General features: G+C 42.8%; 1 protein-coding gene across 1 annotated transcript; it reads right to left on the reverse strand.

Annotated features, from left to right (window-relative positions):
- Positions 1 to 225: 225 nt before the first annotated feature.
- PLEKHO2 (pleckstrin homology domain containing O2) lies at positions 226 to 30670 on the reverse strand. Its single transcript, XM_063314192.1, has 6 exons — positions 30213 to 30670; positions 20140 to 20292; positions 15297 to 15413; positions 7683 to 7787; positions 3898 to 3996; positions 226 to 2541 (listed from the first exon to the last, which is right to left on the reverse strand). Exons 1-6 carry the CDS (start codon positions 30219 to 30221, stop codon positions 1381 to 1383), a joined length of 1644 nt encoding a protein of 547 aa, XP_063170262.1. The 5' UTR covers positions 30222 to 30670; the 3' UTR covers positions 226 to 1380.
- Positions 30671 to 63703: the final 33033 nt, after the last annotated feature.

Below are 63703 nucleotides of genomic sequence, written 5' to 3' on the forward strand. Positions count from 1 at the left end.
TGTGCCTATGAGGCCTCAGGATGTGACAATCCAACTTGCATGTCTTCCATTCAAATGAGCTGGGAGATTTTGCACAATCTGGGCCTGTGGTAGGTCCATACAGATTCTCCAAAATATGCCATGCCTATTCTTCACAAATGAGTGGAAAGTCAGCCTGGCAAAAAATTGAGTTTTTACTTGGTTCCTTATTCCCTATGGCTTGCTCAAGAGCTTGATCAGGTTCACATGCTGTGCTAAGCTACACTTTGCATAACCATCGTTTGCTGAATCAGCCACAAGAGGTGAGCAACACGCAACATACTAAACCAACACCAAGCAAGTGGATGATGTGTGAACTAGGTGAGTTTCCAAATCTGATGCTGCAGTTCAGTTTGGTCCCTGGCTGGACAAGACTCAGATATCCAGAGAAGAAACCACCCATCGCCACCAAATCCTACATATTGGGAGCCTCATCAAAACATCACTGGCTATCTTGGTGGTAAGTGTGCATGTTTTTGAGTGCAGGGCGCACATACCACCACCACTTGCAAGGATGCATGGCTTGGGAGAAATAAATAAAGCTGGAACGAGCATGCAGAAAGCCCTCTGCAGCAGAGCCATTCAAAAGGAGAGTCAGAAAAAGAAGGAAAAACGAAGAAGAGGGGAGCACAAAGGAGAAAAAAGGGGTATCAAAGAAGACCCCACCCACTGCTTGCTTCAGCCCTGCCTCCCATGGGCCCCCCTGCATTAACCCTGAGTGAAAAAAAGGTTAGAAAGTGCTACAGCCTCATTCTTGCCCGACCCACTCAGATCTCATCCTGCAGTTGATCTCGGCACAGTCTTTGCAAACTCGTCTCAGACAGAGCGTGAGAACAAAGCAGAAGGACAGGAACCAGGGCTGGGCACAACTTTTCTAACTCGAAACGTCCCAGGCTGTCCTGGATGCACAATGTTCCTGCTCCAACCCACTGTGTTCCTAACTCAAAATGGCAACACCTCGAATTCTGAACACCATTCTGAGCTCAGAAGAGGCTTCTATCAAGTTGGAGGTGCTTCTCAAATGGTGGATGAACTCAGTTCAAACTCAAACTGTTCTGCATTCGAACTGTTTTAGGCACCCCTGGTAGGAAGTCCCTAGGTCTTCCAGTTACTGCTTGAGTTCCAAAAACAGATCTTTCCCTGGGGCCTTCTACCCAAATCCCTCTCTAGCACACCCCACCCAGCAGGATCCAGCCCACAGCCTGAGGTTACAAAAGTGGCAGTGTAAAAGTAAGCATTGCTTGGTAAGACTCAGCTGCTGCCCTATCCACCCACGTTTAAACCACTGGTCTAGTAGCCCGGTAGAAATTGTGCTCCCTGGCTACATTTCAGCTAAGTCACAATTCAGAATTCAGTTCCTTCTTAGGGAACACTTCTCCTGTAAACGGTCACTAGGTCCTTCGGGACGCCTTTCCGGAAACTGGTAGGTTCCCTTCTCAGTTCGTCTAAATCTTTGACCTCTTGCAAGACTTGGGTGGCTTGCCTGAGCTGTTCAGTTGCTTTGCTGAGCAGCTCCTCTGCTGCATCTACTGGGGGTCCATTGCTCTTCCGGGCTTGCTCGAACCCTCCACAGTGAACCTTCTGCAGTAGCTTTTCAGTTCGTTCCTTTTCATAGGCAATTTTCTTCTCCATCTGCACCATGTGGAGAACAGACCCCTGCTGGAAATCTGGCCAAAGAATAGGCTTTTTTGGTGATTCTGAAAGCAATTCCCCTAGGGAGGAGCTGCGAGGCTTGGTAGCTGGAGAACCTCCCACAGGCTCCAGTATGTCAGCCTGATCTTCAGAAGGCAGGCTCAATCCCTCTCCCTTTGCTCCTTGCTCTGAGGAATGCTCATCCTGCTCCTTCTCATCTTGGAAAGCAGGCTCGGTGGTTCTGTTGCCATCAATGCCGTTGACCGCAAGTTTTGAGTCTTCATCAGGCTGCCAATCGCCTTCAGAAGTTTCTACCTCTGTGTTGTTCTCTTTGGAGCTCAAGGTGGCTTTAAAAATCTTAGGAGGAGGAGTCGGTGGTTTGATTGTTTCCTTGTTTAATTCAGGGATATTCTCCTCACTGCCAGCTGTTAACTGATTCTCAGTTCCAACTTCATGAAATTCAGAAACAGGATCATCCCATGTTACCATCATTTTGTCAGATAAAATCTTCGGAGGAGGTACTGGAGGGTTGGTTTCCACAAAATCTTCAACTGGAGTCCTTTCAGAGTCTTCACTAGCATCATCTTTTTCCTCTTCTGCATTGCTTACTTCCACAGAGTTCATATTTTCACTGGGTGCTGCTACCTCCTTAAGAGGCTTAGCTGGAGGTATGGGGGGCTTCTTGACCTGTGGATCTTCTGGGGTAGGATTGGCACTTAGCTTCTCTGTAGGAGGCATGGGCACTTTTGCAGGGGGCATCGGAGGTTTATGAGTCTCCTTTGGAGGAGGAGTTTCAGCAGTTTCACTTGTCACTAGGATGCTGTTTGGAGGTCCACTGTCTGGTACATCTAAATCAAGCCTTAGGATTCCATCTGACATTGCACTAGCCACCTAGGTAGGAAAGCAAATGAGAGAGATCTCAGAATTAGTCCTCAAGCCCATAACTTTTAAAGAATTAAAGCTACCAACCAAACAAAAGAAATCTCAGCTTAAACATCCCTACACGTCCTGCACAATTTCTGAGGGACTACCATGTATGCATGTTTGCTTGCTTGTTTAAATATTACGTTTCTGTTAACACAACAGATTCTCTACATTCACAGCAGCTCAACCAATGGGCCCCATGGAGGACTCCTACATGGAACATATCTTTATCCTTTGCTAGGGCTACCATATCTAGGTTGCAAAAAAAAAAAATTCTAGATGACCATCAGATGGCAATAACCTCTTGCTCTCTGCTGCCAGCTGGTGGTCATCTGGAGTTCTGCAGTACAAATATGATCACATGCTCCTGGGACCAGTTGCCAGAATCTTGACTTTCTTCCCTATGATTGACTTCTTGGCCCCACATCTTCTCTTCTCTTGAACCCTATGGTGGGTGGAATTTCTTGTTATTGGTCTGACAATCAGACTGTTGCGAGACCTTATCCTGTTTCATTCCCTGGGTGATGGTTACTTTGCTTGAGGAAAATTTAGCAAGCTGAACTCCCTGCTGAGAATAGGGACTCCTCTAAGGAAACAGGATAGTTGGTACATGAGAGAGACTTGGCTCATGCTGTTTCCACATTCATTGTTAACTATAAACCAGAAGCAGTGTATGCATGCATCTATACATATATAAGATATCTTCAGGGCTACCTCTCCCAGTAAAAATCTCCCCAAATATTAGGGACATTAGTCTTACTTGGTATCACAATTATTAGAGTTCTAGATGGTGATGACACAAAACAGGGACTTTTCTGTAGCTATACCCAGATTATAGAACCTTCTCTCTCCAGTGCTAAGAAGTTCATTTGGCTCCTCTATTACTGGTTTTCACCAGTTTGTAATTTTCTCTTCTCAGACTACTGCTTGTTCTGGATTTTAATATTTCATCATGATTTTCTTTAGGATGTTTAATTATGGTGCTTCTTTGATAAGACCCTTAAAAAGCAACTAAGACATACCAATGTAAGTAAAAAAACGAGTTATTTATATTTAGGCTGAAACCTCAGTTGAAATAATTCATGGACATGTCCAGATGGTACGTGTGATTATTGCAAATAATCATACAGTACATGCCACAAACCCAATCTAAGATCAAAATTAGCTGGGGATGGGTAATGTGACCCTTCCCTCCCATGACAAGAAACAGCAAAACAAAAGAACACAAAATGTGGATAGGAATGTTGCTGTCAAGATGATACAGGGACATTCTGATTAATTTATAGAAAAACCATGTTGGGTGGTGGTGACCCAAATGATTACCTCCTTCAGATGGCTTCTGGTTGGTGGACGACGACTCTGGGCTATCTTGGCTCTGCCTCGAGTTACATGATCCAGGGAAAGACTTTCATCAACTTTTACCTTCAGGCAGGAGAGAAAATAGAAAAAGTTTGACATCATTCTTGTTTTAATCCCATGAATGACTCAAGACAAACATCTTACAATTCAGCCTTCCCAACCTAAAAATATATAAGAGGCTGAATAATTCCTTTTCCCATTAATCTGTACAATCCATCAAGCCCTAACAATGCTTTTGGCTCCATATGTGAAAACCTAGCCCACTATGGTTTATTACATAAACCCAGATAATTGTGGTTTATTCACCAAAAACAGGCCACAGATTGGCTTGATTTACATATTTTGCCAATCCATAAACCTTGGTTTATAAGCCACAATGGCTGTATTTTCACTAAGGCAAGACTAAATCAAACAGACAACACTGTGAATCAGCTTTTGTAAAGTTAAACTCAACTCTGTTGAGATTTGTGATCAGCAAACTAATCCAGAAAGTACATACTACAGTTGGAGATATATTGCAAAATAAGGGTTATCGTCCCAATGTTACAAGACTTGGCTTAGTCTCTGAACCACAAACCAACCAAACAGGCTGGATTCATGCAACATGTTCAGCCACTGAAATACCTAACTGAACTTGGCATGTTGTGTGCATGTGACCACTAGGACTTTCACTGAGCTAGGTAAGCATGTCAAGCAAATACCGTCAACATCAATGATACCAGCTGGCAAGACTGAATATAAGCATCTGGTTCAATGTCATGCCATGATCCTCTGTAGCTGGACTTGCAAAGCAATGTGCTTTCTTCCTTTCTTGTATGTGCTGAAAGCAGATGGATTGTGCATGAAGCAACTTCGATATCAATGAAGAGCAGGGTGTTTTAATTTTCTGGTGTAAATCTATGTAATCTTACAAGCTTGCAGATGGAAAATCTGGCCTGTAGGTCCCTTCTTAGCTCTCTTTTGTGAATATCTTTCATAGATTTTTTTTAATGGACCCCCCAAAGCATTACTTGCTTTGGAAAAATCCTCAACCTGACTTGCATTGGAAATGTGTTCATCTAGGAGACAGACCTCTTTGGATGCTGTCAGCAAAGGACAGGTCAAGTTCATTAGCACACATGCCATCAAGAAGAACAATATGTCCAGACTTGATATGGTAACTCAGGTCATCCTCAACTACAAATTCCCTGGCTCTATCCTACTTGCAGACAGCAAGTCCACTTAAGGCTGCCAATATCACCCAATGACACGGCTCTTCCAATTTCTCCTTCCTGTGTAACATGAGCCACAAACGGCTCAAATCCTGCCTTCCTCTTCTCTCCAGCTTAGATTTGCAAGGCAAATGCAATTAGTTTGCTGTTCCCAGCTGGCCCCCATGTACAATTTGGCATGCTGCCTGCGGAGCTCAGTTTGAAAGACAGCAATCTCTCCATAATCTGACACTCAATAACAATCCAGTTCCTCTGGAAGGAGGCAGAACAAGCAACCTTCTTGCAGAGATCATAAAAATGGGAGAGAGCAGACACACAACTCAGGTTAGTCCAATGAACCGATTCCCCTCCTAGCAGAAAAGAAGACCCAGAAAGCTTTACTCAGACCACCCTTGGGTTGAAATGGCAGGACCAAAAGGAGAAAGAACACAAGAAAGAGACAGGGGGAGGGGGAAGGAAGCAGGCTCAGAAAGTTCATTCAGAGTTGACATTCCAAAATCATTTGTAGTCCAGGCCAGGAAGGACCAATCAAAGTGGTTGCTCCTCTGGCCAAAATAAACCATCTCCCTTGGATACCCTGAACACGCAACAGCACAACTCTACTGGCTAATGCAACTGCTGGCTTTCAGCAGAGGGAGGCTGAATACACTTAATCAGGAAGCAAACCCTGCAGTGGATGGGAGCACATCTCATGTGGCTGGGCTTGGACGTTCTATTTTTCCTGCTTTTGGGGAGGTGGGATTAGGGAAAGCTTTTTTTTTTTTTTTGGTAATGCTTCAGTCTATTCTAGAGCAACCTGTACAGTCTTTGGTGTTGCCCATGTTAAAATTGTGGGAAACCACACTGGCGATTTTTTTCAGCAATCATAGTGATCCTTCAGGGGCTGCCCTTATTGCTACACAGAACTTAAGGAGAGGTTATGAATAAAGAACAAGACAATTGACCTTCACAGTCTGGACAGGATTCAAGCTAGAAAAGCCAGGCATCTATGAGCCACACCAGCCCTGCTGCACGTGTTCAGATGCCCTGCCAGATTTCTGTCACTTCCACCATCCTTGACATTGCCTTCCCTTTCTCCACTGCAATGCTCTCCAGATGACTTAAGTTTCAACCTGCCCCTGGATTTCAAGGGTTGAAGTCCAGAACATCTGATAGGCACCAAGATGGAGAAGACTGCTCTGGAACCCGTTTTCATATCCAGTCCTCTATAACATGGAGTCTGCAGCAGATGCAGAGTATGGTCTGCAGCAAGTCAATGCAGAAAGGTAGTTCTCTGAAGCCAGGAAGTCTAAAAAGCCACAGAACCACAATTTCATTTCAGGTACCCGTATATGCCTCACTCACGGCTCCCTTTTACAGCCACCAATTTTCTCAGCCTCCCCTTTTTAGCTCTCATTTCTTCTGGTTGATTTTCTTTAGCCTCTGTCTCTTTCAACCCATATGTGTATGAATTATGGCCTGGGGGCTCCAACCTCCAATCTCCTCCTCAGCTTCTATACACAGAACACATTCTGTGGTCATCCAACCTTTAAGAGGGCAAAAGGAGCTGATGAGTTTCAAACAAGCAAATGAAAAGAGAAATTGGATATTCTATTTCTCTGCTTTTGGGGGGGTGGAATTAGGGAAAAAAAATGTTTTTGTAATGTTTCAGTCCATTCTACAGCAGCCTCTACAGTCTTTCTTGTAGCCCATGTAAAAATTGTGGGAAATCAAACTGGTGATTTTTAGCAACCGTAGTGATCCTTCAGGGGCTGCATGTAATGCTACACAGAACTTAAGGAGAGGTTGGTTTATGAAAATATACCAGGTTTTATATTATAAAATATATATATTGGGTTTTGGGAAATACGTTGCTTTAAGAGAAAAAAAATTATAGAAGGAATCTTCATGTGCCTACCTTTTACTCTGGACCCGTGTTTCTCAACCTTGGTGACTTTAAGATGTGTGGACTTCAACTCCCAGAATTCCCCAGCCAGGCTGCAGCCCCCAAGCCAAAAGTCACCAAGGTTGAGAAACACTGCTCTGGACACATCCATGTTTGGCTTTAACCGTACTTACTTTGCCCATTTAACTTCAACACTTGACATATTCCCTAAGCCTCTCTTTCAGCCCTTGACCTGAAGAAGCCTGTCCTCACATGCTTGATACCAGAAGGAGGGAGGATGGTACCCTATAAATATTCTGGACTACAACTCCCATCAACCCTAGCCAGCATGGCCAACGACAAGGGGGTATAGGATCTACTGTGTAAAACATCTGGAGAACACTCTCTTGCCTATTCCTGCTTTGTTTTATTCCCCAAATACATAACAAGTAGAACTTTTCCATCATTAGAACATGAGTTGTATTGTTAGCACCTAGTTCTCGACAGATTGGAGTACCATCACATCTTTCTACAACTTTCTAGATCCTCATGGCTCAACATACTTCCCATCCTGGGCTTGTCTAATCACTCTGGAATGGAAGAAGCCATTACATCAACTTACTCACAGCAAAGTAAGGAGTAACCTGAAGCTAAGAGCCAGAACAGCAACTGACCTCATCAAATATTTTATTCTTTCCTCGGTTGATGCCATCATTGAGTGCTTTCATCCACAATTCCTTTTCTTCTGTGGTCGATGCCTGGAATTTGATATCTTGCACCTAAGCAGAAAAAAACAGGTGGAGAGTTTGCCTTAAAATTAATTCAGATGTCACTAAAAAAATAAGTCCTTGCAATACCAGCTGGTGCTATCCAGTTTCCCTTAAGAGAAGATTTTCTTTTGATGTAGATCAGGGCTGGAGAACAGATCTGGAAAAGCCCAGATGTAGGATACTGGGCATGGTTTGGTGAACCAATTATCTACCTTTCTATCGACCAGGAGTGGAAGACTTGTGCCCCTCTCCCAAGCTACCTCTGATCAGAGCAGATGAAAAGTAAGGTATGTGGTATCTTTTTGCCGTTGTAAGAGAAGAAATACCAAAGAACTGTGGTGGAACCCCTAAAATAGGCTTAAAGTAACCTTTTTAAAAAGTCTCAAGACCCTTCAAACCTGGAAAAACAAAAAATAAAATCTTGACCATGCCTGCTTAGGTCATCACTCCATCCACTGTAGTTCTCAGCCTGCAAAAGTTGTCCAACCCAGACAAAGATCAAGGATGGACATCTAACATTTATTTGCTGCCAGAGGAGAGGTCTGTAGTGAACAAGGCTGGGCTGGTCACACCCACTGTGGCCAAGTTAGTGTCCCAATTTGTGTGAATTGGTTTTTCCTGGGTTTTTAAGGAGCCTGAGACTATTCTTTAATTATGTGAAACCTTTTTTAAGATGCAAAGTACCATCTTTTTACATGCTTGGCAAACATGGGGAAGCAATGTCCCCAATCTTTGGAAGCACTGAAGGATGCAAACATTGAATCTCTGTCAAACTGAGATTTGGAGGTTGCAGATCACTTCCTCCATCACAGTTCAGTTACTCCACTGGGGACCACCCAGATGCTTGAAACAGAAGGTCATAATACATCTGGAGAGTCCCAAACTAAGGAAAGCTGCTGCAAGCCACCTGCCAAGTATTTGCTAGTTAATGAGATTCTTGAAAGAAAGTGGTGGAGTCAGTGGACATGTATAATTTAAACACATTTATACCCAGCTTTTCTGTTAAAAGGAAAGTCAAAGGCAATTAACAGCTGTTAAAATCAATGGTTTGGATTCCATGAATGAGGAGGAGGTTTACAGAACGGGCTTTTCTCTCCCCCCACCCCCCATAGCTCATGTTTCCTGCTAAAATGCTCTTAGAGGTTGTGAGAATGGTGCAGGACGAGGTGTTTCAGGAGAAGCAAACTCCATCTTCCCTCTCGGATTCAAGCCAATAGCCAAAACACACAACAGCATCATCCACAGCAGAAGATCAGAGACCATTACTAAACCAAGCAATGTAAAAACAACTGATCTTGCAAAAATCACTCATGGAAGAAATGTTCCAGTACAGCAGCTGCACTGGCCCCAAATCATCATCACTAATACTGTTGTCATCGTCATCATTGTTACCAAAAAGGAATCAACCAAAATACGTCAAGGAAAAACAGCTTCCTATGAATTAAAAAGCCTTACAGGAATAGCAAACCACCAGAGAGAGAGCAAAGCATGCTTCATGAAACAGGGAGTTCCAACAGGTTCAATCCATCAGCATGGTCCTCTGCCTTTTGCCCTCTCTCCTTTTATCTTTACAGCAAGGGAGGATTGCTAGTCTCATCTTAGTCAAGAAAAAAAAATATTTGGACAAGATGCCCTTTATAATCTCTCTCCCTCCCATTTATAACTGAACGCTTATCGATCCAAAATTTGCCAGATGCAGAATCATTTGATCGCTTTGCAACTTCCTAGTCCTCATTTATTCAGTCATTCACTTTATATTCCCCCCTTTCCTTCAGGAGCACAAGGTAGGTAAAGGTAAAGGTTTCCCTTGACGTAAAGTCCAGTCGTGTCCGACTCTAGGGGCGGTGCTCATCTCCGTTTCTAAGCCTTAGAGCCGGCGTTGTCCGTAGACACTTCCGGGTCATGTGGCCGGCATGACGACACGGAACGCCGTTACCTTCCCGCCGAAGCGGTACCTATTGATCTACTCACATTTGCAAGTTTTCGAACTGCTAGGTGAGCAGGAGCTGGGACTAGCAACGGGAGCTCACCCCGCCGCACGGTTTCGAACCACCGACCTTCCGATCGGCAGCTCAGCGGTTTAACCCACAGCGCCACCGTGTCCCATCCCACAAGGTACAAGGTAGCACGCATAATATTCCCTTCTCCAGTGTTCCCCTCCAAATGACAAACCTGTAAAATGTCTTGAGCTGCAAAACAGTGACTAGCTCAAAGTCATCCAGGGAGCTTCCATAGCTGAAGGTGGACTTCAAGCTGGGTCTCCCTTGTTCTAATCTAATTCTTGAAGCATCTTTTGCAAAACAGTCTGCTTTTCAAGAGGATCACCCATAAGATGGGTGGTGAAGTTTGCTGCCAACATTCTTATCATCTTTGATTAGTAGCTCTGCTGGCTAGGGGGAGATGAGAATTATGATTACAAGAATTTGAAGCATGCCATCTTAGGCAGCAATAAGCAACTTATAGTCCCTCAAAGCCTTGGGTATGGTGGCAGAAACATCTTAAAAGTTGTTATCAAATGTTAGCATGTTCAAAGGGGGAAATTATGTACATGACTAATGGGAAATACTGATTGTATTCACATTTAATATTAAGCAGTATGAAATGGAACTACTAACTATAATCATTTTACTTTATTCTGCATTTGTTAAACCCCACCTCAAGTATCAGCTACACTTCTGGGTACCAATTTTGTAGAAGAATTCAGACCAACTGGAGTAGGTTCAGGGAAAGGCAAGGAGGATCTGAAGATGCAAAACCAATTCTTAGAAAGAGAGATGGAAGGATCTGGGCATGCTTAGCCTTGAGAAAAGGGAACCGAGGATGGGTATGACTGCATCCTTCAGATACCTGAAAGGATATGACGCGGATCTGATCTCCAAAAGGCAGGACATGGAATAATGGATTTAAGCTGCAGGAAGGCAGATTCTGATCAAACATTAGGAGAAACTTAACAGTAAAAGCAATTCCCCAGTAGAACTAAGTACCAGCAAAGTGGTGAGTTCCTGTTTGCTAGATACATTCCAGTAGACAGTAGACAGCCATCTTTCCCTTTAATGCTTTAATTTGGATTCCCGCACTGATGGGGGGTGGGGCTCAGGGCCGCAACTGGGGGGGGGGCAACCAGAGCATGTGCCCCAGGCGCCGTGCTGGTGGGGTACCAAAATGAGCGCTGGGCGGGCGCCGGAATGGGCACAGAATCCGTGTTTGCCCCGGGTGACACAGACCCTGGTTGTGGCCCTGGTGGGGCTGGACGCAAAGACGCCTTTCAACAATATGATGTTAGGATTCTATAAAATATAATGAAGTCAACTTTGACTTTTGCCATGGCCCAACCCAAATTTTGGAGTCTAGATCCCCACATGTACTCCAGGGCCAGAACAGTTTTGCAACTCTGAATTTGGAGAAGACAGCTAGACAGACCAATGGTAAGAGTGGAGTAAAGCAGCTTCCTTCCTCCCTCAATTTTTATTCTTGCTGCAACTGCTGTGAGGGAGGCATTAGCAGCAGCCTGACTGGAAGTAGAGAAGCCAAAGTTGTTGGATGAGCATCTGCTCCTTCCCATCTCCCAAACAACAGAGTCACCCTTATTAACAAAGTCGCATATAATAGTGCCTCTACTGAACACAAGAGGCAGCTTTTACAGTAATTTAAACTCTAAGCACAGTCCCGTTTGATCAAACTTCCTTTTTGCCACAACAAGTTGCTGGCTGGAAAACAGGGCAGTGGGGGGAATGGGAGGGTCACTCTCTGTTTCTTTGGACAAAGAGGAAAAGAGAGAGAGAAATATCTTGGTGCATTCCCAAGCAGGCATGCTTTCTCCATGAAGTCAGAGTAGCACATTCTCTCTCAATAATCACAAATGAAGCTGACTGAATGATCAGGCTTTTGCCCTTGCTGTAGACTTGGACAGCTAAAGAGTTGTGTCACTGGATCATTCTATTATGATCTTCCATTATTGGATTATCTGTTCTTGCTGCCTGGTTGAATGCAGTTATACAGTCCAGGGAGGAGGCAGCAAATAGCATAGTCAAGGAGGTGAAAGCAAAGTAACTGAGATGTCCCCAGAAAAGGAGAACTTCAGAAAAGGCCTTACTCTTCTGTCTATCCAAGATATGTCTCCCCAGGTGTAATGGAATGTGAGAATGAGCTTGGATGACATGGAGAAGAGATGCTGCCTGGAGAACGATTTGATAAAAGAGGGAGGAGTCTGCAACTGAGTAATGGGCACAGAAAGAAACATGGAAAGAACCCACCCTAACTGGTTAGGTGGTAAATAGGGGTGGCAAGAGATTTGTACTTTCAGACTTGCAAGGTTCTGTTAATGTAGCCTAACAATAAAGTAGAAGTAGCTCATCTGGTCGTGTTTCCTGTCTGGTTTACCTGGGAGGGCTGACATCAGGAGAAGGCCACATCTGAAGATGAATATTGATGGAGTTTTTAAATGTTAATAAAAGAACTCCAAGCAGCAAACAGCAATCCTGCAGAGTAGAAGCGTGAACCCAAAAAGGAACTTGCACATTAAGCTTAATTATGTTCAGAAATAAATTCAGTCTTCACACTGTAGTTAGATGAAAAAAAATAGAGATAGCTTACTTTTATTCAATAGATCTGGATACAAGCAGGTTCACAGTAAAAAGCACTTAATCATCGCTGGTTCTTGGACTTTCTATGAGGAATAGAAAGTCTGTGTGCAAGCAAGATGGTAAGAGATGCTTGCATGTCTGCTCACTAGGTAATGGAGACTGTGAATCCCCCAGACTCGAGGAGGAGGAGGAGGAGGAAGAGGAAATCAGGTGACCCACGTGACATCGCACAAGCACAATAGAGACAGGCCTACCAGATAAACCCTCTTACTATGCTTGTGAGACAATGCTGAGTTAACTCCTGATAATTCCAACAAATATGACCTTCCATATACAGCACAGACTTATTTCTGAACAGAAACTTGGAAGACATAGTTTCAGCCTTGGTGTTCCACAAGGCTGTTCCAGTTCCAGGGAGTGAGGGTGGAAGTCCAAAGATGTAGCATAAGGTTTAAGGAACAGCTTCTTATGAATAAAGATTTATTACAATTAGATGTATATCCTGACCTTCATAGAGAATTAATTGGACAGAGTGCAAAATAAACACAAAGATCAAGCCAATACCGTAAAGCTAAAGACAGTGTTTTAGTGTTGTCCTGGTGAACCATTCAGATATTATATAGAAGATGGGCACCATATAAGTCTTTTTAAATAAATAAACATTGTGTGTGTGGGAAACTTGGTGTAACTTCTACAGAATTACGCTGGTTGACAACCCAGGTACCAGATCCCCAGCAAAGACAAGTGGATAATGGACTGAAAGGAAATAAAGGAAGCCTTTCTATTCACAGAGGTCACCTATTTCAGCTACATTTTATTTAGAGATGTCTCTTTCTTTACCCTTTTGCCATCAGATGGAATAAGATAGGAACCAAGGACTGCAGGTGGATTAGTACATCAAAAAGCACGGAAGCTGTATCTCAAACAGACTTTTTGACGTGCATGATTCTTTTTTAGAATCATGCACGTTTTTGTCTGAAAAATTCATAGCACACACTGCCACCTAAAAGGTGCCCAAAACACCTTACAGTGCTGAAATAACAATACGGTCCCTGTCTCAGAATTGGTGGTGTGTGTAGATGAAAAATAGCAAAAAGAAAAAGAAAAGAAAAGAAAAGGGTGGAAAATGAAAACTTTAACAGAGAAGCTGAATTGGATTGCTGAGGAAGAGTGACTGCGGTTTAAGAAGCAGATAGGTATAAATCCCATGAGCTTGCAACAGGGACCCATCTCGTTAAACAAAAGTCCCTTCCCATTAAATGTCAAATTGGCTATGTGCGTGGAGAAGAAAGCACTGAACTTTCATCTTGCCTAAGTCTGTAAGCTGCTCAGAGTCAGTTGCAACTGGAGCAGTGCATAAACCTAGTAAATAAGGAAATCAATCCCACCCATCCCCATGTACCGTACCTGCAGCTTTATTCACAGCTGGATGTGCAACACTACAGAATATGCTGCATGAAAACAAAAGTCCCAAACTCAACTGCTTGCATCTCCAGCTAGGTTTCAAAAGGACTCCTCTCTGAAAATTGGACAGTGCTGGCCATCCAAAATCTAAATCTAGGTTCATCCAAGGGTTTCTCCAATAGTCAAAGAAAGAAACCACACCACAGCTTAAAGTGATGATCCAGATGGACCTCCCATAGCCCCTGACCATGAACTGCTGAATCCCATGTTACAGTCCTGTGTTTCGTGGACCCAATGTCAGCCATATAAGGTATACCAATGCTGTATCAGTCTAAAACTACTTTTACTGGAACAGCTATAGCAACAGAATCCTGCAGGTCTGCATGTGCTTCCCCCTCCCTCATTTTATCGTCATATGAATTAGGGAAAAGCCTGTCTGAGATGTTTACTCAAATTAGTTTCTTAGAGTGGGCTCATGCTGCACCTGTCTGATCATTGCCTTGGTAGTGGCTCTTCCTCCTGTCCTTCAAAGCCGTTCCCGATGCCTTCTACATCCAGCTAGGATGGGCTAATGCTGTTCCATGCATGCCCTCTGCTCTGCACTCTAGCAGGACCATTTTGGTCTGCAAAATTAGGGACAGCACATTTCCAGTTGCTTTGAGGGAGCATCAGACCTCTCCAAGTTTGTACTCCCCCCCCCCCCCGCCACCATAAGGTTAGAGGGAGGCAGGCTTTGGACAACCATATATCAGATGGGATCACAGCACCATGATATATCCTGTAGGTATCCTTCAAAGCTCAATGGAATTCAAGTCATTCCATGCCTTCAAGTTATACTTCTCCCTGAAGATGGAATGCTGTATACTATCCAAGTGTAATTGTGTCACAAATTGAGCCTGTTACTCCACAGAGCTTCACCACAGAGAGCGTTAAATTGTCCCACAAAATATCCTGTGGCCATGTCTAAAAGCCATAGCCTTCATTCCTTCAACCAAAAGGGACTTAGCCAACAGGGCAACTGACCAACACCTTCATGAAAGGAAACCACATATGGAAAGCATGCAGAGCACATGGTTTCTGGAATTCTTTTCTGTACCAGCTGTGGCCAGAAGAGGCATCTGTATTTTCTTCTGTGCAACCAAGCTTTCCCTTTGCGTTGAATCTCTCTCTCTCTCTGTGTATAAGAAGCAAAAGGCAAGCTTATGTACCCTCCACTGTGAGTCATGGGACCAAGAGGGATGAGGGAGGAGTGCTTGGGAAGACAGCATCCCATAGGGATACACTGATGGATTGTTTTTCTGGAATGTTTTTCTCCACAGCCTCTCAGATTCAACCTTTCTTTTGATGGCATCTCTTTCAACATGAAATTTGGTCCCATTCTGTTACGTTTTCAGAGAGTTGTTCTGCTGATGGACATGCCCCCTTATATAATTGCCAACATTCCATTGGGTTGGAAAGAATAAAAGAATAAATACGGAGAGGGAGGAAAGGAGGAAGGACAGTTTCATGTAGAACAGGAAGGATAGCTTACCTTGCAACCTGGAGAATGGATTAAAATGAATCGGTTTTTCCTTTTCAGGAGTGCTCGCAAATCTTGGCATCTCTCATAGTGCTCCAGTTCAAGACTCTCAACACACTTCTGTTCCTCCTGTAAGAGACAATACTACATTCTTTCTCTTCTGCAAAGCATGAGATGTGACACAGCATTGCAAGATAGGTGCTGACTCTGGACTAGGGAAGCCCACATTCATGCTGCGCCTCAACTCAATCTCTACTGAGTGATTTTACTCTTGTCTCAGCCAGCAGCCTGCCATACAGAGCTGCACATCTGCTTCTCTATCACTGCAGATGGAAAAGCAGCCCTAACTGACTGCACAAGCCATCTCTGTGGCTGCTCAGAGCAGCAACAGTCTAACAGGGCCAACACATGCCATCCCATGTCCCATGTTTTGCACCATCTGTTGAGTAAAGCAGAAAACATTCTCAACACAGTTAGAAGGTTGCAAAATCTCACAAGAGCAGCTGCTTGCAGGAAACAGAAGCCAAAGGAAAGAGACTTATTTTTGGCTGGTTCTGACTGATGAAAAGCCTCCCCAATAAGAGGATATAACAGTAATGCAGGCAAAACATCTGCATCACTTCCCCCCCTTTTTTTGGCATTGAAGGCATCTGGGCAACTCAATTCCCAACACAGAGATTCTTTACACCTGAACAAAAGAATGAAAGCTAAGTTTCTTAAGTAGGCCTATCATTTTCCTCTACATCAGACTTCCATAAACTTCTGCCCTTCAGGTGTGTAGCTTCCAGCTATCATAGTCTTTGTTAGTTAGCAGAATTGAATCTTTCAGATGCTTCTCAAAAGTAGTCCAGCAGACCACGCAGTACAGAAATCTATTCTGGAAGGCTGCAAGATATGTGCCACCATGGACACAGTTATGTAAGCCAAGAAAAGACAAGGCTGGCAAACCACCAAAACATCTGGAAGCTGAGAGCTTGGATCTATGCTAACAAATCATTCACCCAAGCTATTACAGTTTAACCATAAATCTGGAATTATATTATAGCCCAGCTTCAATGGATCCGTATATTGGAGACAGGATAGGCATATAGCAGGAATCTTCTTACATGCATGGAGTATAATTTCCCCAAATTTGGTACGCATGCAGTTTTGCATTTCTCAACTCTCAGCAACTTCCAGCCAGCTAAGAAATTACTTAGTAATTTGGAATCTTAAAGCCTGTTGTGCTCTGGAGCACCATGTAGTGTGTCCTACTTGGGGCTACTGTTGGAAACAACCCAGAAGCATCATCTAGTTCAAAGAACACCTGCTAGAGTAACTAGAAATCAACTTGGTAGTCTTCAATTTCTCCGCTAGTTTGTGGGCATCCAAAAGGACAGGGTCTTGTCACCAACATCTACCTGATGTTATGATCACTCTCAGAAAACTTCTCCATATATTTGTGCCTCTGCATGCATCAAAGGTTACTTATTTTCAGCCTACATAACTACAGGTTGGGAGAGAGAGAGAGACTAAGGCTTTATCCTATTTTGCATAATTAATATTTCTTAAACTTAAGTACTCTGCCTGCTGAGTTTCTCATCTGCAAGTAAAACAAAAGAAGCAGGCAAAGGAATAAGTGACTTGCTTAAGCTGTAACCCAAACTCTCAACCCCAGCTTGCTGACTTCAAATTACATTTGATGTCCTTCTTTTAAAAAAACATCACTTGAACCTGCTCTTACTGACCACATGAAGCACTTTAGAATTCTGACCAACATATTAAACAAAGCATATTTCAATCCTACGTTGTTATCCAGCATTCCTTTAATTATCCCAAGGAAATGACTTCCCCTTTTATTAAGCATCTTGTATGAAACATAGTGAAGTGTTTCAGGACATCTCAACAGCCAGCAGAGATACTGTGATAGAAGCTTTTATGATCTGGAATCTAGCTTCTCAGATGTACAAAATGTTATACTTTCTTGGCAAAACCATAAATATAATTCACGCATAGGCACAGGTGAGAGAAGGCTAGGAAATAATGATAAAGATACATCTATGGGTGGGGTGTTAACTGCTCAATCTCGTATCCACCCACCCCAACACAGGGAGAATAAATACAGTACTAAACATCACAGACTTAAAGAACCACCATCAACCAAAGCCATCAATTGAAATAATTAAGAACAGCAGCAGAGTGAAGTGTATCCTTTTGGTCTAGTGGTTAAGGCACCAGGCTAGAACCAGGAGACTGAGAGTTCTAGTCCTGCCTTAGGCATGAAAGCCAGCTGGGTGACTTGGGCCCAGTCACTCTCTCTCTCAACCCAACCCACCTCACAGGGTTGTTGTTGTGGGGAAAATGGGAGGTGGAAGGAGTATGAGGTATGTTCTCTGCCTTGAATTATTTATAAAAATAATAAAGGTGGGATAAAATAAAAAATAAAAAAAATTGTATGAAAAATAAGCAGCAGAAAGATAGGATGATCCAAGAAGGCCTTGCCTGTTGCACTTACTCAAAATAACATAGTGATCATAACCCAGAGAGAAAAGGTTGGAGGCAGATCTCTGACTCCAAGACGATGGGTTTATTTCTTTCTGCTTGACACCTTTCATTCTTATTGGCATGTGTTGCTCAACAAGAAAAAAAGAGGAAATGCAAGAAAGGAAGGGGAGGACAACGATCAGAGTATAAAAACAATCTCAAATCTTAAGTGTATACACATAGACGAATGTTTAAAAATAGTGGCTATAAATAAAAATGCAATCCATTTCACCACAGTGGGCAAAAAAACTAACCAGGTGAATCACCTCCCTGCTCAGTTGGCTGCTTGATTGATGACAGTGGCAACTTCCAAGAATCCTGCTCATGTTCTTCATTTTAAGCATCACTTTGGCTTGCAAACCATCCTCTGATCATCCTTCCAAATCAGTTTTCCTGATCTTTTATGGTTTGCAAAATAGGGCAACAGAACCACCCTTAAGGATTATCCTTCACAAGGTAGACCCCTTATCTAGAAAAATACTACCCCAGTTATACTACAAGCTTTAGGAACATCACAAAGTATCTAAAAGTAATATATCAGCCTTTAAGCTGCTGTGTTGGGTTTCCCCACTCTGCAGCACATGAGCATCAGTAGCCCTCCAAAATGTATTATTTAAATGTACAGAATTAATCTTTTGCTTTCTAAGACAGCAAATATGCCTGATTAAACAAGTTGCAATGTTACTCCTGTTAGATTTTTTTTTTATCCCACCTTTATTATTTTTATAAATAACTCAAGGCGGGGAACATACCCAATACCCCTTCCTCCTCCTATTTTCCCCACAACAACAATCCTGTGCAGTGTGTTGGGTTGAGAGACAGTGGTTGGCCCAAAGTCACCCAGCCAGCTTTCATGCCTAAGGTGGGACTAGAACTCACAGTCACCTGGTTTCTAGCCTGGAGCCTTAACCACTAGAATCTAACATTCAAGCAGCAGTGAGTAGTTCCTCCTAACCTTAGACAAACTGGTGATGTAACTACAGAGCTGGTGTCCACCATTTTGGAGCACCCCTCTACAATCGGGTGTTTTCACACACATATGAATGCCTCCATCTGAGCTGCAATTGTTCACTATCAAGGTTCCAGTTCACATTGCAGTGACTGCATGAGGAGCTAGGCTCCCTACTGCAATTTCACTGTTATAAAGACCGTCTCTTCACATACTGTACATCACCAGCACAACCATGACATGAAGGTGAAGCCTACTGCCCACCTGGAATATTGAATACACCTAGCTGTTCCAGTTTGCTGGCTAGCACAAAGGACAGGAATAATCATTGGAAACTACTAGCTTCTTCTGAATAAATACATTAGGAAGCTTATTGCTACTGGTCTAATCTAGAAGCTATTTAAAAAAAGAGAGAGAGAAGAAAAACAGGGTACTATGACCCAGTTGCTTAGGATTCCTTTCTCACATAGACACACAAATAGCCCTTCTGTATCAGGGCAAGGCCCATCTTAGCCTGGAATTTTGTTTCTCCCAGTAGCCAACCAAATACCTCTGGGGTGCTCACAAGCAAGAGGTGGAGACATACCCTTCTCCCCCTGTTGTATAATTGGTATTTGAATGCATGTTGTTCCTACTGGGAGATACAACTGAGTTCTCTCCCAGTTATCCTTAATAAACTGTTCTCCGTTAATTTATGCAATCCCTTTTTAAAGTCATCCAAAGAAGTAGCCATTGCTATATCTTGCAAATTCTACAAAGTCATTATGTGATATGTCAAGAAGTACAGGTAGACCTTGCTTACTGACTGCCTCGTTTAGTGACCTTCAAAGTTACAACAGCACTGAAAAAGTAACTTTATGGACATTCCTCGCATTTACAACCCCTGCAGCATCCCCAGAGTCGTATGATCAACATTTGGGCACTTCACAACTGGTGGGCATTTACGACCTTTGCAGCATCCTGCAATCACCATCCGTGCGCTTCACAGCCAGCTCCTGACCAGCAGAGTCAATGGGAAAGCCAGCAGTAAAATTGCAAGTCGTGGTCATGTGATGTCTTGCTCAACAAACCATAGTGATTTGCTTAATGACCACAGTGGAAGTGACATCATAAACCTGTCGCAGTCACATGATGTTTTGCTAAGCGACCATGTTGCTTAGCGACAGATTTGCCAGTCCTAATTGTGGTCACTGAGTGAGGACTACCTGTACTTCTTTTGTATATTCAAAGCTTTAATGGATGACTTCCGGACCTAAAGTTTTAAAAGAAGAAACATCCCCAGTGAGAAAAAGAAGGGCAAATTCAAGCAACAGCCAACGGAGACCATTTTTGTTGGGACAAAGTCCAAGGGTTTGCTAAGGCTACTTTCTCCCCTTGTCTTACCTCATCTTCATATACAAAGAGCTGGGTTTTACAGAGCCGGATGTAACGCTCTTTCCAAAGACTCAAAAGCCCCCCACTGCTCTTCTTGATCCAGCCAACTTTGTCTCCTGAAGTGGGACTCTTTGACTTCTCCGAATTTTCCTCTTTCAAACCCTAGAATCACATCAGGAAAAAGGAAGATATTACTGGAAATTCATAAACTGTTTTTGCATTCTCTGCCAAGCCCTGGTATTCTAAGCTTTCCCTCTGAACTTCAGAGATCATGGAGAGTCCCTTGACTATGGTTTACTAAGCAAAAGAAAGTTCGAAAGGGTCCACCCAACACACAAAGCCAACATGAAACAAGACCATTATGGCTTAACATAGTATGTGAATTCAGACACATTCTAACATCATGATACATTACCAAAATATAAATGCAACATCTGGGTATCTCAAAAGATGCCCAAACTTATATATTAATGTGTTCAGGAAAATATCTCATGGCACATGCCATGCAGCCCACCCAAGACATGTTGGTGCCTGTGTCAAAACATTACAGTCCCCCTTCCATCAGTTCTGGGTCAGATACCAACCAGACCGGTAAATCTTTCAACAACATTGAAGACCCAAGAAGGTCTCCCAACACACCTGAGAGCAAAAGAACTGCTCAGGACAAGCTGTAAGGCTACACAATTCTGCCTTCCACAAAGGAGGGTTTTCATGACTGAGCTGCAGCTCAGCACCCGTCATGTGCAACAACGATTTCACTTTGCCTAGTGGTAGGGCTGGCACCGAATGCCTTTCTTTTTGCAGGATGAAAACTCTTTTCTGCTCCCTCTCCCCACCAGAGGCACAACCAACAGGTTCATCAGGGCAGCAGCCTCCTTGGCTCTCAGGGCTTACTGATCTGAAGCCTCCACTTGAGCCTGAATGGACAGGTAAGGATCTAAGGAGGTGGAAAAATGCTGGAAAGATGACTGTATGGTGAAATAGAGGATGCTTACACACACACAGTCCCCTTGGCCAGTTCGTAATGAAAGAGATGCAAGAATACTCCTCTGAAGCCAGAGAATGTCTCTGAAGTTTTCTTCTTCGGAAAAACAAACAAAAAATTAAAAGACTCCTTCCCATTAATTTGAAGTATGAAAAATGAATTAAAGTATAGTATACAAGATTAGCTTCTTGCCCTGGCAGAAATATAAGGCCTCTGGCTTAAGCCAGGCCTCTCTACCTAAATAACTGGAGCCTGGCCTTCCACCAAGCAGTACTTCCTCTTCTGACTCAATCAGATTGGGAAACTTCACGTAAGCGCAACCCAGTTCTAAATCGGGTTTCAGATACTGTCACATGTAACCAGATAGGTACAAAAAAGCTACACTTCCTTGCAGAGTATGAAAGGCAACAAGACTATTTTTGTTACCATGGTTTGTCCCACTTTTGCCAATATTGTTCTTGGACAATGAGGACTATTCTACATTGAACCATGAGTAGTACCACAAATATTTCTGACTATGCCTGTTATCCAGCACATCACCCACAGAACACTACCTCGAGAAGCAACCTAGAAGTGTTTCCTTTTAAAACCCTGACATAAACTTCAGAGGCCGTTCTGAAGGACAGATCTTCAACCATATAGCCTGTCCTTGCTAGTCTACTGCTCTTGTCAATTTCTAAAACTTTGGGCCTTGGAATCACCTTGATTTCCACCATTAGCAGGTTTGAGCAGACCACTTCATCAGCATCCCCCAGCATATTTCCAAAAAGATCCACTCTATGCTCTCTGTGATTTCCACTGCGCTTTCTAAGGACAAGAGGCTTCCGTTGTCCAAGCCAACTGCCATTCAGTCCTATTTTACTTTATCTAGTTGATGCTGAAAGAAGTTGCTATCAACTTCACAGCATGCATTTTTCAGATACCAAGCCTTCCTTTCTTGATCAGGCTCCAAAATTAGAACTTCCTGCATAATGGCTTGCAGTGTTTTGAACCCAGACTAAAAAAATAGGCAAATGATCCGAGGCATGGATGAGCATGTGCTGATGGAAAGGTGGGGAGGAAGGTGCGATTTCTAACAACAATAATTCAGGATATGAGTTATACATAGAGAAAAAAGCCCAGACTCTATGCACTTTCTGCTTACGTTGGCTAGGAATTATGGAGGTTGAAGTCCAAGACATCTGGAGGGCACCTGATGGGAGAGGGGAGCCCCACTTTGGTCTCCACCAAGGATTTTCCCAAATGCCTTCTAGGGGATTCTAGGGAACTGAGCTACAGATCCTCTACACATAAAGTATTGGCACTACCTGTGGCTTCTTACCAAGAAGCTTAGTAAGAAAAAAATCTGCTTTGCTGAAAAGACCACCTGTACATCCTAACCCACCTTCTTAGAGGAAAGCTGGATGTTTTCGAGCTCAATATTGTGAATAGGAGCTAGCACCTACATCCTAGAATGCACAGTTCCTTGTTAAGCAATTCAAGGCTACGGGAAAGGCACGAAGTTTGAAAAGCACAATACTGACATTGATTTTGATCTATGCTAAAACTAATACTCTTTTCTAGAACCTCAAAGCTCTTATTGGGGGGAGGGGGGTTTAAGGTAGCAATTTACTAGCCCACATGGCATAAACAGAGGTCTATACATAACTCTACAACTCCCCTGACATTTCTAAACAGAGAAAGATTGTGTCCATTTTTTAATTTCTTTTAAATCAGCCTGCTGTGAAAATGTTCTCAAGGCATTTGGGGCACTCATACAAATTTCCATCAAGCTTCATGCAAAAGTTTCTGGTTTTCAAGAGAAGCTGGATTTACAGAAAACAGATTGGGTACTTGATATATCAATCATACCGTGACCCTCCCCTTGTACAGAGTTCTGATTGAGTGACTGAGGCTGTAAAGAATGTCTAAAAATGAACACAAATAGCCAAAGAGATTAATATACAGAAATGGGATGGCAGGGGAGAGAAATGGGACAGGAGAGAAATGGGACAGCTCACCGAAACAGAGAAGTGAATTCAGCTCAGTTACCAGTTCCTCTAACCTTCCAGCACACTTGCCTATCAGAACCATGTACCTTGTTAATTTTGATAGCAACAAATTAAGGAAGCACCCCAATTTAGTACTCCCACACAGTAGCTGGAATCATACACTACACTAAACAACATGAATAATTTTGTGTTGGCTTCACATGTTGCATGACTTCATCCAATTGTGGTTTATAAAATAAACCATAGCTTAGTTCAAGGGGGGAAGCAGTCTAGGACCACAGAAGCAGTTCTTGGTCAAAGTGCAAAATTCATCTGATCCTCTATACACAATCCCACCTAACAATGTGCACAGGCCAATGATCTAGACCCAGTCATGGCCACCATGTACTCTATAGAACACCGTTTGTGTATGGCAGGGAATTTGGATGCAAAATCCCCTTGCTAGTTTACTAGTTTCAGGATGCAAGCGATATTTGCTCAATTTATATTCTTAGAAGCTAAGGCTTAAAGGCATTATAGTCTTAGCTTATAGGACAATATAGGACTTATATCCAAGCAGAGCAGAACTGCACAAGATGGTGCTGTTAGAAATACTGCATGTGAAGCTTTTTCAAGTGTCAGCAACAGTATTACTATTCTAACACTGCAGTGATAACAACAACAACAACCACATTACTAATTACAACTGACATCAGTCCTAATTTGAAATCAATTAGATATAGCCAAAGTTTCATTATTTTGACTTTTTTCTACTGACAGCTTGTTTGGAGAGGATGCAAGACTTGAAAAAAAATCTACTGAAGATATCAGGAAGTTGTGTCTTTCCTGTAACCTTCAGATCTTTGTACAAATTTAGGCATAGTAGGACTTCTGACAGAAGCTCTTTTGATGCCATTTTTAGAAGCAGAATGGTTTTCAGCATGATTCTTGAATGTGCAGCCTTACGCAGGTTTCACCCTTCAAGACAGCTTGCAAATAACTTAAACAAGAGTTTTAATATCTTGTATGCATTGCTCCCAAATAATACAGTATTCAGGGGAGCTTGCTTGAAAGCATCCCACATAACTTTCAAGTTTAGTAAAAATGCCACTGAATCTTTCTGCATAACTGACCCCAAGTCTCATGTCAGTGATAGATGCCTACAACTGCCTTCAAAAAAAAGTATCTCCCAGTTGCTGGTATCTTCAAGCTTTGTTCATCCTAATTCACCGTTTTGTAGTTGTCCAAATTTCATGTCATCCAGCAAATCCTCAATGAACCAGAGTGATGCATCTGCACATGTTCAGACACAGATTCATGAGATGCCCTTTAGCAAGTTGCAAGTCACATGCTCAGCCAAGGCAGTTAATTCTATTCTTTCTGACACTACACTGGTTGGACACACATCAAGTCTAAATACCACGTCAAGATTGCATTAAGCCTTCCTTCTTTGCCTAAACTTTCTTCCAGGTAACAGACAGATCATAAGAAATTTTTATTTGTGAGAGAAGCTGCCATAGCAGGTGGTAGCATCTAGATGAACTTTTCTGGGCTTGGAATCTGAAGAAGAAAATCCCAGGTGTGTCAGACAGACAGGAAAGTAAAACAAAAAAAAAGCATACTCATGCAGTCACCAGAATTCAAACTCAATATGCAAGAGAGAAAACCTGCAAGCACAAACTGCATATATTCTGGACTGCATCTTTTTCAGAATACAAATCTCCATCGAATAGAGAACATTCCAAGTCAATCAAACATCACAAATGTGAGTTAAGGTTGGAGACTACAATTTATGTCCACCAATAAGTGTCGTGATTGTCCCTTTCTCATTGGCCAGCAGAGATCATGGAGAATTTCCCAAAAGGCTGAATTGGCATAAGATGCAAAGCTCTGGTTTACTGAGCAAACCATTTCTGGCTAAGTGGACAGTGTGGTAAGTTACAAAACATGGTCTATAAACCATAGTGGCTGAATTGACGTAACATATTGAACCATAGGGATATGCAAAACCTTTTGAATTTTAACCATTGTGAACTCAAGACGTTCTGTTGAAAGCCTAAAATGCCCTGCCTTGAACTTAAAGCAAAGTGTCGTGAGTGACGGGTGGGTTGTACCCCATATTTTGGAAGCATCTTGAACTCAAAACACCTTCAACTTAAAATCCATATTCAAGAATGAGCTTCCCAAATGCTTGGAATGGAGCACTTTGAATTCCAAATGGTCCAGATGCAAAACGTGTCTTCCTGCTAACCCAAAACTAAGTAAACTCCATCATAGCTTAGAATGTTATGCAAACCAAGTCAAAATATGGGCCAATTTCTTCCCATCCTACCCACTAAATTAAAGGAGAGCCTGGGGGTTGTTTGTATGGCTTCCATGACAGCTACAGAAGTGAAGAAGAGGGATGGCAGTATTGAGAAAGGGGACACTCATGACTGTGCATTAGCTTATTGCCACTCACAAGCTCAGATTGGTGGCTACAGGTTTTGTTGTTGTTCTTTTAGATACCTCCTCAAAAACCCTTTTTAGAGGGAAAAAAACCCCATACTTTGCACATGAACTGTTGAGCTCAAAATAGCACTTCTGCAGAATTATAGGTTAAAAATAAGAATTGTTATCATTTTCTCCTTCTTCACATTGTTGGAGGATTACACTGCAGTTGAATAAAGTTGTAGAACCTCATAAAATAGCAGTATGAAATAAGAGGCTACATTGTTTGAGTAAAAGAAGCATATCTAAAAAGGAAACAAAGAGGTGCAGGCTAGCGTCAATGGCTTTAAAAATGAATTAAACCCATCCTTCATAAATCTGTGTTCCTTTGGCGATTAGCAAGAACAGATTAACAAAAATATTCCAGATGCCAAAAACAAACAATAACATAAGGACAGGAGCGTCATTAACTTGTTCAGAAGCATCTAGCTGGCCAGTTATGGAAAAAGAATGTAAAGCTGTATCAACTGATCCAGCAAGTAACTTTTATATACCTTAAGTTCCCAAGGACATAAGTTCAAAATACAGGAGCAGCTGCCAGATCTTTACACTGTGTGTTAATTCATTTGGAAAAATCATCTCAATGCCAAACTCACAACCTTAGCTAAAACTCCTGTTTTTACCAACAGAAAGGACAGGAAGGAAATCACTCTTTGGTCACTCCCTAGCTACAGAACGATTGAAAGGAATAATTTGCAGGAAATTTTGCACAACATACTGAATCACAAACTAGCCAGCCGTGTTTTAGGCTAGTGAATTGTGCTAATTCAGGCAGTAATGCTTAGTTTAGGGTTCCATATTGTATGAACTCAAGTAATTGGGTAAATTGAGCAAATCTTGGTTAGGGGAACCAGGAATCAGCCCACCGTGCTTAGTCTCCAGACTGAGTTGGGAAAACCATTATCAGCTACCATAACCCAATACTGGGCTGTTCAGACAACGGGCTAGCTTTTTCAAGGTTCAGATGGAGACTGTGGATGTTTCTAAGCTGCAATTTTCTGGTTAAGTCACCGGTGTTGAGAGATGCTCCCCATCATCTTGGTAAACGATGAGAAGGTCAGGAGCAGTTGTTTGCAATATCTGGAGGGAGACAAATTCCCCAGCTTGAATTTTCGAATTTAAAATTTCAAGGTAATGTGCTTTGTTGTGTTGTTTATTCGTTTAGTCGCTTCCGACTCTTCGTGACTTCATGGACCAGCCCACGCCAGAGCTTCCTGTCGGTCGTCAACACCCCCAGCTCCACCAGAGACAAGTCCGTCACCTCTAGAATATCATCCATCCATCTTGCCCTTGGTCGGCCCCTCTTCCTTTTGCCCTCCACTCTCCCTAGCATCAGCATCTTCTCCAGGGTGTCCTGTCTTCTCATTATGTGGCCAAAGTATTTCAGTTTTGCCTTTAATATCATCCCCTCAAGTGAGCAGTCTGGCTTTATTTCCTGGAGGATGGACTGGTTGGATCTTCTTGCAGTCCAAGGCACTCTCAGAATTTTCCTCCAACACCACAGTTCAAAAGCATCGATCTTCCTTCGCTCAGCCTTCCTTATGGTCCAGCTCTCACAGCCATATGTTACTACAGGGAACACCATTGCTTTAACTATGCGGGCCTTTGTTGTCAGTGTGATGTCTCTGCTCTTAACTATTTTATCGAGATTTGTCATTGCTCTTCTCCCAAGGATTAAGCGTCTTCTGATTTCCTGACTGCAATCAGCATCTGCAGTAATCTTTGCACCTAGGAATACAAAGTCTGTGCTTGGACAACACAATATGTTTATTGTAGTTTTAATGTGACTTGATAGCTTCTCTAACAGCTACCTGCAGATTGAAGCCCAAGATTCTTTGGATTACCTCCCAGCTTTCAAGCAATATCAGATCTATTTAGACTTGGAGCTTAAATATACGCCTCTCTTCTCTGTGCTATAGACTGGGAGCGACAGAGACAGATCAGCAGATTTACACTGTACCATTACCATATCCTTATAAAGCATTACAAAGCTGTTTCCTCTTCTGAGGAGGTGGAACAGCTGAAGGCCCTGTGAAAAGCCTTTTTTTTTTTGGTGGAACAGCCCCTATTAGCGAAAAAGTGGTTTGTGGTGCCAGGATAGAAGTGCCCTGACAGAATGAGTGCAAACAGGTTGTTGGCAAAAGAAAGCAGCCCCTATTTGAAGAGACAAGACTTCTAAAGTGAAAGAAAAAAACAAGGGAGGAGGGGAGAATCAGGAAAACAAGATTTTAAAAAAGACACAAATGAATCATTTAAACCAGTGTTTCTCAACCTTGGCAACTTTAAGACATGTGGACTTCCCCAGCCAGCATTCTGAGGGTTGAAGTCCAAACATCTTAAAGTTGCCAAGGTTGAGAAACACTGGTTTAAACTCTTAAGGTCAGGGGCAGGGATGGTTTGCTCTGGGTTGGAGTCAATTCAGATTCAGAAGCACAAACGATGCTGGAAATTATTTGGAAAAGAATGGTATTCTATCCCTTGCAGGAGAAGAGCTTCCTGCTCTATAATGTTCCCATTTAAAGATAAAAAATGGTGCTACCAAAAAATGGAGCTTTCCATCTATAAATCCTATCTCTGCAACATCAGAGAAGTGAGACAACAGCTGTAATTCCAAACACAGGACCGATTTGTACCCTATATTGCATTAAGTTACGGTTGGTTAAGTTCCTGAATAAACTAGTCATGACATGTTAAACCATAAGCCCTTCTTTACAATCCTGTTCAGTCCCTGCATCAAGCTGAGCCTTTCCCACAAGCCACATCAGAATAATATGTCACCCCAGCTCGGAAGGAGAGACATCTTTACCTTCATTTCAGCTGATTCTAGACCAGGCTTCATTCTAGAAGCAATTCCTTTCATACATACAGGAAGAAATGCTTCCTCCAAGGGAGCAACACAGATTGTTCTTTTTTGCAGAATGTGCATTTAAATCAGTGCATCTGTTTTTCAGGCCTTCCAAGGCAATTGGCAAGGGATGAACCGAGGCATCTTCTTAATCAGCCCAAATGCCGAGTTGAGCAAATGGTTCCATCAGGAATGGGGAACCTGGACCCTCCTGCTATTTCTGAGCTACAGCTCATGACAGAGAAAGGTGATGGGTACTGTAACTGAAGAAGTCCCTTTAGGTTGCTCTACCTCTGGTTTAGGTATGGCCATTTAACTGTGGCAACCCCTGACTTCTGCTGGCATCTGGGGTTCAGAGAAGGGATGCCAATTTTTTATTTTATTGGGCTGCATAAGCAGCTCACAGCCTCAGGCAGTGTTTCTCAACCTTAGTAACCTTACTCAGCTGCCTGAGGAATTCTGGGAGTTGAAGTCCACACATCTTAAAGTTGTTAAGGTTGAGAACCACTGTCCTAAAGAAAAGAGGGATCCAGGAATGCTGTAAGGACTGGATCACAGACTTTGATCCAGGCACCATAACTTCCCCCAAATCCAGCACCCCAGACAAGTATATCTATTTCTTCTCTGTCCTAATGGGCCTTTGGAATCACAGTGTTAGAAGGGACCTCGGGAGTCATCTAGTCCCACCCCCATCAGTGGAAAAACAAAACAGAAAACTGACAGGCTACATTAATGTGACACTCCAAATGTGGGTAGCTTGGCTCCTGGATAATTAATATTATTAATAGTATTATTTTGCAAATCAGTATGCTGTGCATACTGTTTATGCACAAAACCAGGAAATGAGATTCACTGAATAAATCATGGTTATTTTAAACACAGGTAAATGTGCCCTATGAATACAGCCAGGATATCTGAAGGACCAAAAAGAGGGCAGGAAGACAGGACTGAATGAGAGAGAAACTGCTGGCAGGGGAGGCAGCGGCTGAGGGCCAATAGTGCCTGGGAGTGCCCTATGGCTCTGCTTAGGGTTCCTCGACCACCACAGCTCTGCCAACAGCATCGCCGAGAGCTGAGAAAGACCGCCAGTCCACACAGCACTCCGGATCCGAACGCCAGTCCCTTTTCCCCTACCTTACCAAAGGCGTATAGCTACCCCTACCTGCTGCAAAATCCCGAGGGAGGGAGCCAGTTTCAAAACCACCCAACGTTGTTAACCTCTTGAATTTTCCCACTGTTTGCAAGGAACTTGGAGCATCCGACAGACCACGAAGGAAAACTTATCCTTTCCCTCCCGGCTTATTCATCAGCGCGGACAAACACGCGCTCCCCCTCCCACCAGCCCCCTCGGTTTCCCAGGCGGATGCCACTCGGACAACGAACCTTCCCAGCCCCTTCTTTTGAGCTCCCTCCGTTGCATGTCAGCTGCAATCTTGGCAGGAAGGAAGAGGAGGCCTATTTCGCTTCTCCTCCCCCCACCAGCTCTTCCCAAAACACCCCCCCACCCCAAACACACTTAAAAGCCTTTCCTCCTCTTCGCTTGAAACTCACCCAAGTTTAACTTTTGAGCAAAACAAACTCCGGGTAAAAAGGCTCGAGTGGAAAGGCAGGGTGGGGGGGGAGTTGGCTCCCGGATTTGGGGTGGCCACCGAAGCAAGAAGCAAAGCCGCGCACCACCTACAGGACTGGAAACTTAACTTTTTCAACCTGCATTCGCCCTGTTTCTTCTTCGCCAGCCCCCTCCCGCACACGGAGCCTTTTAAACACCCTTTACAAGCAGCGCATTACTCACATCTTCCATGGTCGGGGGGTGGAAAGACCAAGGCAACGAGCTTCTGCCCCGCTTGGCCGAAGAGGCGGAGGAATCCGGCGGCTGGCGGCTTTTGCCCTGGCCCGGCGCGCCGAAAAAGAAAGGAAGAAGCTCCACTTCGCCGCTGCCCCCTCCTCTCCGTTTCACGAGCCTCGGGGCGGCTCCATCTCCGCACCGACGCGCTCGCTCTTCCGATCAGGCTGCTCGCGAAGCCGGCGCAGGAAAGGCAGGGCAGGGCGGAGCCGAGGGGTGTAACTTGGGGGGCGGCGAAGGAAGCCCTGGGTTCGAAACGCCGCCACTTGGGGCGCCCCTCCGATCCCTGCAACTTTGCCAAAAGAAAAGAAGTTTCCGGTCGCTGCTGCTGCTTCTGCGGAAGAGGAGCTGGGGAAGACCCCGAGCGAGAGGCTGTTCGGGAAGGAAATCGCTTCCCCAGGTCCGGCCGCCTCTTCTGCGTGGATCCAACCTAGCCTTCGCCAACCTGGCGCCCTTCGGATGAGCAACTCCCAGCTGGAGGAAGGAGTCTGAGAGATGAAGCCCAGCCCATCTGGAGAGCGGCAGGTTGCAAGAGCAGTTTGCACGCGCTGCCGCCTTCTCGGAGGCTGATGCGAGAGAGCCTGGGGGCATCAGAGATCTCTTTGGCATGTTTATTATGAAAATAGAAATCTCGCCTCACCTCCCCGCCCCCGAAATTCTAATAAGATACACGAGTGGCTCGGGATTATTTAATTAACCCACTTTTCTGCGGCTTGAACCCATTATGCGGCTGAGTTCACGCAACACCCTGGGCTCAAATGGCCTTCATATGAGGTGTGAACTCAGCCAATCGGCCATGGCTTATGACTTTGCCCATGGCATGAACCTGGGCAGTAAACCATAGGAGATCTGATGCCCCCAGGCTCTCTCGCATCAGCCTCAGAGCGCAACCTGGCGCTCTCCAGATGGGCTGGGCTTCAGCTCCCAGACTCCTCCGTCCAACTGGGAGTTGCTCATCCGAAGGGCACCAGGTTGGCGAAGACTGGGTCGGATCCATGCAGAAGAGGCGGCCGGAGCTGGGGAAGCAAATTAATTGGGGTTAATATATGGCATCAGTCCAGCCAATGCAGTTGGTAAATTATGATTAGATGATACGGCATGTGGTATGAACCCAGCCAACTGTGGGCTCTTTAGTAAACCACAATTAAGCAAACTCCAACTTAGCATTGCCTGAAGATGTCCAAAGCTGAAGGTTTGTGTAGTTTTTGTCCTTTGACTCACTTAGTCAATTTCAGTCATGCAAGTTGGGGAAAGTTGCTTATGAACATCAGGTTAATTTCTAGTATCAAACATACCAGCCATGTTGATACCATTAGAGATATTCTTATATGTCAAGCAAGGCACAGAGCCAACACTCGCCCATTATGTCTTCCAGCTGTGTTGTTTTAAAGTTGTGGCATTTTGAATACCGTCTGAGAACAAAAAACATACACCTGCCCACACACACAACCTTGACTTTCTCTTTGCAAAGGATTTTGACTGCATTTGTTTCAAACCAGCATGGCAAGTTTTAGAAATAAAGCAAAAAAATATGGGGGAGGGGGGGAACCGATATCACTCTTGCCAAGGCATGCCAATCGGAGATGCCTGCCATGTTCACAACTTTAATCCACAAAATAGTGCCCAGGGCCCTAGATGCCAATGCAAGGTCTGTTTCAATAGAGTCTCAAACCAACCCAAGATCCGTCTCCAGATCCTTCTCCACTGCCCAGCTGAAATGCTCTCTTGAGCTGGCCGAAAATGACACCAGCATGAAATTGATACTCTCCGTTGCTGATCCTTATCCTGCCCTGTTGCCAGTCACTGCACTCTCAACTTCTCTCCAAGGTAACAGAGATGTCACACACCTTGGGTGGTGGCAGAGTAAGGAGCAAAATATTATTTCAACCCTGGTGTTGCTAACAGTCACTTAAACTAGTCTCACTCATGGGGTGGTTTGGGCAGCAAGGTGGAGACAACATCGTGGGGACATGGCATTGAAAAAAAAGATTACCAAGGCATGTATATGCCATGGTTGCAAACAAGCTGGGATGCAGCCTTAAACTAGGATGAAGGAAATGTTACTCTGGGCCAGATCAGTGCTGTAGAAAGTTTAATTTTTCCTTATAAAATTGTAAACTTCTCCCCTCCTTTATGAAGCATCATCCAAAGGCAGGAATGGAGAAATGATGGCATTACACAGCTTTGCATGACTTCCTTTATCCTTTATCAGAGAAGTAACACGGCTGCAGCAAACTCAGCAGTATTATTTCAGGACCTAGATGACATCAGCCAAGGAGACTCAAAGCTCTGGAACCATTTGCAGGGGTGAGGGGTGAGACCCTCCTTTTGTTGGGAAATGGCTGTTGCCATTTGGCCTTCTGGAACCATCTCTGATGCTGCCGGCAATTTTAGTTAGCATGCGATGCCACAGCCCTTCTTCAGAACACTTAGCAGTCATTTGCAGCTTCAATCTCTGCCATTTTGTAGTTAGATCGAGCATGTCGTCTGACCCCGACCATATAATAATAACCTTGATGGATCACAATGTTGCAGGTAGCATCCTACTGCTATGTATTGTGCCTGATAAAGAGCAATTTTGAACAAGCAAAAAGTGGCTATAGAATGATTTTTCATTTTCTAATATTCCTCTAACGAGAGAGGAACAGGTGCCTTGGCTTTTAAATTGGTGTGTGACTGCTGGGGAAGTTAATGAATGTAGCAAACAAGGGAAGCATATCCTTCAGAGACTTGTGGGATATTGTAGAAAACTGCACAAATTAGGTAAGAATGGATGATTGTAGAACTGTGATCTTACAAGCCTGTTTGAATTGCCTCCCACTGGGGCCTCATAGTGAACTGCTGGGACCATTCATTCTTCTGTTATTGTTTTTTTAGATGCTGGTACAGTTATTCTGCTATTAATATATAACTGGCTGCTTCCTCTCAGTAGCAAGTGTGTTCAGAACTTTAAGAGTTCTTCCTGTCAAAGTATCACCTACATGAAGGGCTTTTTGACCCAATGCATTGAAATGCCCCTTGAGAACTTAGCACCCAAGCAACAACCTGACGAGACACACAGTTGTTCCCACGATAACAAATGGAGTTCTGTATTTCTATTTAGGACAGAGACATGCAACGTTTCTCAGGAAAAGGGCCATACTTGGGCTGCGATTGCACTCTTCAAGCTGAGTCAGACGAGCAAAAATGAAATCTGATTAATTTTAATTGTACCTTTATTTCATTGTTTACTCCCCTGTGGATTCAGTTCCTCTTTCAGTCATATTAAGAATTAGGGCTCCAGCACTAACTCTGGGAAAGGTGCTCTGATGGCCCTGCTCAGGATTCTAGAGTACTTTTAAAAATTTCTTAAATTCACTATTGCTAAATTTGCATCTGTCACTCTAGATTAGTTATACGCAAACCTATATTCTCTCTTGTCCTCTTTTTTTTGGATGTTTGCATTTTCCATCGGGGGGTGGGGGTGATGCATAAATACAGGCCTGGTCAAAGCCAACTGAATGTGTACCATAAAATGCCCCAGGATCCTGGATTTATGATTTAATAGTTTCCATTGTTGAGATGCAGAATCTGTTCCAAAGTAAAACAAGTTTTTTCTAGCTAGAATGTCTGGGGGAAAAGAAAAAGCAGATCTGCAGTAGTCCTCCCCAAAGGGAAGCATTCATTCAGTGTTGAAAGCTTTCTTCATATTTGCTGACACATGATGAATGAAGGGTATATAGATTACTCTTACTGGTGATCTGACTATTCTCCATTTCACAGCTTTATCTCTATATTGGATAGAGGATCTATTCCCCATTTCATCTTCAGTGAGGAATATTTTTTTCTCCTTTCCTCTTTCAGTGTCACCTTGGTCAGCCAAGAACTGGTTCATCCAAGGTCTGTTACAGCTGCTCAAGCCCATCAGATTCTGGAGATGGCTGCATTGTAGCAATACAGTTTGCCTGCTTAGAGATTATCTTTTTCAAGAGTGGAAAGCTAAAGATGGTCCTTTCATGGGCACACCTTGTTTCAAAGCTGGATTTAATGGCTGGCGGCTGTTAGCTAACAAATATATATGACACACTTAACTCAGAGCCTAAAGAAAAAGATTTGGTTCCCTAATGTGAGTGGTTGGTTTGGGGCAGTGCATTAATTGCATGAACCCAGCTGTGGACATTTATAAATCTTGGTTTACTATTGAACATGTTGTAGAACCTTGCTAAATGTGTGTTATTTAATGAAGATGGTTCAGCACATTGTGGCTTAGGAGCATGTGTGAAGTTAATCATCTGTGCTTTCTTGAAAACAGAAAAATCTAAGACCATCATCACTGGTAAATTGTATGAAGAGCTGTCTCTGAAAACAAGGGATCTCTGGTATGCAAAGCAAAACATGCAAAGCTAAACATGGACATCTGCCCTAATACACAGCCATGTGCTCATTAGGGAGAAAGGTGGCAGAGAACTCAAGAGGATGAGAAAATGCAGAGAAAAGCCATGGGGCACTCAGCACTGATCCCCATTGCACAGAAAGAGATAGGCGATGTCATAATCTATCATGATTATGTCATCAGTTTCATTGTCTCTGAATGCATCTGTGCATTTATGTATAGTCAGAGAATTTTTGTCACAGAATGATTTTAAAACATCTAGAATGTCTTTCAGCACAATTGAGTTGGAGGTCTTATTTCATAGACTTGATTTTGATTGGCGTTATTCCACAGTTTGTTTAACCATGACTAAACCAGAATTGGTTGGACTTGCACACATCATGAAACCCTAAATCACAGTTCACAAGCTACAGTGGCTAGGTTCACATAGCATGGGAAGTCAAAACCAAGTATCCAGGTCTGAGGCAACCACAAGGGGGAGTCAAACAAGTCAAGATGGGGGCCACAACCATGTTATTACAGTCCTGCCCCTCTTTTACATACAGCTGCCATCTTAACTTCTTTTGTTCCCTCCTATGGACACCTCTGACCCAGGTTATGGCTTAGCTTGTTTTATGAACCAGGCCAGAATGTACAGAGTAGTAAATTCAGAGAAGGCAGACATGCATACATGCTATTTTGGCCATGGGTTCCCTGAGAAGAAAGGGCCTGGTTTAACCTGGTTAGCCCGTGCCTTTATGGGATGCAATATAACAGCTTTATTCCACCCTTGAAGCCTGCAGCTTTTGAGCTTCTGGGCAGCTAATTTAGCTCCAAACAATCCTCTGTATCTGTGCTTCAGAATGCTTTGCCCAGACAATACAATGTGGTCAACCTCATCAAACAAAGTTAAAGCCAAGATGTATGCCTAAATCATTACTCTGATTTCATTAGGCTCAACCCATCAGCTTCATGTTTCCTTACCTGACAAAACTGAAACAGTGCTTTTCTTAGAGATCTTTCTAGAGCTTGCTTGGATCTTGAAGCACAGATGTTTTGATTTATGGAAGATGTTAGCTAGAAAGTCCAACCTTTATATACTTATAAAAATGCTTGTTTTTTCAAGTGGAATGAAATCTTCATTTGGAAAACAAAAGATAACAATTTTAGTTCATAATAAATATTCTGCAAAGCATATTTAAATCATAGTACGTTTATAAGGCGTATGCATGAGAGCCAGTTTGGTCTAGTGGTTATGGCACTGGGCTAGAAACCAGGAGACTGTAAGTTCTAGTCCCGCCTTAGGCATGAAAGCCGGCGGGGTGACTTTGGGTCAGTCCCTCTCTCTCAGCCCAAGAGCCAATCAGGTGTAGTAGGAGAGTTCTAGTCCCGCCTTAGGCACGAAAGCCGGCTGGGTGTCCTTGGGCCAGTCTCTCTCAGCCCACAACCTCAGGCTTGGGTGACAAGCTAGTTGGTCAATTCCTATCACAACCTATTTACAAGATCAACATTCTGTTGGACCCTGCACCCACAGGAAAACACTAGGGAAAAAATTATAAGGCATATGTGTAATAATGCTGGACATACAGTGCAGGGTTTCACATGTGATAGTAGTTTATAATGTAGTTTATCTGCATTTAGTTTAGCCTATCCACATCAGTCCAGCCATTGTGATTTGAAAGCCGTGATCCATACCTTAGCATGTTGGGCAAGTTCAGCCAATTGTGACTTATTCAGTAAGCCAGGATTAAGCATTTTGTGGTTTGGCACATTGTGGGATATCCCAGTGTTTCCATAGCCTCTATTACATTAAAAATATTTTTCCCAGACACAACAGATTAGCATTAATCTGTGAAACTCTATCTTTAGAAACCAGAGACCACATTTTTTTAAAAAAAGAATACTTGTAAAATTAAAAATAGTGACAGATATAAAGGCTTAAAGATGCTCTCTCCACCTTTTAGTTTCCTCTTTTATCTTCTTCTATTTTTGTACTTTTTTCTGTTTTTATAATGGTTTTATAACTTTTATTTGTAAGCCGTCCAGAGTCACTTTTATAGCGAGATGGGCAGTGTATAAATGTAATAAATAAATAAATGAAATTTATACCCCTATATTTTGGATTTCAGTATTCAAAAGGACTGAAGTTAAATCTTGTAAGAGAAGAACTGTATTGGTCTATGGTGGGCAAAAATCAAGAGGAATCTGATAGCACCCTTTCGGACTAATTTTATTCAAAGGCATAACCTTTGTGAGCTACAGCTCACTCCATCAGATACATCTGAAAAGATGTCACCAGGCTCAAGTACGTATATGTGTTCATAACAAAACTGAGACCCAAAATGTTGAAAGCCCCTACTTGCTTGCTTTGAATGTCAAGAGGTCCTACCTATGAACCTTCTGCCGCCTTGCAGAGGTAAGAATATGCCAACCATTCCAGTTACCCATCCCTTGACAGCCTTATCTGGTTATGAAAATGGTCTAGTGGTTAAGGCGCAGGCTAGAAACTGGGAGACCATGAGTTCTAGTCCCTCCTTAGGCATGAAAGCCAGCTGGGTGACCTTGGGCCAGTCTCTCTCTCTCAGCCCAAAAGCCAATCAGGTGTAGTAGGAGAGTTCTAGTCCCGCCTTAGGCATGAAAGCCGGCTGGGTGACCTTGGGCCAGTTGCTCTCTCTCAGCCCAACCCACCTCACAGGGTTGTTGTTGTGGGGAAAATAGGAGGAGGAAGGAGTATTTGGTATGTTCACCACCTTGAGTTATTTATAGAAATAATAAAGGCAGGATAGAAAATAAATAAAATAAAATAAAATAAAATTTGACTGTGGCTATCTTCCATTTTAAATCTCCTATAGGATGATCCATAGAAGTGCTGGGGCACTGAAGGAAATTTCAGCCAATAGTTTATGGCAGCCCAGTATTCAGGAGGATCTGGGCAATTATCCTTCCTCCTTGGTATAGCTATCCAATGATTTCAGCTGATGGCGACCACAAGCACCTGCAGGATGGTTGCAGGACAGAACTGAACAGTGGCTGAATGCACATATTGGCTAAGTCATGCTTTGTTGCACCTACCCTGGCTTTACATATAAGCCGTCATCCAGGCTTTACAAAACACTGTGGCAGGGTTCCCTTACTGCGATATGCTAAAATCAGCAAGCGGCATCATGGTTCAGTGTCAGGACTGCCACATGAGTATAACCTTTGCCCATAGGATGGAAGCAAAGTGGAACTGCCAGTCGGGCTGACATTTTTCACCCCTGGCAACAGGGACAGTCCTTCTCTGTACCACATTAGTGTCCAGAAAGTAGTGCTTGCTACCAGCCCATCAAAAGTGCCCCTAGGAAGATATGCAGAACCATCAGAAATGGTGGGGGGGGGGGGGGCTTTGACCAAGCTTACTTTTTACTCCAAGCCAAGCAGAGGAAGTGAGCCTGTTGCAACTCTCTCCTCCCAAATGTTCATCAAAGAGGATGAGGACAGTTTCCACATCTCAGCCATCACTCTGGGGAGGGGAGGGGAGGGGAGGGGAGGGGATTTAGGGATGCGGAAGTGAAACACAGAACAGCAAAAAAAATGTAGATCATATGAGCTGGTCAGAAGAGAAAGCAAAGTAGTGGATATTTTAGACTGTCAACAATTCCAAATTCAGCTCTTATTAGACATGAGAACTGGCAGGAAATTCCCTGTGGTGTTTGCACAATCCCACATCGATTTCAATTTGGTGTCTTTAAAGCAGAGCCTTGTGGGTGGCTGTCATTAGATTTGAGAAAAGGAACAGGAAATTTCTCTGTCTCTCTTTGCATTTGCCATGCAAGACAAAAAGGATACAGCTGCCCCCCCCCCAAAAAACCCACCAGAACAGACAGTGATTAATGTTTTTGTCATAACTGCATGAGCTTTGTGGTGACAAGGGAGATGGGATGTTGGTTCCACCATCCAAAACTAGCACACTTGTTTTTGCAAAATTCTGACTCGTGGGAGAATGATCCTACTGATCACCCTTGCAGGATTGTCATCTGAGTCTGAACAAATCACACAGGAAATCCACTGAGGAAACAGGTAGTGAATGAAATGAAAGCCAATGTGGTTTAGCAGCTAGATTTTCGAACCAGTATTGGGGAGACCCAGATTCAAATCTCCGTTCACGTGTGAAGCTCACAGGGTAACATGGGACTAATCCGAACACAGGTCATTAATCCATTTGACCAGTGATGTTTCTATCCCATGTGTTGGCCTGAACATGAGTAAAAAGAGTCCAAATAATCCCTTTCTTTTTGGGGGCTGTGTAGTTATATCTCCAACTTATTTATTTTGTTTATTTAAGAGATGTGTAAGGCCGCTCAACTCTGCAAGGGCTCTGGGAGGTATACAGGAGAAACAATATAATTAAAAAATGAAAAACACCCAAATGTTGGAAGAAAAACAACTATTAAGAGATAATCAAACGCACAAGACCTACCACCCATTCTAACCCAAGGCCTGGTGAAAGAAACAGGATTTCAGAGCCCTTTTTTATTATTATTATTATTATTATTATTATTATTATTATTATTATTCAGTACAATTTAAGTATATGAGAGGAAGAGAAAGAGAAAGAGGAAGAGAAAGAGAAAGAGAAAGAAAGAGAAAAAAAATACAGTTATGCCTTCCACCCTTCTTTCTATCAAGTAATTATCATCTTATTCTTTTCCCTATCCTCTCTGGCCCTTTTTAATCCTCATGGGTTTCATAGCTGTTTTGAACGTGCCAGGGTGGAGGCCTGATATATCTTGGGGGTCATGGTGTTCCAGAAGGTACACCATGACCCCAAGGTACTGTGAAAGAGAAGGCATGTTTCCCAGGTCCTATCAGGTGAAACTGCTTAACAGATGAAACCTGGAGCTTGCCAACTCTGCCTGATCATTCTGACCTGGCAGAAGCCATGGAAGACAGATGGTCTTTTAGATAACCAGGCCCTATGCCATGGAGGACTTATGGAAGTCAAAGCCCTGGGCATGGGCTGTGTTCACAAGACACTCACTACCACATCAGTGAAAGACTGAGGGGCTGCATTTGCACCATATGCTATGTTTGTTTTTAACCTTGGCTAATTAGCTTGGGTGCAGTGTAGAGTATTGTGTGAAGCCAGGATGCTTGAATAGTTCATGGTCCAAGTCAGCTGGCAACTCATGCCTTGATCACTGCACAGCTGGACTACTGCAATGCCCTGTACATGGGGAAGCCTGCAGAGATGACTTAGAGGTTGCACTTGGTACAGAGGTACATGTCACATCCTTCCTCCTTGCCTTCTGCAAGTCAGTTAAAACATTCTTATTCCACTGTACTTTTGGCCTTTGTTGACTGACTGGGTGCCTCATCTTGTTTGGTAGGCTTAGTTCTGTTTGAACTTCCATGGCTTTTGCTTGTCTTGCTTCGTTGTTCATGTTGTCTTCGTTGTGACGGTCTACAAATATTGTAAATAAAGAAGCAAATAAATAAATTGGGCCAACCCACAACATGGGTCAACTTAGTAACCATGTTAAATGTGTTGGGTGAATGCAGCCATGATGATGTTGGGAAAGGCTGGAGTAAAATGTGTCCTAAGACAGCATTTCAAGGATTGGAGAGGACTTTGTAGGCACCTTGAAACTGGTGTAAAGAAGGCAAACACAACTACTCCTTTTATGGTCCTGCTGTCTGGCCTTCAGGGCAATTCATATACACTAAACAGAGAATAGAGGACTGTGGAGGAAGTTCAATTTTTTCTAATTCCCACTTGCAGCCAGGTTGCTGGGAAATTCCAGGCCAATTCCATAATGTTGTTAATAGTGAGAGGACTCTAAATCAATAGGACATCTGGAAAACATTGTTTTGATAAACATGGTGTAAACCTGACAGACTTACAAATCCATTATCTCATTCTGGATTGTCAACCATCCACACCCATTTTGATTCAAATACAAGCAGCAGTAAAGATGTGGATTTAAAGGCAATGTTGGGCCCAGTCTCCTCACCTCCTGAGCGAAGAACCCATCCAGCACTATCCATTTCAGGACTGATGAGTCAATCTCAAAGTTTCACTTTCACTCACATCTTCTTTTTAAGGTAGAGTTCTTTTCATCCTCTTTGCAAATGTTGGTAAGCTCTTTCCTTTTCAAAAGAACTGAATACATTTTTCAAAAACCCGCATGTGCAAAATCTAGTCCTTTACAGCTGTTTCCACAGATATGACAAACTTGCCTGTGTGTAACTGTTAGAAAATGAGGTTCCTGCTGGGGGTAGGGAGCACTTACTGCATCTGCACAGAATCTATACTGCTTGGTCATGGTGATGTTTCCAAAATCAACACACTCTTCTAGAAAAGATGTAATGGGATTCAACTATCCTATTCCCCAGCCAGCATTGGCAATACCATGCTGACAGGCAAATCATGGATGTTGGTCCAAGAGGGCACCAGGCTGGGGAAAGGCTGCTCAGCAGGAGCTGAAACCTGAAGACTTTGGGCTTGAAAAAGGCTGTTTACTCTAGAATCATCCCTATAAGACCCATTTCTCCTTAATATACTTTTCTTACCTCCAAAATGACAGGAGTAATTTTGTCATGCTCATAATTTAAATTGGCTTATGTTGTAATATTATTCCCACCCCACTCTCCAATCTGATCCATTATGTTCTCATTTCCATTTCATTTGATCCACCACTCCAGCTTTGCTACAAGACTTGCAGGCTAGTCTGGCAGCTATTGAATGGATGAAACAATAGTATTTGCTGGATGAAACCGTGCTGCCTAAGAGCAAGAAATGAAATAAAAATCTCCCTTACAAACAATATGGGAGCGAAAAAGATATGCTATTCCAGTCTTCATTACCTACAGCAATAACCTTCTAAAATGTCCCTGGATCTAGCTGTAAATTTCTGCTCAGTTTCCCTTCCCTCCAAGAGAATTTCAGATGCATCTAGTTCATGTACTTTCATATTAGCTCAACCTTCCCTAATGTAGGAGGCCTTCAGGCTAAGCCTGCATCCACTTACAGGTTCATGCCTTCTGCTACTCTTTTGTTGGTTTACTGTAGAGTAGAATAAGCCACAAGTGGCTAGGCTTATATAACCCAAAGCATACATCAGGAGCGTGTGGAACTCAAGCATGTTGATGACTCAAATTGTCTTTGCATTTATTCATTTATATGATTTATAGAGCTGCCTATCTCACAGCAGAGAGTCTGGGCAGCATACAAAGATTAAAATCACCACCCAACATATAACCCATGACACCCTGGTTAAAACAACCACGTCCCAAAATGAAAAGCCATATCAGCAGCAGAGCGCATCTAACCTCCTGGCCAAAATCCCTGGGGGGACAGCCAAGCCTTCAGGATCCTAAAAAACTTAAAGGGCTGAGGCTATCCAGATCTCTTTTAATGGAACCCCTTTTTTGATAAAGAGGTTTTGACAGCTCAGTAGCTTGCTCATTATTCGGCAACCTCCAACTGACCTCAAAAGGTCTTGGTATGATATGAATTTCAAAGCAGTCCATGTATCCTCAGCGTGTCTCACTTCTGTTTACTACTGCTTTTCTCAACTGCCTTCAGAAAGTAGGTTAGGATAAAGTGGATTATCCTTGCATTTACTGGTTTCGTCTGAAGTTCATTTTCTTATCATTATCCATATGGGGAAAGTTAAGAATCCGCTCATGATTTCTAATAAATTAATGCCAACGTGGAGTATTCTAAGCCCAAAGAGAGCTGCAAAGAGTTTCAGTGTGGATGCTTAAGAGTCAAGTTTGCAAAGTTGGGTCATGTCCCCATGGAAGGTTAGAGCTTCTTCTGGGCTTAAGAGTGGCTTATTTGGAAAGAAAAAGAGTAGATTCAAAATGGAGGGCATGCTGAATCACAGACAGAGGCTCCCAATTTATTTACAGCTGTCACTGCTGGGGCAGGGGGAGCAAGAATGAGTGATCTGAAGTATGGGGATTTATGAGGATCAAGCAAAGATGCCAGTGCATTCTGCCATCAAAAACTTTGGCCTTTTTGTGATGTCTGGATCTGCCCTGCATAGCCTTTATCCATTGAATGTCACAAGAGAATGGCCTCATTGCTGCAAGCCTCTTACTCACAGCTTTTTCCGCAGGGGGCGGAAGCCTGGCGGCCTCCCAGATACTCTTAATAATCTTCTTCTTTGAGTGACGGTAGCTGCTTCCTGTTTTCTAACTGCCTGGTTACAGCCTTGTAAATAAGATGAACACCCGCCGCATTGATCATCCTGCATTCACACTTTATCTGGCTCCATCTTTTTTTTTTTTGCTTCCTGCTGCTATCAATGTTATTGCCTCCTTTAGCTTCAGAGGTTTTGTAGCAAAAAAAATAAAATCAATCAAGGAGAGGGGTTTACAAGCTTTCAGGAGTTAACTATCTATTCACTGTGAGAGCAGAATGCAGGACAAGAGCAGGGCAGCGTTGGGAATCAGAGCTGACTAAACCGGCATGCAGCTGAGGAAGCCTGCTTCAATTTCTAGCCTGGACTTTTTAAAAACTGTTTTTCTCTCCTAACTACACTGCAGTTATAGAACTGTATAGTGCAGTGATTTTTTTAAAAAAATGTACTGCAATCTGATGCATGTTTATCCACTGAACACTGTTATCTGTATAAAATTAACTTATGGTTGCATGTTCTTTCGTTCAGCAACAGGTTACTTGCCCAGCCTGCTGGCCACTGACACCAGGTTCGATCCAGGGCATCTCCAAATGAAATAAGCTCAGAGTGGAGTGTTTTTACAACACTAAGTATCCTTCTGGATAAGTTTGAAAGCATGCATACTCATAGCTTATTGAACCACAATTAACCCAATTGGCTAGATTTACAAGGTAGTGTCAGTAGGGAGACAAGGGAAGGCAGAATGATGAAAGCAGAGTTGCAATGCACGCCCCACCTCTTTGTGATATGTATTGTGTTATTGCATATATGTACAAAAGGGACCGAGATGTGATGCAATGTCACCACACTGCTTGATGAAAGCAGCAAGCTCCTAGGGACACCCCTGGACTCCCAGAAGACATTTAACAAGTCAGTTCAAGACCCAGTGACTGCATTTGTACAATCTGCAAAACCCAGCTATTCTTAATGTTGATTAGTTTTTGTTCCACTATGAACCCAACCCATTTGGTCAGGTGATCATGAAAATAAATTTTCAGCAATCAAGTGAAGTGGTATGCAAAGCAGTCACACAGGTGCAGATAGTCCTTGGCTTAAAATAGCAATTGGGACCATAATTGCTGTCACTAAGTGATGTGGTCATAAAGCAAGATATCACGTGACCACACTGCTTAGTGACAGCAATTTTGGAACTCCCAGTTGCCATTGTTGAGCAAATCACCATGGGTTGTTAAGCGAGGACCTCACGTGCTCACCATTTGCAAACTCCTGCCAGCTTCCCCATTGATTTTGCTTGTTGGAAGCCAGCAAAGGAGGTCACAAATGGTGACCACATGACCGTGGGATGCTGCAATGGCCAGAACTCTGAGGACCAGTTGTAAGCACTGCTTGTTCAGTGCTGTCACAACTTTGAATGGTCGTGGAATGAGTGGTTGTTAACCGAGGACCACCAGTACAAACTAACCCCATTAGCTGGGTTCCTACAAAACCCTGAGCTACAGTACAAATGAGTCAATCACATTTTAGACTAGGGTGTTATAGCCAACTCCACATTTCTCTTCCTGAGTGAAGAAACTTCAGCCCAAGTCCTGAACTCAGATCAGTCAAGCCAGCTAACGGTAAATTGCAGAGCGGAAAGTGGAAAACAGGTCTCGCTGCAGATTAAGGCATCCAATTATCCCAGCAACAAATTTGAAACCGTAATTATTACTATTATTACTCCAATAAATGTCACCCCGTCTTTGCTTTGGATGGTAGTAGAAGCAGGTGGGTGGGTGTAAGTAAAAAGCAGATGCATTTGCACTGTAATTAATAATATGCAGATCAGGTAGCTGAATATTAAAAAAAACAATCACTGATTTACGGGCTGGCTTCAAATAAAGATGCACAAGAAGAAGCTCTGATATCTTGTGTTCCGACTTTAGGCTACATCATAAGATAGCTTGGTTTTGATTTAGCATGTGGTGTGAATCCAGCTGGTGGTGAACTATTCAACTTACCAGGCAGAAAATAAACCTTGTCTTAGCAGCATGATGTATAAACTCGGCTTATAGACTCTCCTTTCTTAAAAGAAAACCCTACGATTGTGATACAACTCTGGTTGTCCAGTGGCCACACTTATTAACTAGGGGTGGGAATAGCAATGATTTCAAGCAGGGGGAGAAGCATCCTGCTTGTTGTGTGTTCAGATTTCCTGGAGGGAGGAAGGAGGAGGAGGAAAGAGTGAGGTTTTCCCTATTCTTTTCACATTGTTCAATTTATATTTAACCTGTTTTTTCCATTATTGTTTTTGTGCATTTCCAGCTCAAAATCAAACTTCTGCAAACAAAGGGTTAGAACTGTATGTGGCCACAGCTTAGTCCCCCCCCCCCCCTTCTCTCATGAAGAACTCTATCTGTTCCTTAAATAAGCAAGTATAAACATGGACCATAAAATTAAGCAACAGTCAGCTGACTGTCCTATGGATGCTCACATAAAGAGACATATTTTCAGCACCTCTGCCTTTCTCCCTGTTAATAATCTAATTATTAATTATTGAAAGGGGAGGGTAAAAATGAGCAGACCGAATTTTGACCTCTATACTTGAGGAAAAAAACAAAAGCTTATATTCTATATGACCACTGGAGGGCACCAAAGTATTTCCTTTGACCCCTGAAACTGCCCTTCCAGTAAGAGCCTAGCAAATTGGATCATGGTAGAGCTTTTACAGGAGCAAAGACTGTTAACCTGAAGTGCAGGTAAATAATTTTATATTCTAGACTTACAAAGAGATTCTCTTTGGATAGCCATGTTGATTAGTTACAAATACACACAATTTTGTTATGGAAAAGAGTAATGTTTTAGAAATTATTAGGTTAGTATTTCTGACTGCATTTTTAAAAATAAAACGATGCTGCATTAAACCTGAGCATGCCCATTTAAGGCCATCGATTGTGACTTGTTCATATCAAGTTCCAAATCCTACAAATTGATAATAGCATTTATGCTGGATTGGCATGACAAAATGAACCTCGGGCAGATCTCTGCACTTGGTTAAAAAGATGCATTCGATGGGAGTTAAGGTGGAGGCACGTGCAGCCCTCTTAAGTTCCCAGGTTCACACAACAAACTGGTCCAGGGTGAAATGGGAGTGGGACATTTGTGGTTCAGCAGAATGGAGAAAACTCAGCCACATTCTTAGTGTGCTGTGTCAGCCAGGCTGTTACAGGAATCTATAATCTGGTTTACTTGCTAGCCAAACCATGTAGAACAATTGTATTTTGCTAGATTGGGTTGAGGATTAAGTGTATTGTGTGAAGAGCCTGTAGAGACTACAAACTTACTCGGCCTGGTCTCCCTGAAGGACATGGTATGGAAAGAGAGGCAACCACCTAAAATGGTCCTTATCAGTACTTGATTGAATGGATGGAAAACAGATGGTCCCTGGTTTCTGCTGAGGCTCTCAGGTATTTTCCTCCTCTGAGGACAAAGACCATGGCTCTCTTAAAGCCAAACAAACAGCCTTTCTCCTGGCAGAAGCCAAACTCCCTCTCCTAGCCATCATCCTAGAAGCCATCTTTCCCACCAAAGAAGAGTAAGAGAGGCCTTCCTTAGCCTACCTGCAGAGGACAGCGAGAAGAAACCCAAACCTGGCTGCCAATTTGGCCTTTCCCAAGTACATAAGGGTCAGGGATACATGTAGTCATTCTGCCACAGTTCATTAGAAAGAAAAATCTGGGTGGCTTTGTGCAAAAATTAACTGCCCCGAGCACAGATAATCCTGCACTTTGCTAAAAAGGGTGTGGAAGTCATAAAGGAGAACACAAAATCTTTCTTTAACTATTCAACCTGATCTATTCACTTACTACAGCAGAGCTGTTTCGTGACGTTTGAAAAAGCATGCAGTAAGGGCTACAAACTGGCTCTGTTCCTCCCATTGTTCTTTGTTGTTGTTCCCCCGCCAATTGTGGTTTATTTAATAAACTATGCTTAAGCCACAGCTGCGTGTTGTATATGAATAAAACAATTGGAGGAGATTTGCCCTTCATGGCTCCATGAAAGCAGCACTGCTTTAACAGTAGGACCTGGAAATGAATCAGAATGCATATTGGCATGAAAATGAAGCAATGCATGTTGGCATCAAAAAAGGCAGGGGAGCAAGAATGTAAGTTTCACAATCCTTAAATAATTATTGACTAACTAGTGTGGCTCAGAGTGGTAGGCGGCAGTATTGCAGCTGAAACTCTCCCCGCGACCTGAGTTCGATCCCAGCGGAAGCTGGATTCTCGGGTAGCCGGCTCAGGTCGACTCAGCCTTCCATCCTTCCGAGGTCGGTAAAATGAGTACCCAGCTTGCTGGGAAAGGTGACGACTGGGGAAGGCAATGGCAAACCACCCCGCTTTATAGTTTGCTAAGAAAATGTCATGAAAGCGGCGTCCCCCCAAAGGGTCAGACATAACTCGGTGCTTGCACAGGGGACCTTTCACAACTCGGGATAAAGTTTGTATAATAATCACTTCGATTGGAACAGAATTGTTTCTGCATGGATATTGCCCGGTAGCTTCTGATTGCAAGGAGGGAGGGAGGGAGGGTGGGTGATGAAGGTACATCCTTATCTCTCGGTTGTTCAGTTCCACTGAAGCACTACTTAAGGTTTACATTTTTTAAGCCACGCAAGTCTCCTTAAAGGATGCAATTTCCTGCATTCTTGATACCATCTCATGCATTAGAAGCAAGCCAGACATGGGGGAAAAAAGTTCTCTTATCAAGCAGTTTTGCCCTTGATATATGCATTCTCTGTGCTCAATGCTTTTAATACTTTGTTTTGTACCGTAATTCAGACACTGAGCTTAACCTTTTGGATGCAAAGAATCTTCATCTCTTGAGGGACTGCAGAGTGTCTGTTGGACCAGCTTCTGAATTACCAAATAATTTTACATTGAGGATATGTTCTATGGCTTAGATTCTATACAAATTGGAGAGTCAAAGTGGGTGTGATAGTGCAAGAGTGGGAAGGGGGGATTAAAAAAAGTCAAAATGATGCCCATAATCATGGGACTGAAGCCTCATCCCTTATTTACATGTGTCACGTGCACTGAACATGTAAAATAGAACAGGGTTTGATCACAGGGCTGCAGCCAGCATCTTGACAATTTTTTACGGTCCTGCAGATAACCCTATAAAGGTGGTAGTCATGAAAAATGTTCTTGAGTCTCCCTTCTTATGCCTATCATGGGGGAGAGGGATTTTTTTTCCATTTTATTTATTTTATCCATTTTCAGTAACAATACTGTAAGTCTTTGTTGCTTCATAAGCCTAGGAAGCTGTTACAAAGTAGGTTAAAAGGATAAGAGAAGAATACAGCAGAACTGGCAATGGTAAACAAATTCTTCCAGCCATTCAAGATGTAGATGATTTGTTAACACAAGAACTCAGAGCTGAAAAGCATAAATTCTGCTGTGTCTTTGTTAGCAAATGCAGAAAAATTGAATTGCCAGGTGCATCCAGAGGGGAGCAAAGGGGACTAGTGATGTCGTATCACTAGTGCAAATGACACCAAATGACGTTATGATGCATGTGACATCCTTGTGGCTTCCTCTAGAGGCATATTGTTTAAATCAAAGCCTCTTTCCATTCATCTTCCTATCTGTGAATAGGGCAGACTTGACCTACCCCAATATTGGGGTATGGTTTTGCTGAATTAATATTCACCTCCTCCCTCCAAGAATTCAAACCTGGTTTTGGGGTGATCTCCTCCCTCCAAGAATTCAAACCTGGTTTTGGGGTGATCTCCTCCCTCCAAGAATTCAAACCTGGTTTTGGGGTGATCTCCTCCCTCCAAGAATTCAAACCTGGTTTTGGGGTGACATCATAATGTCTGGTTTTTCTGAATCTGTCTTCATAGAGATTTCCCTAAACCTGTGCCCGTGGACAGGTTGACCTACAACTTTTGGCAGCCTTTTCCATGCTAGCTGGGGACGATGGGATTTGTAATCGAGTTCCCATCCAGAAGGCCCTACTTTACGACAAACTGTTGCATGTGGTCTTAAGAGAGTAGTCAAACTGATGCTTGAGAAGACTGCAAGGACTATGCAGAAGAGCAACTGTCTTAAATGTAGGAGAGTTTAGGATGAAACCTTATCTCATGTTCAGATATTAGTGTGAAGGCCCTGTAGGTCATTGCTGGGAAGGTGTCCGCTCTTTCATCCACTGCCATCAGCCATCCACTAGGATCCACTGCCAATTCCTCACCCATAGCCATTCCCAGGAGAACCAGGTGGCTGGACTGAGCCAGGCTTTTGATTTGCCACCATGCCTTGTGCTGTTCTGAGCACTGTAGGAAGTTAAAGAGTGGCTTGATTGCATTGGCAGAAGAGGAGTCCCATCAGAATATATATTATCCAAGGCAGCCCTCCAACCTGGATGCATGTACTTTATGCATCTCTGAGGCTGTGGGCCACTATTCTCTCCATCTGCTTCTCTCTTTGCACAGTTAAATCTTTATCAAGTGCTCCTTGCTCTGGGCCATTGTGGCCAGTTTCAGCATGACAAATCTTGCCATGACAGATCTTGCCATCCATCCATCTGGCTGGCATTTTGCTTGGTGATGGCTAGAATGAGCCTCAGAATCCTCCCCCATTAAGCAAGAGAATCCTTAGTTGTTCTGCCTTTGCCTTTTAGCCAGGGATGTCTGTTCAGACAACACAGTTAGTGTGTAATTTGTTGTGCTCCTGGCTGGTTGCAGGCAACTGTATGACTCTCAGACTGGTCTACCTGTTAAGAAATCAGAGCAGCAATGCACAAACCCTTGAGACAAAACTTCGATACGCTGACAGTTGGGCTGCCTGCTTGCCCTTTTCCCTAGAGGAATGCCAGTAAAAAATGTTTGTGGAAAGAAGAGGAAGAGGGGGAATCTTTTTTGCCTCTGGAAGCAGCAATCAAGCCCTTTCAGAGCTGAAAACGAATGCCATCACTTACCACACTTGCAACAATAAGAGTATCACCAAAACAAAGGATGGAAGATTTGCATATGTTAATGCAAGGCAGTCAGTGCAGTGACCATGGACAGAAATGGCCCTGCCGAAACTTCCCTTGGTACCCATCAAGCTCCCTGCAATAGATGACTTTTTCTTTAATTAAAACACTTTAAAAAGAATTAAGTGGAAGCTGGCATGCTTCAAAGCAACAGTCTCTAGCCTCAGTCTCATTTCCAAAATGCCTCTGAGCTCCACACAAGCCTCACAGGCATACTTAGGAAATAAATATGGTGGGTGGCTACAGGCCAATGGTTTGGGAAGGAAGGAAGGAAGGAAGGAAGGAAGGAAGGAAATTAAGAGATGTGTAGGAGAAAGGGAGAGAGAAAGAGAGATGGATAAAGGAAGGGGAAGGGAAGGGAAAGGGAGGGAAGGAAGGAAAGGAAGGAAGGAAGGAAGGAAGGAAGGAAGGAAATTAAGAGATGGTGTAGGAGAAAGGGAGAGAGAAAGAGATGGATAAAGGAAGGGGAAGGGAAGGGAAAGGGAGGGAAAATGGAAAGGAAGGAAGGAAGGAAATTAAGAGTTGGTGTAGGAGAAAGGGAGAGAGAAAGAGAGATGGATAAAGGAAGGGGAAGGGAAGGGAAAGGGAGGGAAGGAAGGAAGGAAGGAAGGAAGGAAATTAAGAGATGGTGTAGGAGAAAGGGAGAGAGAGAGATGGATAAAGGAAGGGGAAGGGAAGGGAAGGGAAGGGAAAGGGAAGGGAAAGGGAAGGAAGGAAGGAAGGAAGGAAGGAAGGAAGGAAGGAAGGAAGGAAGGAAGGAAGGAAGGAAGGAAGGAAAGAAATTAAGAGATGGTGTAGGAGAAAGGGAGAGAGAGAGATGGATAAAGGAAGGGGAAGGGAAGGGAAGGGAAGGGAAGGAAGGAAGGAAGGAAGGAAGGAAGGAAGGAAGGAAGGAAATTAAGAGATGGTGTAGGAGAAAGGGGGAGAGAGAGATGGATAAAGGAAGGGGAAGGGAAGGGAAGGGAAGGGAAGGGAAAGGGAAGGAAGGAAGGAAGGAAGGAAGGAAGGAAGGAAGGAAGGAAGGAAGGAAATTAAGAGATGGTGTAGGAGAAAGGGAGAGAGAAAGAGAGATGGATAAAGGAAGGGGAAGGGAAGGGAAAGGGAGGGAAGGAAGGAAGGAAGGAAGGAAATTAAGAGATGGTGTAGGAGAAAGGGAGAGAGAAAGAGAGATGGATAAAGGAAGGGGAAGGGAAGGGAAAGGGAGGGAAGATGGAAAGGAAGGAAGGAAGGAAGGAAGGAAGGAAGGAAAGAAGGAAGGAAGGAAGGAAGGAAGGAAGGAAGGAAGGAAGGAAGGAAGGAAGGAAGGAAATTAAGAGATGGTATAGGAGAAAGGGAGAGAGAAAGAGAGATGGATAAAGGAAGGGGAAGGGAAGGGAAGGGAAAGGGAGGGAAGACAGGAAGGAAGGAAGGAAGGAAGGAAGGAAGGAAGGAAGGAAGGAAATTAAGAGATGGTGTAGGAGAAAGGGAGAGAGAAAGAGAGATGGATAAAGGAAGGGGAAGGGAAGGGAAGGAAAAGGGAGGGAAGATGGGAAGGAAGGAGGGAAGGAAGGAAGGAAGGAAGGAAGGAAGGAAGGAAGGAAGGAAGGAAGGAAGGAGGGAGGGAGGGAGGGAGGGAAGGGAGGAAGGAAGAGGGAGGCTTTATGACTTCCATCTGCTTCTGGAAGGGGCTTCCATCTCTACTGCTAAGGTGGCTCTCAGAGGAACTCTTAGACAGGCGTGGCACCAGCATCCTTCCAACAGATGCTGAGGGTGGCAGGGGGAAGTTTCCTGTCCTACAACATGCTTTCAGATGTTCTGAATTTGCAAAGGATGTCCTGTTTGTCCCCCTGGATATTGCAATATCATTAGAAAGAAATCAGAAGTTGCCATATGCCTAGCTATTGCCTTGGGGAATATTTATTTCATGATAGCTCCCATATCCTCTCCTGCTGCTACTGAATCCTTGCTTGGCATCTGAGTATCTTCGTACCAGAGACAAAGTGAGTGGCCTTGCAGTAGGAAGTTTACAGAGCAGCAGATCTGTCACCCCCAGCGATGGTGACCAGCTAGAGGTCCCAGCTTACCCTGCTTTCATAAATGATGGGAGAGCTGCTTGAAGGTATCTAGAGCACAATACTGGTTTACTCTTGCTTAGATGTAAGCTCAGAAATCTCTGATTGAAATATTATAATAACTTGCCTTTGATAAGTCCCATGCTGTCTTGGCCCTCTTCTGAAGTACTTATATAACGATCAGTACCTACCCTACAGGACTAACATATGGATCAATGGAATAATTTATATAAATTATTTGGCATACCACAATAAATAAACCATAAGTAGGTATAGAAGCAAACAGAATGTTTCAGGCGGCTTCTCGGTGGACCTATTAATGTAGTGTATGCATTTTTTACAACAGTTTAATAGCGCATCCAATTGATCTACGCTTGCTACACCAATTCTTCAACTTTATGGCTGGTCTTCCTCATTACACTAAACATTGGCTGGGTCTATGCAACCTGCCAAGTCCAGACCAAACAAGCTGTATTGTGCTCTACTATAAAGGGTGAACCTATTTAGAACTTACTCATATTCTAAGAGCAATCCTGCATCAAACTCTTCCAACTTAGTACTAGAGTGATGGTTGAGATGTATGTCACCTTATATCAGTAAGCACTTTGAAATAAAATAGATGCAATACTGTGCATTTTGGGACTGGGTTCATGCATTACATGTCTTAGTTGGCTTAGCTATATAAGCCAATTGTAGAATAAGCTATAATTGGCTGGGTTTGCCCAACATTCAAAGCTATAAACCTTGGTTTATCATGACACTAAAGCATCAATGAGATGTTTGTACCACCACCTTACCCACAGTGCATTTTACTTGTTTAAGCAGAGTTGGTGACTTACTTGGGACTCACCATGCTCTCCATTACCATTTTGGATTTATGGAAACCAGAAACTGAAACTCAGGCCTCTTGTAGTCTGTCTCAGTTTAGCTATCAACCCATGCTATGAACTGCACATAGCAGAGAGGGATAAGGTACTAACTTGTATATAACCTCATAATCCCTTTTATATGGTGCAGCATATCTACAAAAACATCCAACAGCTGGTTTCATGTAACCTGCCAAGCCAATAGCAAGCAAATTACATTATAACTTAAAGTGATGTGTGAATTGGGACCATTTCTGTGCAGAACTAAGCTAAAATTGTTTGCACGAGACATATTCCATGTAGGCATGCATAGGATTGCACTTTAATGTATTTTTTAAATTTGCTTTCTAATTGACAATTATGGGTCTTTTAATTTGATATAGACCACAAACATACAGCCTCGTAGGTAATGGTCACAGTCACTCCAACACTTGAATCATGTTTAATATTTGGTTTTTAATTTCTGCACAATCTTAGAATTGCATTAACTTTCTATTAAGCATTAATCATTCTTCTGGATGCCTCATTTTGTGGACAGAGTATAATTATGTCTAACAAAGACTAATAAGCTGTTTTCAAAATAAGGGCACATTCCCTTCCCCTTGTCCTCCCTTCAATGAAGGAGAAACTGATGTTTAATTTAGAGCAGCTTAATTTATTGAGCCCAAGGCACAATATGGGTCAGCTAAAGTCCATGAATTTTGTTAACATTTCAACCTGTGGTTCACCAAAATAACTGGCAGGTCCAATAATGCTGTCTAGCTGAAGACTAAATAATATTTTTCTTTTTATTAACTATAATTTGAGCCTTATGGTGTGATCTCCTCAAGAAGTTCCACCAGTCCTTCAATGTCATCATGTGACACTAGCTGCCATTTTTAAATGGCATTAAAGAATGAAGAACCTTTTCAGGATGGTGTCGGAAGAGTCCCTCAATGAAGAGGATGGGGTGAGATCTTCCCAGAAGTAGGATTTGAGAGGCTGAGGAATCTCAGACACCTGATGGGAAAAGTCAGAGGCAAGTGCTTCTCCTGCAACAAAAACACCTGCAGAAGAAGGACTGCTAGAATCTGAGTGTCCTCCTGATCCCCATAAAAGAGGGTACAAAGGCTGCAGGAATTAGGTATAATGAGTGCTGAAGACTGAAAATCAGTAGGAGCAGGAGCACCCTGGCTGGTTCATCCATCATGTAGGATGAGATAGCTTGGCAGCTACAAGCAAGCTCATTGCTCATTCCTGCTGTTGCTTGCAATTGCTGTCATTAGTTCTGCAAGTGGTGAACCATGGACCTGCTGCTTGGATTCAAGTACTGCCAGAAGAGTCCTGAAGGCTGGACTATGAAGGACTACTCATTGTAACCAGCTTTCCTGCTTTGGTTTTTGAGTTTGCTTGCCACTGCTGATCACTAGACAGCCAGGTCTCAGCCAGGGGATGTTTACATTTATGAACAGGATAGGATTTGCCCTAACAGTACTTAACTGCAAAGCAAACATGCCCTGGGAACATATTTGTACTGTCTTGTCCCCATACCTTCATCTCATCCTCAGCCCATGGTGCAGTTTTATCTATCTATGGAGGTTATGGGCTCTCCATCATCTCTGGTGGTTTTTCAGAAGAGGCTGGACCAGCTCCCATGAATAGTTTAATTGGTTTTCCCGCACATTGCAGAGGGTGGGCTAGATGTCCTCCTTCTGATACAATGCAAAGGGAGCCTCAAGGGAGATAAAACTGATTAGACTTTGCTGGAGGGAAGTTGGGTAATTCCACTGACTGGAAAGATATAGGGATCGAGTTCATGCTGGTATACATTTCTGCTGCCTAAAGGACTGGGAGAGAGCACTTCAGCTCAGCAGTGGGGAGAGAAACTAATCCAGCAATTCATTCACAAGGACGGGCTGTTACTTTCTCTTCACCCTTGTAATTGGCATTTTCCTCCCCACCTCCACCTCTTTAGCACTTCTGCCTGCTTCACAAGAGATTGGGAACCACCTTGCCTTCCTATACACACCAATGTGAAAAGAGTTTCACTCTTGGCCAGTGAAGCTCACAGAACTGCAGCAGTTAATTGCTGACGTTGCAGGACATGTCCCAAATCCTCATCCTTGTTCTCTGCCTAGAATGAACCACCCACTTTGAGTTTTGGATCTCCCAAATTCAAAATGATGGCCATTTGGAACTGAATGGCAAGGTATGCCCTGGATCTGGTTACCTAGATGCATGTGATGGAGAGTAAGGTATCAGTCCAGTTTATGGCTATGGCCACCATCCAACATGCTTACCCAGATCAGGTCAAGACACAGCTGATCCACTCGCAAAGCATGCTGTGCTTGGTTAGTCTTAACTCTGGCTTTGTTTTTGTGAGTCAGTAAGATGATAAGACTGGCCTGTTTGATCAATTTATGGATCGATGTGTTGTAAAACCCAGAAAAAGTAATTAATGCACCAACCACATTAAGCATGGTTGTGTCAACATAGCCAATCCATTTGGTTAGGCTGATCAGTGTGATAAATCCATTCAACACAGTCTGGATGCCTATGATTGGTTACACACTACATTAAATGTACATACTTACATGCATAAGTACAGTACCTACATGTGTTGTAGGAACCCAGGTACAGTGTGTAAACCATCAGTTAGGGCTTAGTGCCGTGTGTATGTGAACTCGGCTAATAAGAGTTTATTTAAGAATATGATTAAACTGTGGTTTAGCTTGGTAGGCTAAGTGTTTTGTTTTTGTGTTAACCATGGATCCCGTTGCCACCTGATCCTGTGCCTATAATAACAGCTTCACATAAAGAAATTTAATGGATGAATTGTGATGCCTTTTTGTGCACAGCGTTTGAGGGCAGGGTCAAGAGTTCAGACGGGCAAGCTGAGGCCACACTGTGAAAAATGGACTACGCAGGGAGAAGAGCTCAGTTTGATTTCATTAAACTTAAATTAAGTGCATTTAAACTGCATTAATGAATGCATTTAATATAATTGTTCCCCATGCCTTTAACAATTTCCCCCTTCTGTCATGTTAAATATTATAGTCTCGCTGCCACTTTCAGTGGCTTCTACTGTAAGAGGCTGCACTCAGAGGTTTGCAGGGCCACCAGTCTAAGCTTTACCTGTTTAATTTTTCTCTCTCAGGCTGCCAAGTAGAAAGACAGGTCCGCAGATTCCATGGCTTAAACATGGATAGGCAAATATTAAGGACTGCTACCACTTCTGAAAAAGAGAAGGTGTCTTTGTATGCTGGTAAAACAGAAGCTAGCTCAAAGGTTTTCCACTGGATTGTTTCCATTCTCATTTCCAGCACAGCTTGCAGAGTTTCTCAAGGGGAGCAGAGGACAGCTCATAAAGACTTTAATGCTTTATTTCATTCACTAATATATTACTGGAGGCACAAAGCATGTATTTATATGAGGAAGAAGCAGAGTGAGGGATGTCCAGTATATTTTTCCCTCTTTTTCTGAAGAGGGAAATCCATACTGTGGCTGTTTTCTGTTGACAAAGCTAGCTCGCTTATTTATTTCTTTAACAGGCTGAACTCAAGTTACTGAAGGTCCAATTGTGCACAGACTATTTTTCTGCATGGCTATTTTAAAAAAAAAGAGTAGAATCTTGGAATGAACAGAATGGAAGAGGAAGATAGATGGGAACTTTCCCTTGCTTCAAATTTGTCTGTTGTGTAACTCAGCCAATTGTGATAGATTTTATGAACAGTGGTAAGTAAAGCATTGTTTACTATGCTTTCAGAACATTGCCCCTCTGAGTTGACACACTGTGCTAAACCATCATATGTCTTGCTTGACATTGGGGTAAGCATGTTGTAGAAGCCCAGTCAGTTGTGGCTTAGTCAGTATACCATCTTGAAGCAAACCATGGCTTCACAGATGAATTCATCATACTCTAGGACTGAGTTTATACTGAGATGTTCCCTCAGCTTTATGCAAATGCAGGGGACCACTGTATTTGTCAGGGAATCCATTCTTTTTGTATTTTGAAGTCCACCACTTCCCAGGATCTCTTTGAACATTGAGACGTGACAATAATGGCATTCCTCCACAGGGCTCACACTTCTGAAAAATCAATCATTGGATAAGATCTGCTTGCTGGGATTCCACTAATGTAATCTGTGCTTTGGCAAAGCAAGATATAAACCACCTCTTTTGATAAAATCAACCCTTGGCTTTAGAGGCTCAGAATTGCTCATCACCAAAATTCTTCACAAGCCTGGTATCTTCCAGTTATCAGGGGATTGCAACTGCTAGATCTCCATGGAGCATTCAAGCTAAGATTGCTGGGTATTCTGGCCCCAACACCCCTGACCCCCAGCTGGGAATTGTGGCCCCAATATACCTGGAAGGCAAAAGGGTGGGGTAAGGCTGCAGTGGCTGAAATCACAGATCCCTGTTATTGGCTGTTGACTTTCCTCCATGCTCAGTTCCATCTCTACCAGCCACAAAAGTCAATCTTGGGTCCCCCTCCTCATCCCCTCAACTGCAGAATGGGAGATCTGACAGGAATGTATTCCTCTGCATTGTACAGTAAAATGATGCCCCCATCGGGTGGCAGGACATGGTTGGCCTTGTTGATCTCAAAAAGCAAAACAATACTTGGTTACTCCTTGGAAATCTCAGGGCAAGAGACAGGAAGAAAGCAGTGTTGAACCCCTTCCATATTGTTGCCCAGAAAACTACATGGACAATGCATTGAAGAAGTCACCAGGAATCAAGCTTGACTTGAGGTCAACTTTCTCTCTTTTTCAGTAAAATGATAGACTTTGCAAAGGTCTCTTTGGAGAAGGAGTTTGAGTGTTCTGACTGGCTGCCTTTTGCTGGATTCACACTAGACTAAAACGTGATTGGCTAGTTTGTCATTCAGTAAATTGTGTGGCTCAGCCAGTGTAGCTTTCAAAGTGTTGTGTGAATCCAGGCAGTTGAGGCAATTTAGTAAGCCAGATTCAGTTAACCATGCTTTAGTATGTTGTACGAACACAGTCAATGGCTGTACTGCTCTGAATATCCAGAAGATGGCTATGTCCATGCAACAAGCAAGGCTATGTTTGTTTAACCATGGTTTATGGGGAAAAAACCTCAAATATTTGTGTTTGTACAACTTACAAAGCCACAAAAAAGCAAATAAAAAAATAGCAGGATATGTGAATCAGCCCCCAAACAGGCATTTTAAAGGGGGTAAGGAGAAATTGAAAAGAAGGGGAACAGAGTGATGAAGTGCAGAAAGAAAAGTAAGAAACACACTTGTGGATTTCTTAAACTTGCTCACCTTGGTGTTTTCCCTTCCTTTTTTCCTCTAGGGAGGTATTTGAAGTGGTTTCTCCTCCCCCTTCATTGCTTGGCTCACAGATAGCATTGGCCTGTTTGCATCACAGTCTGCCTCTAGCTTTAAATGGAAACATTCATAAAGGTTACTATGAGAAACATTCAGTTCATAATTTTGCAGGCAGGAACTGGGCTGAATTCAATACAAGGAAGATTTGAAATAAGCCAGCTTGTGGGTGGGGGGAAGCAAACAACATGGCTGCCATGACCTCAATACTAATTCCATCATACCTGGAGAAATCGGAAAGGAGATCTAGGAATAGTATGTTCTTATGCCATTAATAATTTTATACTTGAGGCTGTACTCTGCTGTTACCCCAAGAAGTTCAGAGCAATCTAGATTTTCAATTGTAAACTACTTGGGTTGCAGAGCACCCACTTTGCATGCAAAAAGTTCCAGTCTTTCAAGGGCATCATAGTTGTCATGAGCACTGATGGCGAGCAGGAAGGGGCCTCTATCCAGGGGGAAAACGCATGCGTAGTACTGAGGAATTAAGCAGCCATTCAAAGAGACACAGATCAGACCCGCCTTGACTTTTGGGGTTTATCTGTCTGGGTTTTTCCCACGCTTCTTCAGTTTGTTAGGATTCTGTTTATGTAGCAGTAATAAACACTAGAGACCTACTCCTTGTCTCAGTGTGATTCCTGACTGTTAGGACAATAGTAATTGGAGAAAGTTCTTGAAGTGTTGCTAAACACCGCAAATAACCAATACTGGACAACTAGATTGATTCCTGGCTTGATTTCAGTCAAGATTGCTCTTGACTGGATACACAGTCCCAACCATTGCACAATCCCAACCATTGTTATACCTTCCTTCTCTACTCCAGAATAGACCCATTGTATGATACATTATTGGTGGGTCCTCATTAAACAACAGATTAAGCTTGGGGCATCAATAAAAAAGCAGTTCTTCCTGTGATAGTGTGCTGGTATAATATATCATCTCAGCAATGGGTTGTTCCAATTATGTATTGTCCCCATCCATCACTGGCAAGAAGTTCTGAGAATATATTATCCATATGATACAGTGTTAATATTTGCTGAGCAGAAGAACCATGAGCAAATCCTTTATGAGTTTAGGAGCATGGCAGATGTTTGCATCTTAATGCAAATTATTATATAACAGTGACAAAATATAGGGCTTATTCCCTAGGATGTCTCACTACAACTGGAGATGCTACAGACTGAACTGGAATTGTCCTATATCTCCTTTTCCTAGTCTGGCATCTCCAGATAGATTGGGACTACTTTTCAATAATTCTTAGCTTTTGGCCATGAGAACTGTAGTCAGCACCATTTAGAGGGCACTAAGTTGATTTCAAAAAGTTGAGGCTTCTGGGGGAGGAATGGTGGACTGAAGACATCTCCATGAAAGTGGAGCTGATGACTGCAGCAAAGACCAAGGAATCAGTGAGTAGACCTGACCTGTTCCTTGGAACCTCTCCAGGTAAGGAGAGGATGGGAGATCACCCACATGTGCTCTGGATGGCTGCTTCCCACAAGAAGACAACAGGACAGCCATGTCCCATGGGTGTGAGCACTGGGAGACAACAGGAACAGCCATCTTGCTTGCAACCACGGTCAACGTCTTTTAAAGGCTACTAAGTTCACTAACCTCACTTTTTAATCACTTTCATAAATTGCTTATTAACTACTTTTAAGCTATTAGAGATCTTTGGAACAACAAGTCTGAAAATGCCTGGTGAGTTTGCCTTGAAAGAATGAAAGAAAAAAATTAATTATAATAATTATAAGACTGGGTTGTAAACTGGGTTGAGAAGTTCAGAAAAGATGACAGGTGAAGATAAGAGTGAATCACTGTGACTCTCCTTGAACTCATCAGGAACTGGTTGATTCAATGAATGGTCCATAGCACTTCGGTGCTGCTTCCCCAAACCCTCCCTGGATGTACCCTGAAGTCACCAGGCACCAAAGTCAACTTTTTTTTAGATAGGGAAAGGGTAAAAGGTTTGGGGAGGAAGCTGTTTTCTGCCATGAGATTAATGCAAGACTGAGAAATGCTCAGCTGGTAGACTTGTGATCAGCTTAGGGTGCATCCTCATGATTAAATGCTGAATCCACATGAAAACAGTGTTTTGTTACCTGGTGACAAAAAACTTGTGTCTTAAAATGAGGGCACTCGGTTTAAAATCCATGGTGAAAGACGACTTGTTCAGAATCTCAGTAAATACAACTCCAAATCTTTATAATTTTCCAAAGACCTTTCAGAGTACACATGCCCTCTGATTTACAGACTAACCATAAGTCTTTTTTTTTTAAAAAAGGAGCGTCCATTGCTGTTGCCATAGAAAAGATACAGATGGATGTCTCTCTTCAAAATAGCACCTCTTTAAGTTTGTTTGTTTGTTTTTGGCTTAGGGTACTGTGCAGATCAAGCCACTAAGATTGCTCAATAAACCCTGGTTAAAAAATCCTGGCTTAGCGTCTGTGTGAATCAGGCCGCTGCAAAAATTAGGCAATTTTCCAGTATAATGTTGCTATTTGGGAAACACTGAGGATGTTTGTTTATTTAGGATTAAGACATACTGTTTTTCTCCCCCAAATTAATATGGAAAGCAGTTCTGTTATTCCCTGTTTTGGCCTGGGGAGACTGGACCGTAAGTAGAAAAATCAACTTTATTTTATTTATTATTCAAATTTTGCTACTGCCCATCTCCACCAAAAGAGGGACTCTGGGCAGTTAATTTAACTTTAATTTAACCTGTATAAATTGTTTGAACTGTTGTTTTCCTGCTTTGCTCTATTCTTCAATTTTGGAAAGGGGGTTATTTTTTTTGGCAACTGCATTCAGCTTAAGTTATTTGGGAAAAGCACCATAGAAATCAATGAGACAAACAGTCATGCCCAACTGAATTCCCATGAATGTCAATGGGACTTGGTTGTACTAATTCAATTTTTTAAATTTATTTTATATCCCGCCTTTATTATTTTTATAAATAACTCAAGGTGGCGAACATACCAAATACTCCTTCTTCCTCCTATTTTCCCCACAACAACCCTGTGAGGTGGGTTGGGCTGAGAGAGGGACTGGCCCAAGGTAGAAGCCACTTAGAAAGGCAGTTTGTAAATATATACAACTGAATACAATGAATGTATTGAAGTGTAGCCCAGTCACATTTTGATATGTGTAAATAATACATAAACATAACATGTCATTTTTATTAAAATAAAGTGTTCCTCTTCAACTGGCTAGTTTAAATGCAACTCAGATTTTAGGTGCTGGATGTAAATGCCATATATCTTCCCTCCTCCACACATCCCTTTAGAGAGAGAGATTTCTCTCCCATTCTAGAAGATGTAGCATGACTTTCCCTCTGAATATGATACTATATTTTTAAAGTTAAAAATAATAGAATGACTATTTTTGACCCCTAAATATGAAGATTTGGTTCAGATAATGCACCAAGCATTGGCTGGGGAATTCTGGGAGTTGAAGTCCACACATCTTAAAGTTGCCAAAATTGAGAAACACTGCATTAGAAGGTTGACTGGAATGTGTTCTGGTTTATGGTTTAGCCTGTTGCCGGAAGCAAATTGTGTTCTTTTTCAAGAAACTATAGTTAAGCAAACTGTGATTTGGAATGATGGTGTGTAAACATAGCCAATGTATTTCTAAAAAAGAAGAAAGGACACTGGGATGAGCAGCAGTGAAGTGCTTTCCTTATGAGGTGCTAAAAGTGGGAAGAACTGAATTGATGCAGACATCATCTATGTGAAATGGACTCTGGAGGAATCTATCTTTGATGGATGATGTGCTAAAAGGAACCAAAGGACAGAAATGCTGTCATTTGGGAAGTGGGATTTTCAAGTAGCCTACCATTTCAACCATGCTTCTAACTATTTTAGGTCCATCATATACTAATCAACTCACTTCCCATAACTGGAAAAAAATTGGAATGCTTAGATTGGCTTGTTCTCCGTTATTGTCAGCCTTACCAGGTAGACCAGACAGAAAACACGACCAGATAAGCTAATTCTACTTTATTATAAAGCTACATTGGCAGAATTATTCAAGTCTGGAAGTACAATCCGCCCCTCACCCTGTCTCTTTTACAGCCCAAGAAACTAGGGAGGGTCCCTTCTGAGCCTCTTGCCCCACCCACTATGCAGCTGCGGGCTATTCTGTCTCTCAACTGACCGTTCCCTGGGCAGTATATCTTCACCCCGTCTCCCAAGGTCTTTCCCGCATACCATTACAGTGATGCACAGGAAGCTCCTTTTAGGCAGAACACAACAGTGCATTTCATATGTAGGAGCACCGGTATTTTACAAGAAGGCATCTTGTCAGAACAGTGGTATTCATGCTGGCACTGGGTTTACATGTGCTCAACCACAGAACGGTTCATTTTTTCAGTATTTCTTTATTAGTTTTAAATAACAATACATTGTATCATGTGTTTACTCTTGTGTTTATCTTTCCCCATTATTTTCTTTTTTTCGGAAGTGCTTAGTAATTTTTTTTTTACAGAAAACCACCTAGAACAGTTCCTTTGCTTTGGCTTAGTGTGGTGTGTGAACCCAGTGAACTGGGGCTTATTCAGTAAACCACAGTGGAGCAAGCCATGGCTATGCACAAGTTACAAATCAGGTCCCAGAATCTTCTCTGTCAGATTGTGTATACAGTAAGTGAAGGAGCTACATCTTTATCCCACTTTTTAAAAAAAGTTAGAACAATTTCATTTTGGCTGGATCATGAGTCACCTTTAAGAAACAAAAGAAACAAAAAATACCTTTTAGAACAATTCAAGGAGAAGTTGGTCCACCATATATTGTAAGTGGAATATCTTCAGCAGAACTGGCCCTTCAATATACATACCTGACTAGAGAAGTTGTGGGTTCCCATGCTGCAGGAACTGAGGTCAATGGAGGCCTGGGAATTAATTTATCTGTTTATTTATTGTGGCCCCCACCTTATGATCTTGGTGCCATTTTAAAAGGCTGTTCAAAGCAGAATTCTACAGGGCTTTTGAAAGCTAAAGTTGGGGTTTTTTTTGTTAATATTAAATATTTGTCTATAGGTATTTTAGCAAACCTTAATCCACTCAAGAGGTCAAGAGAAGCTCTCTCAATCAACTTGGCACCTCTGTCAATATGTAAACCTCCTCTTCCCCCTTCTTCTTTCTTTCCAAAATTAGTGTATATGTTTTTTCTAAGAATCGCTGTTAGTAACCTCACTGTCTTTAAAGATTTCTTTAAAGATGATAAAAGGACAATGGCCCCAAAGTCTGATCCATATCCTATCAAGTCATGTGGGGGTAAGATGTTGAGAAGTGTGTTGAGATTGCCCAACTCCAGCAATCTATCTAATGACCTGGAATGGCTTTTCCAACCTGGAGCCCTCCAGGGGTTGGATTTCACTGACCCACATGGAAGTTGTAGGCAATTCCATCAACAATCTTATCTACTGTTAACTTAAGAGCTTACTAATTAACTAAATTTTCATACTATCCTTAAAAATATCAACTAAACAAGCAAGCTGGGTTCATGCTGTAGACGTCAGGTTAAATAAAATACTACTTAGATTGTGGTTCAGGGTCAATGGAACTCAGCCATAATTTAATGCATTGGCTGTTGGGGGTGGGATTTGTCATATAAATTTGTAAAGCTCTAAAGCAAAGTTTGTAAACAGCAAAAACTGATTTTACACCATACACTAAACCAAAGCTAAATTAATTAT

This window comes from Candoia aspera, chromosome 13 (genome assembly GCF_035149785.1).
Source record: "Candoia aspera isolate rCanAsp1 chromosome 13, rCanAsp1.hap2, whole genome shotgun sequence".
In the NCBI taxonomy this organism is placed as follows: Eukaryota; Metazoa; Chordata; class Lepidosauria; order Squamata; family Boidae; genus Candoia; species Candoia aspera.

Bases quoted from the DNA above. Each gene is read 5' to 3' on its own strand.
- PLEKHO2 (XM_063314192.1), bottom strand. The intron at 15,414-20,139 runs GTAAGACAAGGG...TGTCTCTTACAG, and splicing joins TCTTTGTATATGAAGATGAG to GAGGAACAGAAGTGTGTTGA. The intron at 3,997-7,682 runs GTCAGTTGCTGT...TCCTGCCTGAAG, and splicing joins AGAATAAAATATTTGATGAG to GTAAAAGTTGATGAAAGTCT.